At 42.8% G+C, this 72,089-nt stretch overlaps 1 protein-coding gene across 3 annotated transcripts; it reads left to right on the top strand.

Moving 5' to 3' along the window:
- The first annotated feature begins 48,604 nt into the window (after nt 1-48,604).
- LOC128409876 (cysteine-rich venom protein helothermine-like) lies at nt 48,605-67,141 on the top strand. 3 transcript variants are annotated; one of them, XM_053380378.1, is made up of 8 exons: nt 48,605-48,701; nt 53,924-53,985; nt 57,610-57,729; nt 58,724-58,811; nt 61,991-62,139; nt 62,915-63,009; nt 66,347-66,435; nt 66,758-67,141. In XM_053380378.1, the coding sequence occupies exons 2-8, from the start codon at nt 53,926-53,928 to the stop codon at nt 66,880-66,882; spliced, it is 726 nt and encodes a 241-aa protein (XP_053236353.1). In that variant the 5' UTR covers nt 48,605-48,701; nt 53,924-53,925; the 3' UTR covers nt 66,883-67,141. The 3 variants fall into 3 exon arrangements, with proteins under 3 accessions (XP_053236353.1, XP_053236354.1, XP_053236355.1); XM_053380379.1 differs by lacking the exons at nt 48,605-48,701; nt 53,924-53,985 and adding an exon at nt 54,250-54,408 and having other exon boundaries at nt 66,758-67,140; XM_053380380.1 differs by lacking the exons at nt 48,605-48,701; nt 53,924-53,985 and adding an exon at nt 54,438-54,495 and having other exon boundaries at nt 66,758-67,140.
- The last annotated feature ends 4,948 nt before the right edge of the window (nt 67,142-72,089 follow it).

Below are 72,089 nucleotides of genomic sequence, written 5' to 3'. Positions count from 1 at the left end.
TAACCCAACGAAAGAACAGCAGCAAGAAAAATTGATGAGCTACACAGAGCTGGCTAACCTGACATACAAATTGCGGGACAAGGACAACTGCGACTTTAAGGAAGAATGGGAGCTTTTTACTACTTATCTAAAAAGACAACAAAATGAATTGGACTCCTTGGCAGGTTTTGAATAAACATACACAAATTTATTAGTTGATAACATGGTAGATAGATAATGTAAGGATATGTGAGAATAATGTGTCCTGAGAAATCAGAGAGAGGAGCTGGGGGAAGTCTGGGGGGGTTGAAGGGGGAAGGGGGAAATAATGAATATGATATGTTTTGATAATTTGTTATGTGGAACTTGTTAACAAAAACACTTTTTTTAAAAAAGAAACATGTACTAACTAAGCCTTAAATTTAGAATGGGGGGGGGGGGGAGAGAATGTTAAACAATTTGGTTTCCAATTTAAAAGTATTCACTCTCGTCTCTGCACATGCTGTATAACAATATCTGTATGTAACCCCTTGAATCTGATAAAGTATTTTTGAAAGTCTGCTTGATAATAGGCTTTCTTAAATGTGTTACAGGATTCATAGTAAAATTCTCACAGAAAATCATTTGCTAGGAAATAACAGAAGATGATAATATAGAAAGGTTATTTCTGCAAATATTCTTATAAATTCTTTTTCAAGCATGTACAGAAATGTGTGGGCTGCCACATAAAAAAGGGAATTTGAGTACCAGCTCAAGACTGGAATCTTTGGTTTCCTTGAATGAAAAGGTCCAGAACTACAGAACTATGAAGCTGGATTATCCACTGTGAAATGGGGTTGAAAAATGAACCAACAATCTTCAAATTCACAGATGTCACTGAAAATATTTTAGTTGAAACAGCTCAGAACATTGGGCATCATTTTAATGGACATTTATGACCAGATTTTCTGTTGGTTACAAAACATCCAAGATTTGTATCTAAGTCATACTCATCAAAATCCATGGATTGAAATTAATATTGGTTAGGGTTGCCATTCTCCAGACATTACCGGGATTTCAAAGGCAGAAGTGATATCCAGGGGGAATTTCTGGAAGGTGGCAATTTGTCCTGGACCTTTGGCAAGTGAAAAGAAAGATCAACAACATGTCCTGGTTTTTACTTTTTGAAATATGGCAACCCTAGATTGGTGAACTTAAGTCCACTGGGTCTGTCTGACTGTGACTTAGGGCTCAACCACACTCCTGCCTGTCCTGTGACTTCCTCCTGAGAAAACCAGATGTTTACAGCTGAATCGCATAAAAACCTATTGATGTTTGTTCCAATTCAGCAATGAACAGAGGGCTTTCCTGGGGGAAAGCAGTGGGAGAAACAAAAAAGCACTCAGACCCAGAAAGGATGGGACAAGGGGCAAACCTCTTAGTCGGATACAACTCAAAGCATTGGTTGTGGTTTCAGTTCCAAGAATGGCATACTGTATGTTGCCGGAAAGGACTATACAGCAGCTCCTTTTTGGTTGGAAAATCCCCTAGGGAATGATATCTTCCTCACTGCTAGTGCTGTGCCTTAATCGGGAGACCTTGAATTTCTAAAATGCACTACTATGGCTGAACTTGTACTATGGCTAAGTCATGTCAGCTCAAATAAGGAAATGTCAAATTATTGCAGAGCAGTAAAATTCTGTGTTTCCACCAGCCGAGCCATTAGTATGGCCGTGCGTCACAAGGATGCTGTGAGGTGCCATGTTCACAGAGACCAAGTGGTAGGTAAATTAAGAGACCTCTATTTAAGATTTCCTCCAAGCTTTTAAGTAGGAACTTTAACACTGAATTCTAATTGGCAAGCAACTAAAATCTTTTCAGACTTTCTCATTCTTCAAATGTTTGTGTAAGTCATATAACAATTGCTGTTGAAATTTATCATTCCTAGGAAATGAGCTGCCCCCCCATCAAGTAAATAAATAAAAATACTTAACTAACTGACCAATTGTGTCGCAGATAATTTGGTTCTGCCCCCTCTAACATAAAGGCCCCCCCCAAAAAAAATCCTGGCTGTACACATGTCATAGGATAAAGACCTGATTCCGTGTCAAGCGTTCTACTTGTTTTATCTTTAACGTGCTAATATCCTCTCTAGCTTTTAAGTGACATGTGAAATCTGCTCTGTTTACCTGGCCTTTGGTGGGTAATTTAAGGTACTGTGTTTAGTTTGCTCTTCACCTCAACTGTCTGTTTAGCTTATATTATATTTATTTGGCTTTATACTCCTAGAATGTTTTACCTGTTTTTCTATTTGTTTCCAACAATGAACTCTTTTTTAATAAAACATTTTATATTTCTCACAAATGTTTTGATGTTTAATGAAGTGGAAGTAAGCTGCCTTGAATGCTATTCATGCTAGGAAGGTGGAAATTTCTTTTTCTTTTTCTTTTGTTTTTAGTAAACAAACAAACTTATAAAAATCAGAGTAAAACAAAATACTCTGCAGGGGTTTTTTTTTCTTTTTTAAAGTTCAAGCAAAAGTTCCATTTAATACTCCACAATGTCTTGAATTTGATATGTCAAAAGGAAAACAAAAAGTTGAAAAGCTTCTTCTGATTTTCATGACAAAAATAGTCCAGTTTCTAGAATAATCTGAAATATTTAATACAAATAAATAGAAAACATATTTCAACATTAAACGTACACAAGCATCAGATTAGCGTTGTCATTCCAGAGGGCAATACAGGAACAACTACTATGTTTTGGCATAGTAGTGTTGTTGTTTTGATGCATTTACAAAATATTCACAATAATTTCACAATAATTAGATCTCCTGGAAAACAAAAACCCTTTGGTGATAAATAACTTGGCATGAAATTATTTCCTGCCTAATAAATAACTTAGTATGAAGTAGGTGCACAGGCGAGGAGATTCAAAATGCAGTTTCTCTTAAAGTGAATCCATGTTTTACCCAAGCTTGCAGAAACAGAAATTATGCCCTGAAAACACAGCTGCAATTATTAGATAACTTTCCTTTGGCTATACTTTACTGTACCTTTTTAAGCGGTTCCCAGAGTTCTCTTTTAGGAATCATTTCTGCAAGAGAACAATCATACAAGGTACAGAAGGTAGAAAGAGCTAAATATCATTATTTTTAATAGGTGATTATTATTATTATTATTATTTTAAAAAATGGACATAGACTTTGATGGAAATGATTTATGTTTATCTCAGAAAAATGTAGAAAGAAAACAATATCAATCTAAATATAGATCTACATTTACCAGATTTCAAAAGTGCAAAAGTTAGTTCCTGCAGAAAACTGCCAGGCTGTGTATGATGGAATCTGGAATAGCAATACCAGAGAGCTGTCAGTCAGGCATCCATCCATCTAATTGCCTTCTTACCATCTTTCCATCATGTTTTTTTTATAACTGGTCGCCTCTGGCTAAAATGCAAATCATGAAGAAGAGCCGTCTAGAAAAGCTGCTGCTTTCTTAATTATCTGTCAGCGTATGGACCAGCGGACCCTGGGCCACAGAGTACAGTTATGCTAAGCAGAAAAGCATCATGGGAATTGGAGTGACAGCTCATTTTCCTCCTGGTTTTTTCCCCCTGCTTTCGAATGACAATGCAGAAATGTGGGTTTTTCCCACACTTTCTCTGAACACCTGGGCCAATGCTCAGGGGAACACAAAACCAAAACTGTCACATTTCCAGACATGGTCTTATTGCTGTCACTGTGACAGGATTGTTGACAAATGCCAGCAGTCATCTCAGCATCTTGGGAAATGTCTGCCGTGGTTGTGTCAACAGCCTGACAGAAATTGTTAATGTTTAAACTTCTTCCACTGACAGAACCCTGTCTTGCTGACAGTATTTGTCATATGAAACTCAATCTTTGTCAAACTTGCTTAAAAATTAACACTTCCTCTATTTCTTTTGCAGCAAACTGCCTAGCAGTGCGTTTTTCCCCTTTTGTAATATTATTTCAGAAGAGTAATATTCCACAGTAACTGAGGTCTGCAAAGAATCCAGATGCCCAAACACATGATGGACTTAAGGCCAACTTGTCCTTTTGACCTCTGCTGCAGTGATAATTATGTGCTTATTTCTTGCCCATTTTTTGCCTTAGGAACCAGCGTTCTGAATTATTCAAGAGCTATAAAAATCCTATTTCTTCGTGTACAGCTTGGAAAAATCAATTAAACAGAGTTAGCTTAGCACTTATATAAAAATATGTTGCAAGTTTGTAGGCACACATTAACTAACTTCTTTCTAAACTTTGTGTTTTGAAGGTCAGTCTGGTTGGATAGTGAAACAACAAAATCACCTGGAGTTAATAGATAGTTTGACAGCATGGATAATTCCTCGCAGATGTGCTCATAGGTTATACAAGCAGTTGTATACTAATAAGGTTTCAGTCATGTGCACAGTTGCCTATAAGGATATTTGCATTATTGCAATGGGGCACAGTCTCATCTTCACTTATGCTCTTTCTCACTATGGGTACAGGTGCAAAACAGATAGTTGAAATGTGGGTAATCTATTTTAGACCTAAACATACATGTTACATTCTTTTCACTGGTGCTGTGTCTGTAATGAGTATTACAATTTAAACCTCTCGTTTAAATTGGAATCAGTGAAGGAATCAGTGAATTGGAAGCATCCTGTGCAGGTGTCTGGAGCTGGTTGGAGGGAGGATGGCAATGTGCAGCCTGGGGGTCATTTTGGACTCACAGCTGCCCATGGAGTCACAGGTTAATTCTGTGTCCAGGGCAACTGTCTACCAGTATGCCAGCTGAGACCCTACCTGCCTGCGCATTGTCTCTGGTACATCTCTGGTTATCTCCCACTTGGACTACTGCAATGCACTGTATGTGGGGCTATCTTTGAGGGTGACTCAGAAACAACAACTAATCCAGAATGCAGCAGCTAGACTGGTGACTGCACGGATCATATAACACCGGTCCTACAAGAACTACATTGGCTTCCAGTACATTTCCAAGCACAAGTCAAAGTCTTGGCACTAACCTTTAAAGCCCTAAATGGCTTTGGCTCTGCATAGCTGAAGGAGTGTCTCCTCCTACATTGTCCAGCCCGGACACAGCTTTGCGGGCCTTTGGGCAGTTCCCTCACAGTGAACTAGGCAACTAGGCAAAGCGCCTTCTTGCTGGTGGTGCCTGCCCTATGGAACACCCTCCCAGCAGATGTCAAACAGCTATGTGACTTTTAAAAGACATCTGAAGGCAGCCCTGTTCAGGGAAGTTCTTAGTGTCTGATGTTGTATTGTTTTTACTATTTCTTGTTGGGAGCCGCCCAGAGTGGCTGGGGCAACCAAGTCAGATGGGCGCCATATAAAAGTGTTGTTGTTGTTGTTTGTTAACTGCAGTTAACAATCTTTAAAAGTGTACCTGTATAAAAGGGAAATGCGGATTAGCCATAAAGTAAACAAGCAAACAATGTGGTAAAACAGACATTACTATTTACCCCTATGCAGATCAAACCTAGGTTGATTCATAAGGCTTGTAGGATAGCTTTCTCTGACATTGCACAACTCCCAGCCCAAGAAAGTGATTATTTTGTGTGTGCAAAAATAAACACAGGAATAAATAAACAAACCAGGCAGTGTTTGAGCTGCATCTCGCATGGCCTCCAAGCTTGCACCTTTTTCATTGACACTGTTGTAAAATGGAAAGCGTTACTGAAGGCAAAATATCAAACATATAGAAGGACTAGTCTTGCTGAAGAAAAATCAACATGGCTTCAGCAAGAACCTTTTAAAGTTCTTCAAGAATATCCTGAACAAACGGAGCACTCATGGGTTAAGTGGAGACATCCTCCTAAGGATTGGTAGCTAGTTAAAGAACAAGTAGCACAGAGTTAAGTCTAAATGGGCAGTTCTCACAGAGGAGAGAGGTGAACAGAGAGTTCTCCCAATGATCTGCGTTGGAACCCGCACTTTTAAAATTGTGCATAAGTGATGCACACTGAGACAAATAATCCTAACTTCACAAGTCTGAGCTAGCAGTAATTGACCAGGGAAGGGATCTTGGAGTTGTGGTGGATATCTCAATGAAAAGATTGTTCTTCTTTCATCCTGTCTTTGTATAAACCTTGCAGACCAGTACTGCTGCTGATACAACATGTGTTTTCATTTCTGAACAACAGTCCAAGTGATGGAGGTTATTGGGTATCATTTCATGTTTGTTAAAATTGCAATGATTTTAGCATATACACTTTTACAAGGATCTGTGGTGTATTCGGAGATGACATACCGATTTTAGGTACAGTCGTACCTCCGCTTACGTATATCTCTGGTTACGTAAACTTCGGGATACATAAGCGGCAAACCTGGAAGTATATTTCCATGTTTTTGCCATGCGTGCATGTGCAGAAGCAGTCCCTCTGATTGCAGAAACCTTGGGATCCAACCAGAGCTCCGGAACAGATCCCATATGCAACCGGAGGTACCACTGTAGTTGTTTTATCTTTTTAAAATAAATTTTAATTAAAAGAAAAAAGAAAAATTAGAAAACAATCCCGAATGAAACTGCTGTGAAAAAAGTGGATTCCACATTGGAAGCATTAGAAAAGAAATCAAAAATAAAATTGCCTCTGTACCTTGGTCACTTGGAACTTTACTCTGTACATTGGTCACTAGCAAGTAAGTGCTATTGTACTTATATTCTGTTTGTGGGCTTCTCATACCTCAGTTTGGTCACTGTTGGAAATAAGATGCTTGACTCAATATGCCTTTGCTCTGATCCAGGGGCTCTTATATCTTTATGACAAAATTATATTCTTAATATCACTAGTGAAAACAAAACACATCTATGCAAGTATTTTCCCATAAGAAGCAAGCTGACGCCAATAAAAAGAATTGTTGAATAAGAGGAAATAGTGTGCATTTAGTCCATAAGAGTTTAGCATATATTGAATCTGGAAGGACGCATTTTAAAGGGTAAGATCTGGGTAAGGTATTTTACTTTAGCTGAGCAGGACAAAAATGTATTTCCAGTATGTAAGGCAGAAACATATCTGGATTAAAAAATAAACTGATCTCCTTCCCATCTGAATATTTGAACACATTTGCTAGTTGTTTGCACTCATAGGCAGTATCTTGGATCTAGACTTGATGCTCCTCATCCATCTCATAAAAAACTGATATCCATTCTTAAACCAATGGGCTATCTGTGTACTTGGTCTCCTTGGGGATCACCTACCTGGAACTAAGTGGAAAATCCTTCATTCTCCTTGACAGTGTTCAGATAATACAAAGAGGGGGGGGGGAGAATGGGACATTAAAAACCTGCAAGAGCAGGAAGTGTGGAGCCGCAGGTCTCCAGCAAAATAATTATCTCCGGGTATTGTATTATTTGCATAATTAAAAAGTTTGGTTGAGTTTCTGACATGCTGTCTCCCACATTAGGGATGTGGTGGGGGGGTGCTAATCAGCAGAGGAAAGTGAAGGTTAATGAATTGTTATTCAGATGGTACAGGCCCTGTGAGAGTTGTGGATAATTGACACCATTTGGGATTTAAAGCAGAGTGGAAGAGGAGAAAGATGAGCTGCCGCAGTAGCTAAATGAGGTGGGGAGAGGAGAGGGAACAAATGATAGGTTAGCACCAATTATAATTTTGATGGGCTTATTTTCTCTCTCTGCCCTCCCCCTCCCCCAAAAAAAATTAGCTGGAAGGGGCTAAAACACTGAAAACTCAAAAAACCCAATAGAAGTCAGTGTATGTGACTGCAGAAAGAAAGAAAAGTATTGCCTGATGTCATTTTGGCTAACAAACATTGATGCTATGCCCCAAGATCACCCAATAAAATTGATTTGTGTAGAATTACATCAAGCAAAGGGAAGCATTTCTTCACACACCAGATAGCCTATAGAACTCAGTAGCACTTATGGTTCCACTAGGTGTAAAACTACAAACAAAGCAAACAAACAGACAGACAAATAGTGAAGACATTTCTATCCATGGATAGTAGCCATATCAAATGGAGCATCTATGATTGAAGGCAAATAACAGAACATAACTATAATAAAGAAATAGAAAGACTGACAACTTGATTATGGGATAAGCTTTGAGGAACTAGCATATTCGATGAACTTAAAAATGTCCTGTTGCAATGTTTCATTAAAAACAATTGAAGAACATATGGCTATGGATAAACCACAAAAAGTTGCACCTTCTTCCTAGCTTGATGAATGATGGCTAGTATTACCCTAGGTGAGTGAGACACAACCTATTGACATAGAACAGTAGTCTTGTAAATGATGAAATGTTGGCTTTCAGAATGACAAGTTGCAGAACCCATTTTCTGCAGTTACAGAATGAACATAGAAGTTGATCGCATCTGAGTCATGTTCAAGGGTAGAGGAATGAGTGGGAATGCTTCAAGTAGCCCCCACATCACATTGCCTTGGCACCCACAGATACAGCATGAAATCTGCAGGTCTTTTGTGCCAGACATACATTGCTCCTGCATGCATTGCTGCTCTACACTTTGGGTGCCAGGGAGGCAGTGGGGTTACTCAGAGAGGGCTCACTTTTGTTTAACATCCTACTTTCACTGCAGGAAACCCTTGGAAATCTAGATCTGTGAAGAGGACAGGGGTCTTTGATAGAATTCTCAGCATTGTCTCCAAACAAGTGGAAAAAAGCCATTATAGAAAACAAAAGTTTGTGATGTGGATATGCCCTCAGAGTCTGAAAAAAGGCCTTAGACATCAAGGGGGAGTAGGGCTGTTCTCTTTTTTTTTTTTTAATAAATTTTTATTGGTTTTCCAACATAAATTAAACACATTACAATTCACAATACATAGACAAATAAACATATAAACATGTATAATTTCATAACCTCTTTTTCATAAACCTTATTTCACCGACTTCTCCATGCCTCCCTTTTCTGCATCCCTATTTTAAAATTTTCTTCAGCAACCCCTCATTTCAGTTAACATTCACTTTCTTTAATCCTTCTTCTCTTACCCAATCATTTACCGCTGCAATTCTGTTTTACATTACACTTGACATTTTAGCACTCATTAATTTTATAACAGTTCTTAAGATAAACTTTGTATTTCTTCCAATCTTCTTCCACCGTCTCTTTTCCTTGGTCACGGATTCTGCCAGTCATCTCAGCCAGTCCCATGTAGTCTATCACCTTCGTCTGCCATTCTTCCAGCGTGGGTAGTTCTTGTGTCTTCCAATACTTTGCTAAAAGAACTCTTGCTGCTGTTGTAGCATACATAAAGAACATCCTATCTTTCCTTGACACTAATTGGCCCACCATGCCCAGGAGAAAAGCCTCTGGTTTCTTATGAAAGGTACACTTAAGAACCTTCTTAATTTCATTATAGATCATTTCCCAGAAGACCTTAATCCTTGGGCACGTCCACCAAAGGTGGTAGAAAGTACCTTCAGTTTCATTGCATTTCCAGCATTTATTATTGGGCAAATGATAGATTTTTGCAAGCTTGACTGGGGTCATGTACCACCTATAAATCATTTTCATAATATTCTCTCTTAAGGCATTACATGCCGTAAACTTTATACCGGTGGTCCATAACTGTTCCCAGTCAGCAAACATGATGTCATGACCAATGTCTTGTGCCCATTTAATCATAGCTGATTTCATCTTGTGTATTCCATTTCAACAGCAAGTTATACATTCTTGACAAATTCTTAGTATTGGGTTCTAACAATTCTGTTTCTAATTTTGATCTCTCCACCTGAAAGCCAATTTTCCTGTCTTGTTTGAATACTTCATTTATCTGATAATAATGAAGCCAGTCTCTTACTTTAGACTTCAATCTCTCATAGCTCTGTAGTTTCACTTTTCCACCTTCTTGTTCTATAATTTCCCAATATTTTGGCCATTTAGATTCCATATTAAGTTTTTTCACTTCCTTAGCTTCCATTGGTGACAACCACCTAGGGGTTTTATTTTCCAACAGATCTTTATACCGAATCCAAACATTGTATAGTGCTTTCCTAACAATATGGTTTTTGAAACCTTTGTGAGTTTTTACCTTGTCATACCATATGTATGCATGCCAACCAAACCTATTGTTAAACCCTTCCAAATCCAAAATGTCTGTGTTCTCAAGAAGTAGCCAATTTTTCAGCCAGCAAAAAGCCGCTGATTCATAATACAGTTTTAAGTCTGGCAGGGCAAACCCCCCTCTTTCTTTTGCATCAGTTAGTATCTTAAATTTTATTCTGGGCTTTTTGCCCTGCCAAACAAATCTAGATATGTCTACCTCTCCTTTAAATCAGAACCAGTGAAGGCAGTGAAGGTCCTGTGTGAGTGCCTGGAGGCGGTTGGAGGATGGATGGCGGCTAACAGATTGAGGTTGAATCCTGACAAGACAGAAGTACTGTTTTTGGGGGACAGGGAGCGGGTTGGTGTGGGGGATTCCCTGGTCTTGAATGGGGTAACTGTGCCCCTGAAGGACCAGGTGCGCAGCCTGGGAGTCATTTTGGACTCACAGCTGTCCATGGAGGCGCAGGTTAACTCTGTGTCCAGGGCAGCTGTCTACCAGCTCCACCTGGTACGCAGGCTAAGACCCTACCTGCCCGCAAACTGTCTCGCCAGAGTGGTGCATGCTCTAGTTATCTCACGCTTGGACTACTGCAACGCGCTCTACGTGGGGCTACCTTTGAAGGTGACCCGGAAACTGCAATTAATCCAGAATGCGGCAGCTAGACTGGTGACTGGGAGTGGCCGCCGGGACCACATAACACCGGTTCTGAGAGATCTGCATTGGCTCCCAGCACGTTTCCGAGCACGATTCAAAGTGTTGGTGTTGACCTTTAAAGCCCTAAACGGCCTCGGTCCTGTATACCTGAAGGAGCGTCTCCACCCCCATCGTTCAGCCCGGACACTGAGATCCAGCGCCGAGGGCCTTCTGGCGGTTCCCTCATTGCGAGAAGTGAGGTTACAGGGAACCAGACAGAGGGCCTTCTCGGTAGTGGCGCCCGCCCTGTGGAACGCCCTCCCATCAGATGTCAAAGAGATAAATAATTACCTGACATTCAGAAGACATCTTAAGGCAGCCCTGTTCAGGGAAGTTTTTAATATGTAACGCTGTACTGTTTTTAACACTGATTGGGAGCCGCCCAGAGTGGCTGGGGAAACTCAGCCAGATGGGCGGGGTATAAATAATAAATTATTATTATTATTATTATTATTTCTGCCACCTCTTGAAACAGTCCATTTTATCCACAATCTGCAATGTTTGAAACAAAAACAACATTCTCGGCAAAACATTCATCTTAATAACAGCAATTCAGCCTAACAAGGAAAGTCTCAAATTTGACCATATTTCTAAGTCTTTCTTAACTTCCGTCCAACATTTCTCATAATTGTCTTTAAATAAGTTCACATTCTTAGATGTCACCCTTGAACATCAGAGACAAAGATATAACTATGTCTTAAGTGCCCTTCCCCTCAACATGCACATGACTGCAGAGTTTGGATGGACCATTTCTGCCTTTTCCTGCCTGTTTACTGTATACCATGTTGGACTGGTTCACATATAATTCTAAGCCATTGTTTATTAAGCTATGCATTATTAAACCATGGTTGAGAGTTATGTGAACCATGCCCAGCAGCTCAACTATGGTTTGTTCATCTGAATCCATGCTCTGTCACTATGTGTGAACCCAGCACCCTTCCTTACTAAGCTGCAAAGGCAAGAGGCAAGAACAGCTGGTAAACAAATCAAGCATTGGAGAAACAAGCCATAGTTTGTTTGATTTCTGTGGGTCAAGTTGTGGTTAACTCATAGCTTAAACAAACTGACATAGCATTGTATGTGAATCAGGCCAGTATGTTGTGCCTTGAATTATAAAACTTTTTGTTAATGAAGAGCAGACCTACACTGCCCTTCCTGCTTCACTGCAATATAACAATGTTCCCAGCCCACTGGCAGGATTGTATACTGACTGGCAAAAGAGAATTGTTTTGGTTGGCATGATGGACTAAGGAGAAGACCAGTTCTTGGCTCAAGGCCTGGCTGGCTGTGTGAATGGTCTCTCTAACAAGCTTGCTTAGAAAAAGAAGAATGAGACTTGGGGGGAGACAGCAATTATTTAGAAGCCCATAAGAAGAAAACAAGGGGAAAGAGATAACATATTGCCAGCGAATGATGCATGGCTTCAGGCAGGAAGAGGAATGGCACAGTGCACAGCTGTGTTAAGACTGTGTTCTGAGAGCAAAACAGTTCTCTACTTTATTGGGAAAACAAGCTTCCTATCATGAAAACTGCTTTCAAAGAGAATTTTGGCAGAGAATGTCTATGAAATGCTGCTTTTTTGCAAAAGAGAGTTATCAGAGCATCATACATTTTATGCCTGAACTTCTTTCACTGATTATTTTAAACAATGAATTCATTTATTTGCATTTGTTTGATTGTATTGTACTTTGGAATGTGTGTTTTCTACATTGCTTCTAGCATTTTTCTGGAGTTAGTATTTCAAAAATGGCCAAAAAAAAAGAGCGCTTTTTAATAACAAATGCATATACACATTAGGAAATTCAACTTGCATTCTGCATCTGCTTCTCTGCTTCTAGAAAAGTCTGGGGTGTCGAGCAAGACATCAGGGGCAGGGAGCACTGGTTGAGCTATGCCGTGGATTCAACCGAATCCCAAAGCAAATATTCCCACATCGATTCAGCACATAAATGAAGATGCTGACAAGTGATCTCTTTCCTGCTACTAAAAGTTTATTGCATTGGCAGGTACCAGAAACAGGGCTTTTCCAATGGTGGCCCCACTTCCTACCCCTGCAAACTCCGCTTATTTCCCTTTCACATTACCTTTAAGTGGCTTCTAAAGACTTCTTTATTTTACCAAACATCTTACAGATGTTGTTGGTCCCTTGTGTTTTTGTTGTTTTGTTTTTTGTGAGTGTTTAGTCCTTTTGGGGCAAGTTGGTTGAGTGACTTAGTGGTTAGCCAACTGCAGATGTAACTAGATGAAGCAGATTATCTACATTCATTTCGATCTGACTTCTGGCTTGGGTATTTTACTTGGTGCTGGGGGCACCATACTACAGTGGTTTTGATCCCACCAGCAGGGCCACACTAGGTAACAGCACTGGGGGACTGCTGTCTGAACCCACAGCATTTACCTTATGGCTCTATCTTGTCCCACATCCAAAACGTCTCTATAAAACCACTCAAAGAATCCGAGATTCTTGGAGGTTTGGTGAGCTGACATGTTTTCCCTTTGGCATACCAGGTGCATAGTTTGATGGTTCTCCTCAGTTCCAAGCAGTCAATTAAAGGCCCAAGTGGCTTCAGTGGTGAGGAGTGTCTATGCCCAGGAGTGCATATGCTCAGCTCAGCCAGTTTGATAGCTACAGCTGTTCCTAGACTAGGATAGTTGGATCTCAGTTATTCATGCTCTTAATAGCCCTCAACATCACTGCCTAAGGCAAAACAGGAATGTGTCGTCCCCCTGCCACCACTGCCCTGCCACCTTTGAAGCCTACCTTACTTGGAGCACATGAGATCTCATGAGATTTCAGTGAGCTCTCACGAGTTCTTGCCGAAAGCCGTGAGACCACTTCTCAGCCAGTGGCGGAAGCAGCGGGGCGAGCAGGGCAGAAGCTATATCAACAATGGGGTGCCATTTAAGAGGCAGTGCACTACCTTGTTCCAGTGTAAGTTCTGATGACTGGGACAGGACTGCAGATTTAGAAACAGAAGTGGGATAGATGCAGTGGCTAAATTAGCTGAGGGGTTGTTTTTCATGTTAAAAGGAGGGGGGAATAGCTCTCAAGCTCAAACCTAATATGCTAAGTTTCAACAAGGAGTGCATTTTTATGATCAAATTATAAGGCCCTGAAAGTCGAGGTTTATAATGGAAAACACTGATAAAACCATAACTATGGAATTGCAATTGCACCACGATGAGAAAATTGGCTTGGATAATATCTCCTTCTGGAATGACTGCTATTCTAAATGATCCCGCATCTCCATAAATCTAAGCTAACTCAGTAATTCAGAATTACTAAGATTTAAGCTTAGTACCGATAAACAGTAAACTTATGGGCTATTGCTATAATAACCGCTGGTCTGTACTCCTTTATTTCACAGCAGGTGGTCTTTCAGCTGCATTGACGCCAGAATGAAAATACTTCAATCCATTTCGGAACTAATTCTGTAAAGTTGCAAAAAAGCAGGCTGCTAACTTCCTCAGAATTGTATCTCCTAGCAAAAGGATTTAAACCAAAAAGGGAGAAAAGCACAATGCACTAGAGAACCGTTCTTTTTACATTGTTTTATACTAATACTGCTACACTGTGACAGCTGTCTCAACATATTACCGCAATATGTCAGGAACAATGCACAGAGGGATATGTAATGTAACTCTAAACATACTGTATTTCTTTGTACCTACTTAAAACTTTTTGCAGATTACCTGATTTTTGGGGAAAGGCTTAACTGGGTGGTGTGTGTTTTTCCTGCAGTAGGAAATAACTCTGCCCTTACTTTATAGCCATAATGCCCACGTTGTGGAATTTAGTTTTAAATCAGGATGGACAAATATATTGATCACTTTGCCTCATTTCCACATCAGTTTGTCATTTTAAAAAGAAAACTGAAAGAAAAAGTCCTCACAGAGATTCATAAACATTTTCCTTAGCCTTTTTCCTAATTTTGAACATCTGCATTTCTGCAATCAGTGTCTCTTAATATAATACCTTTTTTGTTATTGCATTATCATCTGCATTAATATGTGCTCAGTCCCCAATATCCACATTTTGTATGCTTTTCTGATTGCATCACAAAATTTGGAGATGTGTACAATTCAAAAGAAAGCTGCATTTCACTTTGAATATTGATCCACATTTTTAAATGTGTTAAAATGGGATGATCTCTTCCTGTCCTGTCTAATGACTATTATTCATAACCAGTGGCATAGTGCACCTCAACCAACAATAACTGCAAAATTTTGCTAAGCCTATCTAAATTCTGTTCTTTTAACTATTTTCTTGTTCATTTCCCTTAAATTAATGTATATGTCCCACTTAAAGTAGTAGCATGTTTTAAATAGGGTGGGGAGAAATAGAATCTCCCATCAGACGTATTTTTTGATAAATACATTTTTGATATACAGTATCAACTGTCTACAGAAAATAATGTTATCGGTTTGGAAGGCTGTATGCTGAGACCCTTCTAATTCCAGGATCCAGCAAGTGTTAAAATCTAAGCAAGGATTCAAATTGTTGTAATAGCCAGACAAGCTTCTTGATAATGACCCTCTAAATATGGGTCATTAAGGCAACAAAGGAAGTGGTCCTGTAGCAGATGACAAATGGGTAATCCCCCCCCCCAATTCACTGGTAGTTAGTTAGAAATGACAAAAACTAAAGCTGAGTTGTGTGTGTCTAAACTAGAAGCTGGAAGAAGAAGTAGACTGAAGCCATTGAGGGAGAGACATGCCTGATTTCTGCTCACATCCAAGGCTTTGATTATGGATGAAGCAAGACTCTCTTGGGGTGTTAATGCTGTGAACTCCTCCACCATAGGCTCAGGTTGCATATATGTGTAAATAAACCATATATCATAAAAACACCACAGTCTCCACTGGCCATCACTCCACAGGAAACACAAACCCTGGGTAAGTCCCTCTTGCACCACTCAGAGGTTGGGGTGGCACACAACAGTACATTAGCCCCAAGATGGTCAAGTGACTGTTCTGATGTCATTTTTCAGGAGATAACATATGTGCTCCCAGCAGCCAGTAGACTTTCCACAATCTGAAATACGTATTGGTAAATGGACATTATTAAGAACCCCACTTTAATGAAACAGCATCTGTTCTTGTCTCCCCACCTATACCTCTGTCCTGCAGATAGCAGCTTTGGGAGAAAAGCCATTTAACTCAGGGAAAAAGCAAAGAAGGAAAGAGCTAAACAGACTCTCCAAGAGTGCCAGTTTCCCCATTCTTCAAAGCAGTCACATGGAACTGCCAATTAATCGGTATCCTTTTTAAAAAGTGGGAGATCCTAATCACTTATCTACCATATCACATTTAGGGGCTGTATGAGCAGAGGGCAGTAGTCATATGTTCCAGAATCCTTTTCTGCACTCCAGGGAGATTAGCCATAAGAACGTGGCCTTTGGGCTGGAAAATGTAGAGCCAGCTCCACTCGCACTCCCAAAAGTAAGAAGAAGAAGAAGCTGGGCTGCTTCTTTCAGCCAGCTTTAAAAACAACCAGCTCTGTGTCACACGGTCACAGCCACGACTTTCCCCCTAACCTCCAAGCAGCCTCCATAGTGGTCATTCTCCTTGGAGATAAATGCTTGGGCCTGTCTTCAGCTTCCTCTAGGCACAAGCAGATGGCCACTGGTGCTCAGTAAAAAATGACATGCTTATCTCTTAACATTCCCACTACAAAAGTAATCTGATCACTCTTTGTAAGCAATTTCCCAACCGATCTATTTTTTTTTATCGCATTAAAAGATCTGGATTTCCAACTTTCCTTAAAACTTCTTTCCCCAAACAGCATATGCTGCTCCTTCCCTGCTGCTTTCTCAATTTCCTATGCCTAAGCAGCATGAGACATTATTTAAGTGTTACATTTCCAAGTGTTCATGATTCTTTCGGTAAGATGCTCATCACACATCACTCATGCCTCATTTTACAGGCAGAGTGGGTAATTAGCATCTTCTGCAATTGGATGGCATTATTTGTTTTCCTAATTTAATTCCATCATGAAGGTGATAACATGGCATGAAGCTGTAATGTACTGGTTGATTTATTAAGCTTCTTATGGATGGAAAGAATTGGGTGAGGAGCATCCATTTGTGAGAAATGGTATTTTGAAAACTGAAGCTTCTGTGGTAGAATGTGAGAAGATGCAATCAAGGGAAGAAGGCGCAGTTGTCTTAAAAGTGCATCCATCTTGATTTATTTGATTTTAAACATGCATCTTACCTGCAGAGTTTGCAGAAGGCAAAGCTGGCAACACAGTAGCAGTTCAGGAGCTACACCTGAACAATGATTGAAAAGGGGTTAAATTATACCTCTCCAATAATAATAATGATGATGAAAATTGTATTTGCAAAGGGACTTATGCTGTTCAAAGTGTTTGTGTGCATTTACTCATTAACCCTAATGGCAAATCTATAACATAGGCCTGTATATTGACGTTGAAGGTGGGCAGAGAGGTGTCTGGGACTAAGAGAACAGCAGCTTGTTTAAGGAGTTGCAAATAGCAACTTCATGCCAAAGACGAGATCTGAACTGGGATTCACTGTTTAATGTTAATAAAGCCAGTAAACCAGTGTACCTCATTTCCACATCTCACCTATATGGGCTCTTGTTTAAAAGGTGATGCACATATTTGGGTTAACCTATGTCTCATTGCTAAAGAAACAAACAATTTTTTTAAAAAAACAAAAAACGTTTCAATAAACCAGAAGCGGGGGGGAAAGCCAGGGCAGCCATTGTGCCACTAGTCGTGTAAGGAGTGAAATGATTTCTAAAACTGGATATGGAGATTGCAGAAAAGCTGAATGAATTATTTCTGTCAGTCTTTGCTGCAGAAAGTGTGGTGCAGATGCCCACTCCTGAACCATTTTTTGTTTCGTTTTTCTGGGAGGATATTGGGAAAGGCTCTGCTTGCAGCTCCGTCAGTGGGGACAGCAAATAGGACAGGGACATAAGACGGGGCATTCTCTACAGTGGCACCTCATCAGGCTCTCCCTTGTTGTAGCAACGTTCAGGTGAAATACAAAAGCTCGCTTATTTGTTGGGGGCTTTGGAGCATAACTGGTTTTTGAGCTCCATTGGGGAAGCATTATGATCTGCTGCTTTCTATTTTACTGGTGATGATTTGGTTTCTGAGAAGATATCACTGCTTTCAGTATAGCAGGCCCAAGCCTGTGGAACTCCCTCCCATCTGAGATTAGACAGGCATCCCCCCTGCTGAACTTCAGGTACATGGCTAAGACTTTCTTGTTCCAGGGGGTGTTCCAAGGTAGTTTTTGGTTTCATGATTGTTCTTATTATTGTTTTATTGTCCCAATTTCTATGGGCACCATTTAGAAATGTGAATAATTAAGGGGTATATAAATGTCTTAAATAAATAAAAACTGAATGAATTAGAAGTGACAAGAGATGAAGTTCTAGGGCTGGCTGACAAAATAATTAGCAAGTCAAAGAGTGAGTAGCATATGTCAGTCAATGACTCTTGTGAGGTGAGTTGGCGTCTGTGTTACATGTTGAATTGATGGAGCAACAGAAATATTCTCTATTTGTACTGCAACTGCAAAGCCTACAAGCTGTGTGTGTGTGTGTGTGTGTGTGTGTGTGTGTGTGTGTCCATGTTTGAAACTATATTACTGATCTTCTGCAGCAGTAAACGATTCTAGACCTTAGAATCATAAAATTGTAGAGTTGGAAGGGACCCTGGGGGTCATCCAGTCCAACCCCCTTCAATGCAGGAATCACAGCTCTGGTCCTCCACACCACCTCTGTGTGGTGACTGGAACTAGGGGCAACTTCCACTATGTGGCTATATCAGATCCTCAACACAAAATCACAGACCCACACACCCTTTCCCATCTCTCAGACATCTTATACTGTTTGGACTCAGAGATGCTCTGGAAACATTTCTGACAACTCGTGTTCTCTCGCCACACCCACAAACAGCTCAGAGCATCTTCTTTGCAGCTGGTGAAAGAGGATATGTCTGCCCGTCTGAGCAGCTTCTTTTTGATTAATATTTGTTAAGAGTGAGTGATGGTGGACAAAGTGCAAGTCTCTTTTCATAATAAATATTAGTATTGGAATTACATTCATTGCCCACCCTTCACCAGCAGGTCCCAGGGCGGGTTACAACAATTAAAAATTAAAAATAGTTTAAGCAGATTAAAATCATAGGAATGGGGTGAGCCCTGAAAACACATCTCATGGTTCAAAGGACTATTTTTACTTGATCCTCTGCATTTGATGGGGAGGACTGGGAAGAGAAAGGGAGGGTGGTTTGTGTGTGCTGCAGCTGTAAACATTTCTGTTTATTGTAAAAGGTAGACTTGGTGTGCTTGTTTAGATTTGAGAGAAGTATTGAGGTATTGCATTTCTGTTATTTCTTTAGGTTTAAAAATGTTGAGAGAGAGAGAGAAAGAGAGAGAGAGAGAGAGAACGAGTGAGCGCACATCTGTGCATGATGTTTGGTTGGCTACTGTGAGAATAGGATGCTAGACTAAATAGGTATTTGGCCTGATTCAGCCAGCTCTTCTTTTGTGGTGTTGGTAAGATGCACTGTTCTTACAAAGGATACCTGTTGTGGAATTACCTTCTTAAATAGAAACAGAGGTGTCTCGACAGTGAGGCAGGTGCACTCCGTGCATGTTCATGCTGTTTATTTCTGAGGCTTAGTTCCTAAGCATGGTTCCTCTGTGAGAAGAACTTGTAGTTTATGAGGAGTTGGTAGGGCTAACAGTTAAACCTATTAGGCTGCAACACACTTTGGTTGGGTAGAATATTGCCTGCATGTTTTTCTTCTCAGTAAGCCATTTAGCCAGATCCCTCCTTGTCTTCCTATGTTTAAAACAAACACACCAGAGGATCTGGAGACCTAACTTTGAAATCCTCCTCTCTATCACTGGCACATTATGTGGTTGTTCTGGTATCCTTTCAATCAAAGACTTACTAGCCATGGCTTACAGCAAAAAGGAAACAATGGTCAGAGAGCACTTTAGAAGAAGAAGAAGAAGAAGAAGAAGAAGAAGAAGAAGAAGAAGAAGAAGAGGAGGAGGAGGAGGAGGAGGAGGAGGAGGAGGAGGAGGAGGAGGAGGAGTAGTTTGGATTTGATATCCCGCTTTAGCACTACCCGAAGGAGCCTCAAAGCGGCTAACATTCTCCTTTCTCTCCCCCCGCCCCCACAAAAAAACACTCTGTGAGGTGAGTGGGGCTGAGAGACTTCAGAGACGTGTGACTGGCCCAAGGTCACTCAGCAGCTGCATGTGGAGGAGCGGAGATGCGAACCGGGTTCACCAGATTACAAATCTACTGCTCTTAACCACTACACCACACTGGCTCTCAGCAGAAGAGAGAAGCTAGCAAATCTATTATGCTGTAAGTTTTATGGGGGGGGGGGACTTTGCATTTTCTGTTTGGAAGAGAGTATAAACAATCAGCGCTTAACTTATTAAATGAGATTTACCAAAATGCAACTAATTTTCAATTATTTGCATTTTTGCCCACTGCCAGTAACTCTGGGGGGGAAAACCCAGAAATTGTGTCCTCCATCATGGAGAGCAGGTGTTGCAGTGAGATCACCTAAACTGCCTCCCTGTTGTGGGGCAGGACCGTTTGGATAGCCACAACACCCCACTGGTTGCCCCTTGGTTGCTGGGACAGAAATTTGGCCTGTTGGGTCGTCTATTGGCTACCGAGGGGCTATTTAAGCTGCTGCACGTTGCTGGGAGCTTTCTCTTTCTTGCGACGTGCATCGGATCACCCGCCCTCCCACCCTATATTTAGGACTGTTCTTCTGGCCTTGCTATGCCTGTCTAGGGGTCATCTATTTGGGAGCAGGGGCCCGGTAGGAATTTTGCCATTTGGCACATTGACTGGTGCCATTTGGTTTTTGCCTACCATGTAGCAAATTGTCGCAACTTTGTAAGCTTGGCGGTTAGGCAGTGGTTCAATGTTTTGCGGAGGGGAAGTGGTTGGCTGGGACTGCCCCTCTGTTACTGCTGCTAGGGAATTCCGTTAAAGAAATCCAGGGACTCGCCTTGCTTTTGTCCGATCCCCTTTCAGGGATTAGGGCCACACCAGAGTCCCTGGGAGCATATGGGGTGAACTGGAGCCTGCACTGAACTCCGTGCTCCCCCAGAATGTTTTCCCTTACTGACCTCTGGTGGTGTCCAGTTGTCAGTCCTGTTGCTGCCACAGTGCAGGGTCATGTAGTTGGGAACCAATGCCTAGGCAACCACTCACATGCTGTAATGCAATAAAGTTGTGGCCAGATTATTGCCAAAAACCTTAAACTAAAATTCTGTGTATTTATTTTGGGGGGTGGTTTTGGGGGTCTTCACACGCAACAAGTTTCAGCAAACTACTCCTCAACAAAACTGCAGTTGTTCTTTTCCAGGGCAAGAAACCACCTAGCTATTCTGTCTGATCTTGTAAAACAAATAAGATTATGGGAAAACAGCAGAGCAAATCCCCCTTGTCCCAGGCAAGTGGCGTTGGACTGGGTGAAAGCACCTCTCTACTCAACCCTGCCACCATTCCTCTGGTCTAGTGCTCCCACATCTGCCCACAGATGGGTTCCCCACCAACCAGCAGAAAGTCCCCCAAATTCTTGTAAAATCCAAAACGAACTGAACCATGACACAGCATCTTGCATTTGGGTGGTGAATTATTTTTAAATATATATATATATATATAAGGGGGTGAAATGTAATTGAAAATCCACTAGGTGGCACCCAATCATTTTCCTTGCAGCTTCTTTTCTCCCCCTATATAATTTTGATATGCAGAAAAGTTTGAGAGCTGAGAGGTTTTCCAAGGCTATGTGGAAATCAGAACATGGCTTTTGTGTACAATCCACATACACGTCAGTATTTCATTTCTTTCTTTCTTTTTTAAACAACTTTATGAAAATTTAAAAAACAGTTACCAAACACAAAGGGTTGTCTTCCAAGACAAATACACATGCAGATGTTAAGTCTTGTATCCAGTCATCCAAAACAGACTTAGAGAATCTTTTACGTTGCAAATTCAGCTCGCATCCATTAGGCATACTTCAATCTATAGCAGTAAGATGATTTCTCTGTAGCAGCTGCTGAGATTGAGATAGAAGGGAAATGGTATAAATCGAGACCATACAGTCAACCCCATATTTCTTTCTTATTCCTTTTATCACCTTCCGATGGTGAGTCAAGTGTTCCATAAGTGCTACATTCTGCTCATTTTGGGTCCAAGTTTCTATGGTGGAAGGGAAGGGAAGCAACTATTTGTCTTACTGCTTTCATAAGAAAGAAGACTAACTATGCTTGATATTTGGTTTAATATAATTTTCCATGGGCAGAAGGACCAATAAGATGTTTCCTGGTAATAATGGATGACAGAGAAATGTCAGTATTTCTGATCACTTGTATAAAATTATGGAGGATGAGTGGAGGTGAAGAGTACAAATACCACATGAATGTTATGTAGAGAAGAAGGGACTTATTCGCAGCTTATTTCCATGCAGAAAACACACAGAGATCTCCATTGCTTGAATGTATTAAGCAAATGGGAAAGATACTCTGAAAGGGCTCAGGGTGTCCAACAAAAAACACCTCAGAAACACAACGAGGCCCCGTGAGGGGAGAATCCATCGGGGGGAAGGGAAATGCTCGCTCCACAGTGAGTTGTAAGTCATTGGAGGTTTCTGTAATACATTATACAAGTTATAAATGGAAACCACACTATGTTTTATTAGCTGTCTAAAAGGAATAACTGTTTCTTTACTAAAAGACAAAAGCCATCTTGTAAAAGTCGAGGGGAGAGATAAAATACTTGCTCCTATAAAACATATAGGAGAAACTCGCCTCACGCTATTTGCTCAGTTAAGCATGTCACAGCAAACAAATGAACTCCAATGGTTATAAATGGTGTTTGACGTTTAGAATTATTGGAATGTCTAGGGTGTGTTATCTACTTTTGCCCTAAATGCTTTTGCCTCCTAATAGGGATTTCTATATGGCAGTGTTTCTCATACTTTTTGAACCCTGCCCGACCCCTTCAGAATACAACTTCTAGAGAATATTATGAAAATGATATACAGGTGGTACATGACCCCAGTCAAGCTTGCAAAAATATATCATTTGCCCGACAATAAATGTTGGAAATGTAAAGAAACTGAAGGTACATTCTTTCACCTTTGGTGGACGTGCCCAAGAATTAAGGCTTTCTGGGAAATGATCTACAATGAAATGAAAAAGGTATTTAAATATACTTTTCTGAAGAAACCAGAGGCCTTTCTTCTGGGCATTGTCGGCCAATTGGTGCCAAAGAAGGACAGAACGTTTTTTATGTATGCTACAACAGCAGCAAGAATACTTATTGCAAAGTATTGGAAGACACAAGAACTACCCACTTTGGAAGAATGGCAGATGAAGGTGATGGACTAAATGGGATTGGCAGAAATGACTGGCAGAATCCGAGACCAGGGAGAAGAGTCGGTGGAAGAAGACTGGAAGAAATTTAAAGATTATTTACAGAAATATTGTAAAATTAATGAGTGTTAGAATGATGTTGGATTGAAATTAAGTGGTTTCCAGCTGTAATGCTTTAAGAGATATGAAAAAAAAGGATTATAAATAGGTAATAATATAATGGTAAGGATTTGCTGAACTAACAATTTGGGGTGGAATACAAAAAAGGGAGGTATGAGGAGGTCCGGGAAACAAGTTAAAAGAAAATAAGTAATTGAAAATGTATGTGTGTTTTTCTTTTTTTAAAAAAAAGTTTCTTTATTCTGTATTTTTGTTATTCTGTTTTCTCTTGTTTTGTTTTGTTGTAATGTTATAAAAAATCTTAATAAATATCTTATAAAAAAAACAGAATACAACTTCTAACTTCAACTGTTTCAATAGTGGAAGGGGGCGCAAAGGACAGGAGTTGCCTGCAGAGTTCTGCACATGCTCAAGTGCTTTGAATGACTTTTCTTTTCCCTACACTGGCTGCCTCTGAGCAGCTCTTCACTCGGCTGCCACTATTTGCTCTGTGACTTTGGTATGTAATGAACGGCATCCACAAGGAAGTGAAGAAAACAAGATTCTGGGAGCAATGGATGCCTGGCTACACACATAGGAAGAGTCAACTGACTTTAAAACTATTCAGATAAAAACAAATTAAAACTAGAACAGACTGGAAGTGCCTCTGTGTTATAGGGTCCTGAGCAGGGGTCAGCAACCTTTTTCAGCAGGGGCTGGTCCACTGTCCCTCAGACTTTGGGGGGGGGGGCTGGACTATATTTGGGGGGGGGGTAATGAACGAATTCCTATGCCCCAGAGATGCATTTTAAATAAAAGCACACATTCTACTCATGTAAAAACATGCTGATTCCCGGACTGTCTGTGGGCTGGATTTAGAAGGCGATTGGGCTGGATTCGGCCCCCAGGCCTTAGTTTGCCTACCCATGGTCCTGAGGAATGTTGGGTAAAGACCCCTCAATACCTTGCCATTAGGTCTAGCAAGTGAATTGAGCCTGATGATGATGATAATGATACCCCGTCCATCTGGCTGGGTTTCCCCAGCCACTCTGAGCAGTTTACAGCATATCAAAAACGACAAAACATCAAGCATTAAAAGCCTCCCAATGCAGGGCTGCCTTCAGATGTTTTCTAAAAGCTACGTAATTCTTTACCTCCTTGACATCTGAAGGGAGGGTGTTCCACCACTACTGAGAAGGCCCTCTGCCTGGTTCCCTGTGACCTCACTTCTCGCAATGAGGGAACTGCCAGAAGACCCTCAGTTGCAGGACCTCCATGTCGGGGCTGAATGATGAGGGTGGAGACACTCCTTCGGGTATACTGGGCCAAGGCCGATCTTTTGTATTTCTGTTCTGAAATCCAAATACCAAATCTAACCTGGAGGGAGAGGATTGATATTTGGAATGTCCAGAGGGGAAGCTGTGCCCATCTGAGCTGCAGCAAAACCAAGAAAGAGTCTTGTGGCACCTTAAAGGCAAACAGTTTTATTATGGCTTAAGCATTGGTAGACCAGAGCACACCCTCCAAGTGTTCCTATTTTCCAGGGGTGTCCCTGATTTAGAGAAGCCGTCCTGGTTTCTGGTTTGATCCCAGAACGTCCCACTTTTCCTTAGGATGTCCCTATTTTCACTGGAGAAATGCTGGAGGGTATGGAGTTATCTGACCCCCAAGTCGTCTGAAGGCAATCCTGTATAGGGAAGGTTTTTTTAAAAAATTAATATGTTTTTATATATGTTGAAAGCCACCCAGAGTGACTGGGGCAACCCAGTAAGATGTGTGGGGTATAAATAGTAAAACTATCATTATGGAATAGGATGTCCCTATTTTCACCAGATGTCTCCTGAGAAATCTCTGTGTGGAACAAGAAGCTACAGTTAGAACTGGATGTGGAACAACTGATTGGTTCAAAATTGGGAAAGGAGTACGACAAGGCTGCATATTGTCTCCCTGCTTATTTACCTTATATGCAGAATTCATCATGCGAAAGGCTGGGCTGGATGAATCCCAAGCCGGAATTATGATTGCTGGAAGAAATATCAACAACCTCAGATATGTAGATGTCACAACATTGATGGCAGAAAGTGAGGAGGAATTAAAGAACCTTTTAATGAGGGTGAAAGAGGAGAGCGCAAAATATGGTCTGAAGCTCAACATCAAAAAAACGAAGATCATGGCCACTGGTCCCATCACCTCCTGGCAAATAGAAGGGGAAGAAATAGAGGCAGTGGGAGATTTTACTTTCTTGGGCTCCATGATCACTGCAGATGGTGACAGCAGCCACGAAATTAAAAGACGCCTGCTTCTTGGGAGAAGGGCAATGACAAACCTAGACAGCATCTTAAAAAGCAGAGACATCACCTTGCCGACAAAGGTTCGTATAGTTCAAGCTATGGTTTTCCCAGTAGTGATGTATGGAAGTGAGAGCTGGACCATAAAGAAGGCTGATCGCCAAAGAATTGATGCTTTTGAATTATGGTGCTGGAGGAGACTCTTGAGAGTCCCATGGACTGCAAGAAGATCAAACCTATCCATTCTGAAGGGAATCAGCCTTGAGTGCTCACTGGAAGGACAGATCCTGAAGCTGAGACTCCAATACTTTGGCCACCTTATGAGAAGAGAAGACTCCCTGATGTTGGGAAAGATGGAGGGCACAAGGAGAAGGGGACGACAGAGGACGAGATGGTTGGACAGTGTTCTCGAAGCTACTAACATGAGTTTGACCAAACTGCGGGAGGCAGTGGAAGACAGGAGTGCCTGGCGTGCTCTGGTCCATGGGGTCACGAAGAGTCGGACACGACTAAACGACTAAATAACTAATAAAATTTTCATCAGAGAAATGTTGGAGGGTATGCTAGAGTCCATCAGATTTATTAAATATATTCCTCAGCTGCAAAGGCATACAAATAGGGGGCTACAAGGTTACTGAATAGCCTGCTTAACCTGAGGATGTTTGTAAGAGGTTTTATTACAGCCCTATTTATGATTGAACTATTCAGCTTTGTCCTTTAATTTGAAAACTGTGTTGACTTAACCTTTAATAAGAATGTTTGCTTTTTGTTATTTGATTAAAGGTTCCACCCACATTTTCTGCTACATTTGTGATCCATGAATGATACGTTCCATAAAACCAAAGGCTCTCATGTCATGTCAAATAACAGGTATATTGTGGAATAAGTTTACATGGGTATACAGGAAAGGCATTGTCAAACAGGAAAGGCAGCAAAAGGCTGTGAAGTGCCTGTGGCATGTCTGGGCAGTTTTGCCCTGGCAGTGACCATACCCCCTCATTAGGAAAATTGTAATCATTATTTATCAAAATTGTATACTGCCCTTCATCTGCAGATCTCAGGGTAGTTTACAAAAAATAAAAATAATAAAATGCAAAGTACACCATAAAAACAAGAATAAGAACCACAAACCACTAAGCCTCCCTCTCCCACATCTTTCTCTTTATCGGAGACCCTGGAGAGCTGCTGCCAGCCCATGTCAGCAATACTGAGCTGGGTGAACTAATCATCCCATGTTGTGTAAGGCAGCTGAACTTTGCCACATGCAATATTAACAGATGCAATACAGGTGTATCAAACCTTATAGGAATTGCTCACCATTCACTTCCTGCTAAGGCCCTTAGGCTTTTTAATTGGCTTCTTAAGCAAAGCTAGGGGCCAGACTTGCATTCACAACTGCCTTGTATCCAGGCGCAGAGCTCCATTGGCACAATGGGACTTCTGTTTCCTCTGCTTGTCTTACCTCTCCTTTGTAAGAGGCAGAAAGGGGATAGAGTAGGAAGCAGAGAGAAATAACAAAATGCAGCCAAGGCAGCTCCTGCTTCGCTGTGTGTTTGCCTGTGATCCTCTCCAGCTTTCTGCCTGCTTCCAAGGTAGCTTTAAAACTCTTAATAGCCCACATCTGGCTTACACACTGCTACTCTTCTCTGCTAAGTGCAATGGGTAGTCAGACTGTAATTTTATACACCATGTAGCATTACTTGTTTTAAAAGGACAACAGTAAAGTGAATAACCAAAACTGTTCCCAATTATTATGCACCGAAAAAAACACTTGATCTGAAGTCCTTTGTTCACTTTTTGCTTGTTTTATTTATTCAACAATGCCTAATAAAAGACATTTCAGCATCTAAACAATTAATTATACCTGAAGATCAGGTGCATGAAAAGTTCCAAATGGCATCAGATCTTCCTAAAAAGAAGAAAATGCTTGCGCTAGAAGCTTGAGCAACTACAATGCACAAGGGAACAAAACTGAGCAAATAGAGGATGGGGTGTGGATATATTTCAAGAGGATCTCATGATCCTCATAAGCTCAGGCAAAACAAATGAAATTCCTAGGTTATTTAAAAAAAGATTTGCAGGATTACCTCCAGATTTATCGGTCTTTTGTTCTAATGAATGGGAAAACTATCAGAGAAGGCCAGAAGGATGTTTAAGCAATTGTTTAACTCAGGCTTTTTGCACTTGGTGATGCTGTCATTGCCTCATGACCAAAATTGTTTCCAGTCATTGAGCAGCAAAGCAAACACTTGATTTGAAGTCCTTTATTTCACTTTTTGTTCATTTTATTTATTTCACAATGGCTGCTACAGGACACTGTAGAACTACAAACACCTTAGGTGATTCACTCAGATGCTTTGGGATTGTGCAAATTAGCTGGCTGCATTTCCATCTGGTTTTTTTCCTCAGTTCTGAAACCAGGGGAAAAGGTATTGCTGTTTTTAGATAGATTCCCTATAAAACTCTTTATGGAAAGGGAACAGGGTATTTGACTGACTGACTGCTCCTACATCAGCCTTCCCACTCCTGGGGATGACGCTTGGAGGCCCTACAGGGAATATGTATTCATTAGTAAATAAAGATCGATGAGTAATAAATTATGAGTGATTTGTTTTGTGTGTTAACTTGTTTGTTAAGCACCATGAATATTTTTTTAACTGAAAAACAGGAGATGTGTGTTTGTGTATAATGAAATAAATCGAAAATAAAGAGAGTAGCTGAGTTGGTAGAGCATGAGACATCGGTACTGACCCCCTTCCATGCCTGCTCCCTGTGATGCAAATAGGGAAACTTAAATGCCACTTGAAGAAACAACAGACAGCCAACCACTCAGAACACCATGTGCCATAAGTCCATTTGTGTTTGATGCTATCATTCTGGCTGTTCTGCAGAGCAAGCTCATGGTGGTCATGCTGACATTTAATAGCTATAACATCATCAAAATGCTGCAGTCAGCCTCATGCAGAAGATATCCAGCAGATACCTAAATGTGCTTTAAGTCACACTGACTGTTTAGCATTTGCACTGCTCACATTGGGAACGCTGAGCCAAAACACATGATAACATCAGAGTACTGTATGAGTGGGACAATGGTTGCATTGTTTAATGTTTTTTCATATTAAGCAATCCCTGAACATTGCAAATGTATATATCAGGGACTCAGCTGTATTAGTTTAAAAAAAAATGTTGTTGTAATGTGTTATAACACTGTGACACCAGATGGCGCAGTAGAGTTGAAATTGGAACTCTGAAATTTTCCATTGTGGGCTTTAAAACTGTTTTTTCAGAACATTTTCAGAGTGTTTTTTATAGCTGTGTAGATGCAGCCCAGGTCTAGGCTAGGGCCTTTCTCCACGATGTGCTAATTGTTTAAATGCAAGATTCGAGGTAAAGGTACCCCTGACCGTTAGGTCCAGTCGTGGACGACTCTGGGGGAGTCATGTAACCAGTATGACTAAGCCGCTTCTGGTGAACCAGAGCAGCGCACGGAACCAGAGCAGCGCACGGAAACGCCATTTACCTTCCCGCCAGAGTGGTACCTATTTATCTACTTGCACTTTGACATGCTTTCGAACTGCTAGGTGGGCAGGAGGAGGGACCGAGCAACGGGAGCTCACCCCGTCGCGGGGATTCGAACTGCCGACCTTCCGATTGGCAAGCCCTGGGCTCTGTGGTTTAGACCACAGTGCCACCTGTGTCCCTATGCAAGAGTCTAGTCTAATGTTAATGTTTAAAGTGCAATTCCTTCACAATGCAATGAACATCAACACACCCATCTTAATTTACACATACAAATGGATATATGGCATGAAAATCTCTGAACAAGTATCGAAACGAAGTTGGCACTTAAAATTTAGCAACACCAGACAGAGGTAGCCCAAAGCCATCATGAGTAGAAGCCTATTACAGCCTTGTCCTCTCTGAATTTGTCTGATGCCCTTTCAAAGCTGCCTTGGTTGGGAGCTGTCAGATCTTGTGGGAGTGAATTCCAGCTGTGTGCTGATTCTCTGAAACATCCTCCAGCCTGACTTGGGCAAACATTACACACTGGAAGAGAGGGAGACAGAACTTATTGTTGCTCTTGTGAATGTATGTGACTTATGCAAAAAAAATAAGGCACATTTTCCTGGGTAATTCCTTTTTTAAAATAATAGTTTTTATTAAAGGTTTTCTTGGTTTACAAAAGTATGTGCATTGTCTCTTTTTTCAGGTTGCGTTTTCTACAGATCAGTTACATTTGTTCTGAGACATTAGTGCTGTATGCAGTATATAAGCAATTCCAAAGATAGGCTCTTGTACAGTGTGCTTATATCTCCTGAAGAGCTTTTAGTTTAGGCAAATGAAGACCCTCCCTGCAGAATCTACATCAATTCCCAAATCGATAAGCTCAGTGTAAGCACCCTTTGACTTTTTGTACACAACTGAAACAAGGGAGCAACCAAACAGTGCCCCCTCTCCTTCTCTATATAATCAATATGGCATGTAAAGAAGGGGGTTCTAAGGCCAAAAGGTGGGGACAAACTTCTGAATGTAGAAGGAAAAGCAGAAAGATCACACACACACACACACACACACACACACACACACCCTACCTCCAGCCAAAATATGCAAAATATGGCTAAGTAACTAAGGAGAAGCAGTGTGCCAACAGATGAACAAACTGTCCTTAGAATAAGCAGTCATAGGGGCATAAGTGAATATACCTCTATTGTTTGAATCTCTGCACTATATCATAACAAACATAGATAGGTCCAGTAAGCCAGGTTTGTGGCCCCCAGAGATGAGCAGTCAAAAGGAAACAGAGGTTTCACAACCTGTCCAATTATTGCTTTGATTGATCTCAATGGGGGACTCTCACACCACACAACCAGGCATTGCTGCCATTTGTCACCAGAAAACTAATGGCTACTTTCCCCTTCGTGTAGATCACCCCCCAAAAAGCCCTCCAAACGAGTAAAAATATTCCCCCTTCCTGGAAAATAATAGCCCATCCCATTATTGAGAGAGGCTGCTATTTCCCCATGTACACTCACTGAAATCTCCTCCACCAGTACTGCTCTTCCTCTCTCATCACTGTTAACCAGTCATTTGTTGATGTGTCTTAGGGAAAAGGCTAAAGCTGGATGTGGTTAGTCTGGATAAAAGAAGAGTGTTTTCTCCTACTTCAGAGGGTAATAATAATAATAATAAAAATTTTATTTATATCCCGCCCTCCCCAGCCGAAGCTGGGCTCAGGGCGGCTAACAACAATCAAAATAATCCAACATTCTAAAAACATTCATTATAAAATTAATTAAAATCAAATTAAAATCAAATTGATGGCAACCATTAAGCAAAATTCTGTGCAGATTGCCAGAGGAGGGGGTCAGGCTGCGCCCTGACCAAAGGCCTGGTGGAACAGCTCTGTCTTGCAGGCCCTGCGGAAAGATGTCAGGTCCCGCAGGGCCCTAGTCTCTTGTGGCAGAGCGTTCCACCAGATTGGAGCCGCGGCCGAGAAAGCCCTGGCTCTAGTTGAGGCCAGCCTAACCTCTCTGTGGCCTGGGATCTTCAGGATGTTTTTATTTGCAGACCGTAAATTTCTCTGTGGGACATACCAGGAGAGGCGGTCCCGTAGGTACGAGGGTCCTAGGCCGTATAGGGCTTTAAAGGTTAAAACCAGCACCTTAAACCTGATCCTGTACTCCACCGGGAGCCAGTTCAGCTGGTATAGTACCGGATGAATATGATCTCGCAGCGAAGACCCCATAAGGAGTCTAGCTGCAGCATTCTGCACCCGCTGGAGTTTCCGGGTCAGTCTCAAGGGCAGCCCCACGTAGAGCGAGTTACAATAATCCAGTCTGGAGGTGACCGTTGCGTGGATCACAGTGGCTAGGTCAGGGCGAGAGAGATAAGGAGCCAACTGCTTAGCTTGGCGGACCTGAACCAACAGATTCAAGCTACAAGAAAGGAGAGGAAACTTTCTGGTGGTGAGAGCTGTTCAGCAGTGGAACGGACTTCCTTGGAAGATGGTAGACTCTTCAAGGTCGGAAGGCCACCTGTCATGGATGCTTTAGTTGACATTCCTGCACTAGAGGGGGTTGGACTAAGTGTCCCTCTGAGTCCCATCCAACTCTACAATTCTATGATTCTATGACACTGATTACTCTGACCAGCCTGTATGTTCATCTGGATGGAGAACTGTGGGCTTAAATGGATGCTGCCCGCATTGTTCTTCTCCACTCCTAACCAGCAGATGTAGCTGTGCACACAGAACACTTTCCAAAGGAATTAAAATAATGTCAAGCACCTGTTCACTAAGGGAGTCACTAAGGGGACTGAATTTAGTCCTCTTACCTCCTCCTATTTTCAGCAAAGTAGCCTGTAGGCACCAGAAGGCTACAAAAACAAATAGTGACTGGAAAACAGATTTCACTGTTTATTAATGAGGAGCTGAATAGAATGAAAGATGAAGTATGCAACCTACAGACCAAACTCGTGATGACCGAAGCTAATGAAGGAACAAACAAACATATTATTGATAGAATGGGAGTCCACTTAGAACAAATGGGAAATAGTAGAAAAGACTGCATTAAGATTAAAAGGATAACTGAAAAAGCAGAAGGAGATAATGTAGTTTCTTATCATGTTGACTTAATTGTTTCCATAGCAGGAGTAGATTTGGCTAATAAAATTATTGCTGCAGCTTACTATTTAAATTCAAAAATAGTGCATACAAGCTAGATAGAGATAGTCAAGATATATTTCAGAGCATTAACTCAAGAGAGATGTTTTAAGAGTCATCCAACATCTTAATGATATTAAAATTGGTGGTAATGTGATCAACTTCCTAGCAGACATTTCCTGTTACTCTGAGCTAAATCAAACTGAGGTTGAAGCATTAAATGATTCACATATTCCATTTGTCCAATGTAGTACTATCACTAATCTTTCAAATATCCCGAAATTATATTTAATTGACTTAAGTATGGAAAATTAGTTGCAAATTGATGGAAATGACAGTGTTGGAGGGAGTCTGAGTGTCAGTAAGCTTGACCTGGGAAGCAGAAGAGAATCAAAATATATTAAAGAAATAATGTTAAAGAAAAATCAGTTATCGCTGATACTTTTCCCCCTAATATATTGTTAAGAAAAAAATATGAGTGAAATGAAATGTTTGAGTCTTGGGGTGCGAGCCAATGCAGTGCAAGCAGGTATCCTCTGAAATGGGATTTCTCTTTCGACTTCCCCCATCCCTTCAACCTTCTGTGCCCTGCAATCTACTCCACAACAGATTTTGGAGGCATCTGAGCAGCTGGAGGGGAGAGAAAAGAAACTGGAACTATTGTTGTAGAAAGGAGGCTCCATTGTGCAAATGGGCAGACACTGGATGCCAATCATCGTGTCAAAGGACTTAACCCTTCAGTTAAAAGAATGCAGATTATGCAGTTCTTGAAAAAGGGAAAAGGCAATAAAATATTTCTGCAGACACTTACATGAAAGAGGTGCAACAAGACTATATGAAACCTCCTTAGCTAGTGCAAATCTATGTTTCTTGTGTGACAGCTAAGACCAGAGGTGTGCTAATATATGTTAAAACTTCAATTCATTTCTAGTTTTTAGCAAGTGTAAGAGATAGTGGGGGACACTGTACTATGAATAAAATAGGTGCTGGGTATTTTGTTGTTGTTTAGGGACGCGGGTGGCGCTGTGGGTTAAACCACAGAGCCTAGGACTTGCCGATCAGAAGGTCGGCAGTTCGAATCTCCTCGATGGGGTGAGTTCCCGTTGCTTGGTCCCTGCTCCTGCCAACCTAGCAGTTCGAAAGCACGTCAAAGTGCAAGTAGATAAATAGGTACTGCTCCAGCGGGAAGGTAAACGGCATTTCCATGGCCTGCTCTGGTTCGCCAGAAGCGGCTTAGTCATGCTGGCCACATGACCTGGAAGCTGTACACCGGCTCCCTTGGCCAATAAAGCGAGATGAGCGCCGCAACCCCAGAGTCGGTCACGACTGGACCTAATGGCCAGGGGTCCCTTTACTTTATTTTGTTGTTGTTTTTTGGTTTTTTTATTAAAGATTTTCTAGATTTACAAAAGTGTGTGCAATGTCTCTCTCTCTCTCTCGTATTCCCACCCTCCCCATGTAACATTTTTACAAATCAGTTTCATTTGTTGAGACATTAGGAAGAAAAGAGGAAAAGAGGTGGAGCGGGGTGCTGGGTATTTTGTTTATTTATTTTCTAAAATTTATGTTCCTTTTAATTGTAAAAAGAAAAAAACTCATAGTAGATAAGATGCTGGTCACATTATGCACCAGATTCAAAATAAAGTGTCTTTTATTTCATTTCCCTCCAACCTCACTATTTACAGTGTTCTTCTTATAGTAAATATAAATATGTAAGTGAAACCAAGCTTATGGGGAATCTCCATGGTTGGGAGGGAAGATGGTGGGGAGAGGTGGCCCATTTTGGGTGACAGGTCAAGTGCCAAGGCCCATGACACCCCACACCACTGGGCAAAGATTGGGGTGGCCTGTCACAGTGGCGTCAGAGTGGGATCCGTGTTTCCGAGTGGAAAAGGCCTGTGAGCAATGTGTGCCTGAAGTAAAAGGGGCAAAAAAAGGAGGGAGAGAGGGAGGGAGGGAGAAACAGCAACACACCTTGAGCCGTTCAAGTTGATACTGGAGCAGCCAAGCCAGCAGCAGAAGGAGCAGTTTGAGAAAATGGATCAGGGGCAGAACTATTGGTCCGGTGAAATGAAGCAACTGCAAGCAGAGTGCATGAGAAGCCTCCTTGGGGAGAAATCTGCAATTGCATGTGAGGGGAGAGTCCTGCCTTACAAAATCCTGCAAGGGGGTGACCCTGTTGGGATATTGATGTTCTGTTCCATCTAAACAGATGTGTGGAGTTGTTGTATGTCACATGTCTGTTTACATTCCAGCACAGCTTGCTGGGAACTTCTGTTTGTGTATTGCTTTTGCTTTGTGCTTACTGCTTTTTGCTTGGACACGAAGGGGAGCAGACATGTTTTTCCTTTGTCCTATTGCTGAATAAAATGCCTGTAAATATGCTTACATATGCCTCTGTCCGCTCTTCCGTTGAAAAGAGTTCTTATCTCTGCTGGCTTGCGTGCTCAGTCTCTAAAGGTTTCTGACGCTTGAGTTGCAGTTTTGATGCTGTTCTGAGAACCAGAGTTCATCTGGCTGCCAGCCAGTGGGCTGGAGCCAGCTGGGGGCCTGCCAATTGCCCCCGTCTCCCAGGACGCATCCCAACAGACCCAAGACCCCAGCTGGAGGTCCAGAGTGTGGAAGAGCAGCTGAGGGGCTTAGACAGTGAAGAAAGGCAGTCTGTAGCTGAAGGCAAGAGGGAAGATGGCATCTTGGAGAAGGATGAGCTGTCTTGATTTGGGGAACAGGAGGAACTGGAAGTGCATGTGAGCATGCATGAAGAGCAGTGGGTGACTGCTGGATCGGTGCCAGCAGGGGTGCCAGGAAAAGGGAAGCAGATGGCTTCTGCTGATGTGGAGCTAAGTGGGGCCACACTGTGCTGCCTGCCCAGCCATGCAGTGGGGAGCCCAGATGGCTGACACCCCTCTGCTTTGAGGGGCACACTCACGGCACCCTGCAGGCCCAGTGCTGCTTTGTGAGGCTCGCTAGAAAAAGTGCTGGGGGCGCAGGGCACCATGAGCTGTTGTGGCCTCAAGCTGGAGCAGTGGCATTGGGTGAGATGGCTGGGGGGGGGTTGTTGCCCCGGGTGCAGTTTGGGGGGCACATTCCTCATGGCACCCTGCCACAGCATGCGCTGTTGCATCCGTCTCACACTGTCCTCCAGCTGGAGGGTGCCTTGAGAAGGATGCAACAGCTCATGGCATCTTGGGACCCCAGCGCTGTTTTTGTGGGTCTTGCAAAGTGGCGCTGGGCTCACAGGGTGCCATGAATGAGCCCCGCAAAACAGGGTGGCATTAGCTCATGTCTGGGCAGCGTGGCCCCATTTAGCTCCAGTGGGTAGGGGTCTCTATGGCGGTGCACCTGCCCCCACAGCACACCCACCCTAGACACCAGTGGGGGACACTCTGCCACTGGTCAAGAGACAATGGAAGAGACTGCAAGCCTGGGCAGTGTGTCTGGAGGTCCTGGGCCCTTGTCAGCCTCGCTTACAGGGGAAGCTGGAGCACCAGCTTGGCTGCAGGAGTTGCCGGAAGGAGGTGTACAAAGCGCCACACAACTGCCTTAGGGACTGTGCTCCTGATTTGTGTAGGGTTTACTCTTTCGCCATTTATTCTCCCAAAGATATCCCAGCAAAGGGAGCAAGTTAATAAGGTCTCTTTAGAGGCTATATGTTTAATTATGTTTTTAAAAAAACTAATTAAGCAATAGCCCTGCCCCCCAAACTAATTCAGGACTGGATCTGGGGCAGGTGATTGTCAGGTAGCCCCAAGGCAGGTCTACCTGATTCGGGTCCCCCAGATCAAGGCTGCCGGTCGGATGGAGGGGGCTGCGCACAGTCTTAATAGCAACTACAAAAGTCGCAGAATCGGATGGATACAAATATGTGACCAATGTTTTGCTGAATGTTCATGATTGACAAATATGAATTACAGCTCAGAATCTGAAGCAACAATTAATCAACACAACTATCACATTTAATGATCCACTGGGAGGAAAAATGTGACTAAAAACTGTTGACTTCATTGTACAAATAAAAGCACAGTGGAATGTTCAAAAAATGATCAAAATTGATGGCAATTCCTGCAGAGACTCCTTAATGTTCAAAGTGCTGCCTGAGCCAAGAAACCTACCATGCCTCATGGCAGAGCTGGTCCGGGAGAATAGAGCTTTGTGAGTTCTGTTTGCAGAACACTGTTGGCAAGCACTTAGTTAACTTAGAAAACTTTCTATGTTATTACTTTGAAGTATGCTTTTGAATTCTCAAACATACCAGCTTAAGTCAACATTGCAACATAATGAAGCCACTCTGTTCTTTCCTCCCGGAAACAAATAGCCCATCACGTTATTGTCAGAGACTGTTAATGTTGTCCCTTGTACGCTCATTGAAATCTCTTTCCCTATTGCTCATTCACTTAAGGAGAAGTTGATTACGACACATGACCTCTCTTTGTGGTCAACTGTTAGCCAATCGTCGACTGATGAGGCAAGGCACCAATGTCTTCATTAGCCTAAGCACATAGCCTACATACACAAAGGCAGGAATCAATATGTGAATGTCTACCTGGATGGGGAATTGTGTGTTCCAGTGGGTCCTGCCTCCACAGCTCCCCTCTCCCATGCAGTAGTGGGAGCTGCACACACAGTTTTCCAAACAGTAGAAAAGGGAGAACAGATAGAATATCATGAAAAGGACATGGGTAGTGGATGAAATCCTGAATGGCAGTCAGCCTAAAATGTTATGCTGCAGGTCCCGTTTTGAAAGGATCGCTAATAATTATATTTTCCCCACTATTGTTTTTTAAGACAAGCTTTCCACTAAAAATAGATTGTGAGCATTGCATTATAGGCTCCCTGATTTTGAGGCCAGGAATAACCAAACTTTAAGTCATAAATGCTGACCCAGCTGCAGTGTGCATGCACATACACAGGGGAAAAGCACCAAAAGAGGCAAATATTTAAATGATGTACCGTATTTTTCTCCCCATAGGACGCACCGCTCCATAGGACGCACCTAGATTTGGGGGGGGGGAATAAAGAAAAAAAATTATCCCCCCCCCCGAGCTTCCCCCGACCCCAGCCCCCAGAACAGGCTGCTGCCTGCAAGCCTTGCAAGCCCGGCGGGACCTTGCAAGGCTTGCGGACATCTGCCTGAAGCACGGGGCGTGCTCTGCAGCGTGCCCCGTGCTTCGGGTTGCAGGCTGCCACCCCAAGCCTTGCGCGCCCGGCAGGACCTCCCGCCGGGGGCGCGAGGCTTGTGGACATCTGCCCGCAGCATGGGGCGTCCTCCGGAGGGCACCCTGTGCTCCGGGCTGCAGGCTGCTGCTGGCAAGCCTTGCGGACACTTGCCCGAAGCACGGGGCGTCCTCCAGAGGGCGCCCCATGCTCCGGGCTGCAGGCTGCTGCCCGCAAGCCTTGTGAGCCAGCAGGAACTCCCACCGGGCTTGCAAGGCTTGCAGATAGCTTCCTGAAGCCTGGAGAGCGAGAGGGGTCGGTGCGCACCGACGCCTCTCGCTCTCCAGGCTTCAGCGAAAGCCTGCATTCGCCCCATAGGACGCACACACATTTCCCCTTCATTTTTGGAGGGGGGAAAGTGCATCCTATAGGGCGAAAAATACGGTACATTTATAGAAGTCACAAGCCACAGATAAGCCCTGTTTTCTCTGCTTTTCAGCCATGATCCCGCTCAATTTGTGCATGTTTGGCTGGTTACCGTGTTGTACAAATCTGCTGCTCAGGTAAGACTTTTGTGAATTTGCCAGTTTGGACATTCATAGAAGACTTCTTCCCAGAAGATTGGTTCCTGTTCATTTTGCTAAACAAATTATTTGAATCACATCCAAGGACATTTTGTCAGGGAACGAACAACCACCTTTGTACCCACCGTGCAAGGTTCCTTCAAGTCTGCATTGGCCCAGTGTTGCTATTCACAAGCAGAACCTGTGTATCAGAAGACGCCTGTAAAAATCGCCTTAAAGCAGGACTGTCATACTGAAACTCCCAACCCCTAGCAGAGCCAGTGAGTTTCCTACCCAGCAAGCAAGGTGGACAGCTTAAAAGCTCTTTCCACATAGGGTGACTGCTGCTTCTATTCCAGACTGCATTTCTCTTTCTCTGTTAAGTACAGGGGATGGATATTGAACTTGCCGTTGGGCTGGGGGTTATTTGGGTAAACTTTTAATTCAAATAACAGCTTTCTATCAACATACCTATGTATTAGAGACCCAAAGTTATCCTGTACATCCCTATCTGGTCACAATTAGAAAAATATTTACAAAGCAACCCATTTCCAAGGAATTCCCCTATAATGGCTTGGATTCCTGCTTGCCGTTCAGATTGTGTGTGTGTGTGTGTGTGTGTGTGTGTTTATATTCGAATGTGTAATAAAGAAATGTACATGTTACGGAAGAAACCAATATGGCTTAACGCAGAACTGGTACTGCCCACCTTCATAACTCAGAAGAATTCAGGTTTTCGTTAGGGCAACATTTTTCAGAGCTCACTGGGAGCTGTCCAGGGTACTGATTCCTTCCAGGACTTGACTGCCGTGAAGAAACCTGATCTGACCAGGCCCGTCCATTTCCCTCTCAAGTCATAAGCCCCAGCAGAGCATGTCAAGGAGGGGGTCGCTTTCCCGACTCCTCCCTCCAAGCTACTAATCAATCACACGCAGGCACCAGAAGGGTTACCAGGCTTTATCTGGCACCAGCTACAGAACATCAAACAGCAAGTCGAATACAAGGCATGTTCTCTCCCTCCCCCAGCAGTTTAACTCAAAGATTTATAGGGGCTGGGGGATGCTGGCAACCAGCCAGCACCATCACATGCTCCTACTTTGGGGACTAACTGTTACCACCTGCCTGAGGGGCCCCACCCAGCAATACCTGCTCACAGGATCACTACTTCGTGACAAGCCAAACGTTACTGGCAAACACTTTCTATGTTATGACTTTAAAAGAGGGCTGGAGAAATGGAAGCTTAAGTGCAAGACATGTACTAGCAGTACATGTGAAAAGGATCTAGGGGTCTTGGTGGACCACAAGCTTGACATGAGTCAACAGTGTGAGGCAGCAGCAGCAAAAGAAAAGAAAAGCTAATGCTATTCTAGGTTGCATCAATAGAAGCATAGCGTCCCAATCAAGGGAAGTAATAGTACCACTCTATTCTGCCTTGGTCAGACCACACCTGGAATACTGTGTCCAATTTTGGGCATCACAATTTAAGAAGGATGTTTACAAGCTGGAATGTGTGCAGAGGAGGGCAACCAAGATGATCAAGGATCTGGAAACCAAGCCTTATGAGGAGCGGTTGAAGGAGCTGGTATGTTTAGTCTGGAGAGGAGGAGACTGAAAGGAGATATGACAGCCATCTTCAAATATCACAAGGGCTGTCACAGGGAAGAGGGAACAAGCTTATTTTCTCCTGCTCTGGAGGGTAGGATTGGAACCAATGGCTTCAAGGTACAAGAAAGAAGATTCCGATTCAACATCAGGAAGAACTTTCTGATTGTAAGATCTGTTTGACAGTGGAACAGTCTCCCTCAGGAGGTTGTGGACTCTCCTTCCTTGAAGGTTTTTAAGCAGAGGCTGGATCGTCATCTGTCATGGATGCTTTAGCTGAGATTCCTGCATTGCAGGAGGTTGGACTAGATGATCCTTGGCGTCACTTCCAACTCTACAATTCTTATGATCTCCCCATGGCGTGCTAATTAGGCTTTAGGGGATAGCTTGTATTAATGCTAAGGGGAATTTTTTCCCTAAGCCTAATTGCTGGGGGGGGGGTGATTTTTAGAGAGGCAAGAATCATCCCTTCCTACATACTGTGATCTACATACATACCCACTTCACAGCAACTAGGCTTATGGGGAGACTATTATATTGGTTTCAAGTCTTTTTTTTTAATAAGGTAACCTTCCATATGGGGTTGATTAGTGAGGTGCATGGCTATTGTTTCTTTCTGCGCACATCGCCCCCCACCCCCCACCCCATTTACCCCGTATGACAATTAGCCAGCTTTGGCTGGTAACCCAACTGTACTCCTCTCTGGACAGGGATAGCCTTACTATTGTTGTCTATGCTCTGGTGACCTCTAGGTTAGGTTACTGTAATGCATTCTACATAGGGCTGTCTCTGAAGATGGTTTGGAAACTTCACCTGGTGCAGAATTTGGTGGCCAGTCATATTACACCAATCCTGGCCTGACTGCAATGGCTGCCAAATAGCTTCTAGGCCCAATTCAAAGTGCTGGTTTTGACCTATAAAGTCTTAAATGTCCTTAAACAGCTCAGGACCTCAATACCTCTCTCCATATGAACCTACCTGGACTCTGCAATCATCATCTGAGGCCCGTCTTCTTGTGCCCCCTCCACAAGAGGTCCAGAGGGTGGCAACATGAGAAGGGGCCTTTTCTGCAGTGGCTCCTCCCCCAAGGAGGTTCACCTGGCGCCTTCATTATACACCATTAGGCACCAGGTGAAAATATTCCTCTTCAACCAGACTTTGGCTGGTTGAATATGTGCGTGTGCGAGGGGGTCAGGACGGGGGGGAGGGATATTGGTTGGTTTTGTTTTGTTCTTGTTCTTATAATGTATTTTGTCTTTTTATCTTGTATTTTTATGCTGTGACCTGAGATCTACGGATCAAGGGCAGTATACAAATGGAATTTAATAATAATAATAATAATAATAATAATAATAATAATAATAATAATAATATAGTGGTGCCAGTATAGAGGGCAGAGAGATTAAGACTGGTGTTAGCTAGGAAGGGAAGGGAGAACGTGTGTGTGTGTGTGTGTGTGTGTGTGTGTGTGTGTGTGTAAATGAATGCATACAGGTGAAGGGTGTTTATGGGCAAGAGAATTATGGATAAAAGGGGTGGATCCACATGTCCTGCACACTTTGGAATCTGGTTCCGACCTCACCCCTTACTGGTATGCAACCCACAGCAGAGTAACCCTGAGAAAATCCTCTTTAATTATGGCAATATTGCAACATAATGAATACACTTTGTTCTTTTTTTCTGTGAGAATATTCACCCTAGAAAACAAAAGCCCATCACATTATTGACAGAGGCTGTTCACTGAAATCTTTTCTGCTATTGTTCCAGCTGCAAAGTAAGTTTAAGGAGGAACTGTTCAAGCCAAAGATCTCCTCTTGTGTTCAGATATTGACCATAACCAGTGATTACTGGTTATGAGTCTAAGGACATTATGCACAGAAAAACCAGATTCAGTGCATGTCTGCGCAGCTGCCTGGGATACTGTGCACAAGTGAGTCTTGCCTGCATGGTTCCCTTCTCCCTTACAGCAATGATGAGCTGCACAAACAGAACCCTTTCAAAAGGCTATGCAGGAGCTACAATGGGGATATTTTGTCTTCCCCTTCACTCACATTGAATAAAACAACAGAACCCTTCCTGAAGACATATAATCATGCCATTGAGTAATGTCAGCTAAAACGGAAATCGCTACTAATCCTCTTCCACTCCTCCTGCTACCGAGACAAATAAGGAAACCCAAATGCTGCTTGGAGGCACAACTGAGAACAAAACCTGTACAGCCTTTCGGGACACTGTGTGCTAGAAGTACATCTCTGCCTAGGCTACAAGCTCAGGTCAACAAGCTTCGCTGGCTAAAGCATCACCAAAATGCACCAGACAGCTTAACAAAGAACATATCCAGAAGATCTATCTCTAAAGATCTTTTTCATTCTCATGAGGGCCAACCCAAGGCATCTTGCTGCCTGAGGTGAAGCACAAGATGGCAAAACCTTACTTCCATGTACCAAAGCTGGCTAAACTGGCAGCTGAATCTCAGTTCAACCCTGGCAATGGAACAGCATCCACCACCACACCTCAGTGTGGGGCAGGCAGATCATGTGGCTTGCACAGCTCTGCTGCCTGAAGCAGCCACCTCACTCTGCCTAACAGTAGGGCTGGGCTGGGCCACCCTGCCATTTGATTGGCTTATGCTGCATTTATGAGCTGGGGAACCCAGTCAAACAACGAGGCACAAACAATAAAATTATGAAGAGGAGGAGGAAGATGAATGCAGCAAATCAGTTTAATAAACAAATTTCTGTCCTACACATTCCTTAACTTATTTATTGTTCAAGTTGAAAGCACCTTCTACAAAATAAATGGACATGGCAGTCATTGCAAGACTGCCAATGGGGCGCATTTATAGAAGTTTCTTCTTGTCAAACACATAGCCATCAGGAATAGGACTCAGTAAGAATCTTTCTCAGTGATGTGCTAGTTGTCTACATGCAATATTGTCGTATTTTTCATACAGGAAAGCATTCCAAAATTAAATCCTTCACTGATACCCTGACATGATACAGTTGAGGAAGGATTTTACTGTTTGTTTCACTGATCACATAACTCAGTCACAAGAGAGGAGCTCAGGAAAGGATATAGGGGTACCTTGTTTGTGGGCAAAAGAGTAAGAGGCAAGTTTGGGGATAAGAGAACCACAGTATGATTAACTATTAACTATTCAACTGGATATCAGCTTCAAGCAATGTCTACATTGGTGACCCATTGGAATGCGGAGTTAACCAGGGCTATTGACTGTCTGGCTCTGAAGCGCCCTCTCCGACAGCCCTGTGGTTTCCCCGGAGCTGAGAGCGATGAAACAATTGTTGAAATGGCTAGAGTGCTGGTGGCTATTAATCCAGAATGCGGCAGTTAGACTGGTGACTGGGAGAGGCCGCTGAGAACATATAACACCGGTCCTGAGAGACCTGCATTGGCTCCCAGTACATTTCCAAGCACAATTCAAAGTGTTGGTGCTGACCTTTAAAGCCCTAAATGGCCTCGGTCCTGTATACCTGAAGGAGCATCTCCACCTCCATCATTCAGCGCAGACACTGAGATTCAGCTCCAAGGGCCTTCTGGCAGTTCCCTCATTGCAAGAAGTGAGGTTACAGGGAAGCAGGCAGAGGGCCTTCTTGGTAGTAGCGCCTGCCCTGTGGAACGCCCTTCCTCCAGATGTCAAGGAAATAAACATATATCTGACTTTTAGAAGACATCTGAAGGCAACCCTGTAAAGTTTTTAATGTCTGAGTTTTTTTGTGTTTAACATTTTGTTGAAAACTGCCCAAAGTGGCTGGGGCAACCCAGTCAGATGAGAGGCTTATAAATAAAAAAAGTATTATTATTAAAATTATTGATATGTTGGCAAAACACAAATGTAGCATTTTTTCTAATTAATTAATTAATTGAACTATCTGTAGAAATACATTTTACGATGCACTATATATTACATAGTTCTCAGTACAAATGTCATATTTTTATTATAATGATTAATTGTTAATATATATGTGGCTTATATGCCAAAATGACTTCTAAGTGGTTTATAATGATAACATCAATCCATAATTAAAATACAAAATAAGATTAAAACATCCTCACTTGAAATATATAATAAAACAAACAATAAAAGTAGCATCTCAATTACAACAATTAAAGACAAAAGGCAAGTACAAAATGGAATCATTGTTCCAAGATCTCTTTTAGGACCTAAAAGATTGATCTTGCCTTAATTGCACTTATATTTGAAAATCTGTATTCATTTAACTTTGTCGATCAAACTAGCTACCTCAGGTTAAGGCTATTCAGAGAAGAAGAAAAATGAGCAGATGTCTTGAAGTTTTAGAATATGCTTAGCAGTCCATTTCTTTAAAAAATTAGGTGATCTGGCTCAGGTAGATTTATTTCAGAAATAGGTGACTATTTCATTGACTCTGTATTGAAATAAAATATAATCTGGATCTTTCCCCTGCAATCTATGCATTGTTTTGTTACACAGGGATTTTTGCAAATGAGCAAAGTTTCATCTTGGAAACTTCATTAATAGTTCTTTTATGCCAAGCCCCTGTCAGCAAAAGAGAAACCAGGAAAACTGCCTGAATATTTACTATCCCGTGAAGAAAGCCTTTCTGCAGAACCTCTACATAACCCTCTTTGGTTGTTAGCACTCTTCAGGCAAAGCTCTCAAAATGGTTTACACAGGAATGAAAGAAGAAAACAAATACTAACCAATAAAAATAATTGTGTGACAATTGAAGTGCACATGCATACACACACACACACACACACACAAACTTAACAGATAGCAAGAAATGAATGAATGGGTTCTTTTTTTCTCCTCCCAAAAAAAACAAAACAAAAAAGAAAGAAAATGTTTATTTCCCCTCACCTCAGAATATATTTATTGTTTTTTTCATATATTCAAAGAAAGTGACCAAAAAGGAGGCGGCTGGGTTAAAGAACTTGCCAGATGTGCTGCCTGCAGTGCACCCAGCAACTTCTAGAGAACATTTCTGAAAAAAAGAAGGGACCCCCTTTTCCCCCTCACACCTCTTGGTCAGTCTTCTTTCCACCAGTATTACTATTCCAAGAATGTGTTTTCTTTTTATATTTTTTTAAAATGACTTTTTAAAGAGCAGGCACACAAGACTCCACAGTTGTGCCAACCATCTTCCACCTCCCAGAGTGTTTCTGGGCTCCCCTGGTGCCAAATATGGCCTTCTCATTCACATCACAGGAGACCCCTGAGGATGATTCTCCTTCCCTTCCTTTGCCTTGGGATACTGTCCAGAGAATTTACATAATTCAGTCAAAACATAGACATTCCCTAAGGTGTTTTGAGGGTTATGTATATGGATCAAGAAATGTGCACATTTCCCCCTTCATGGGAGGATTATGTGCATGTTCTCCATGAGGTATAAAGAATGTGCCAATAGCTGCTCAATTTACATCCCCCTACACACACAAACACACACACAATTCTAGCCACATTCACACCATACATTTAAAGCACTCTTAAAAACTTAAAAATTCATGGCTTGTCGTGGCCCTCCAAATCCAATACATCTGTATTATTCAGTTGGCACCAATCTCTTATCCAAGAAAAACAGGCTGCCTCGTAATATAACTTTAAATCAGCTAGGCCAAATCACCACCTCTCTTTGATGTCAATTAGTAGGGTGTGCTTTATCTTTCTTTCTACTCATTTCCACTGGGAAAGCATACAAAAGTAACATTTCCTGAACAATATCCTGCTCTCCAGTTTGGTGGCTTTGGCTCCAATCTAGCCTCAAACCTGGATAAGTATCACGAATAAGGAGCAAAACTTTGAAGGTGGGTAGACTTCGCTGCAACAAACTTCTGAGCTCTTTCAACAAGACTCTAGCTCAGAGAAATCAACAGAAACCTCAAAGAAGAGACATGTCCTCTGCTGAGCAAAGCACTGTAGCCAAACAATTAACAAAATCATATTTCTGGTAGTGGAAGTCTCCATTATTACCAGAGAAGTTCCAGTTCTGGGTCAGGTGGCTGTGCTTATACTTATGGAAATCAAACCACAAAAGAAGTTTTTTGTTTTGCATGCCTGGTGCTCCTCTTTATTCCGAGTGCACTTGGGAGAGGTCTCATGTTTGCCAAGGAGTTCTCTGAACATGATACATGCACAGTGAATGTCATTCAGTGAATAGAGATTAAATTTCTCAAATATAGTGGAATATTACAAGAGGTTCAAAGCATTGTTTCCACCTGTTACTGAAATTGTTTACCCTAAGATGCAGCTTCCTGTTATTTTGCTTTACTGGCAGCCTAGAATGATACAGGATAGGGAGGTTGGCAAAGAAACGGATATTTTAAAAATCAGGAGCTTGAGAAGTTCAATGTGACATTGTTGTTGTTTTTTGTGTGTAGGGGGATTGTTTTGTTGTTGTTTTTTTGTTAAATTTATTACCTGCCTTTCACCAGCAGGTCTGGTGGGGGGCATTTGCAACAAATAGGGCCTCTGGTCCTATTGTGCTACCAAAGTCATGTAGGTCCCATGGCAGTCTTGAGCATGTCTCATAACCATACAAATGAACACAATGAAGGCACCTCGTGTAATTGCAGCAGCTGCACCTTTTTGAACCTCACATCCCTAAACTGCTGTGAGGAATGTGAGGAATGTGGAATCCATCATTTGCACTAAAGAGAGGCTCAAACATGCCACTAAAGAGGAAGAAAATGCCTGGCACCTTTAAGCCCCTGTAAGAGGCATTTGCCAGTCAATGATTCTCAAATTATCTGGAACAAATCTTTTTTCCACTTTTTTGCACTGGAGCAACGCTAAAAGGAAACACTGAATCTGAAATAATTCATGAAGCAGAAGAGTAGATTTTTGTGCCTGTCCTAACCCTTATAGGTGACAATCCTAAACTCACTTACCAGGTATTAGGCTCCATTGAAAATACTGAAACTTACTTCTAATGAAACGTAAATAGGATTGTATCGATAATTGTGCTTTCCCGGGTAAGCATTTTTAAAAATAATAATAATAATAATAATCCACCCACTGTCACTTAATGTAAAAAAAGTTAGCTATGCCAGCTCTAGGAGTGATGTACATTAGGGTGTATCCTGGGAATAATGAGACTTTGGATCCACCAGTTCCAGGCCCTCATCTAGCACATTTGTTTTCAGTCCCACTGCCTATGGAGAATCTCCAGTGGTTTGGGCATTTTCAGCCATTGCACTAGGGAGACGGCAGCCTGTGGCTCTCTTCCAACAGTCCCTCAACTGCTATCCCTGAAGGCTTGTTCCCTAAATAAAGGTAAAGGTAAAGGTACCCCTGCCCGTACGGGCCAGTCTTGACAGACTCTAGGGTTGTGCGCCCATCTCACTCAGCGCTGTCCGGAGACACTTCCGGGTCACGTGGCCAGCGTGACATCGCTGCTCTGGCGAGCCAGAGCCGCACACGGAAACGCCGTTTACCTTCCCGCTAGTAAGCGGTCCCTATTTATCTACTTGCGCCCGGGGGTGCTTTCGAACTGCTAGGTTGGCAGGCGCTGGGACCAAACAACGGGAGCGCACCCCGCCGCAGGGATTCGAACTGCCGTCCTTTCGATCGGCAAGCCCTAGGCGCTGAGGCTTTTACCCACAGCGCCACCCGCGTCCCATGTTCCCTAAATAGGCATAAACAATTCATAAAACTGTTACTATGTTGTATGAAGTGTTACAAGGATCCAGAAAAAGTGAGACGCCAGAGCTGATGGATTTGGTTACATGAATCTGAAATAAGAAGGTTCCATGTGCTTCCAGACTGTAAACAACTGCAGAAGATGATAGGAGGGAATGAAAGAGGGGGGAAATGAGTAATTGAGTCATACAAAATTGCTTTTCAAAAACTGTCAGCCATGGTAAGCTGCAGGGAGCCACATATAAGTGTCAGGCGGCAGTGGATCCAATCCCCACAGCAGGTCGCCAGGAAAAGACAAGGGAAAGTTCTTACCAACTGCTTTTCATTCAATATTCACAGAGAGAGGCTTGGAAATGCCGCCTCTTGGAATAGTGGCGTTGCCCTGAGTCTCCACCCCCTCAATCTCTCACATTATGCGTCATCCCTATGGGAGCTGAGATGTGTCCTCTGCCTCTGAGCTCTCTTCTCTCCTACTTTCAAGGCTCACTGGGTTCTGTGAATGGGGTCTGGAATGCTTTCTAAAGTCATTGTGCCATCAGCTGCCCCTGCCTCTTGTGCTTCTTCCTCCTCCTCTTCCATTATTTCCCAGCTTTCCCTCTCATCTGCCTCTGAGCTGTGACCTCCCTCAAATCCCTGTTGTAATTCAGAACTGTCTTCCTCTTCTCTGGAAGGGCCAGGCTGGGGAGGCAGTCTCCACCATTCCTCCTCTGCCCAGTCCCTGACAATAAGCCTTATTTATACAGTACAATCCCCCTTTGTTTGCACAGTCCTTACTGTACCAAGTCACGTTTGGGCTGGTAATTATACCATAACAGACAGAACAAAATAATTCTACAATTTTTACTCAGTCCATTATGTTTGAAAGATAACAGTAATGTATGCTTTCATAAATGACGTTCCCATCAAACCAGGTTTGATGGCAGTAAAATGGACATAATCCAAACAGAGAACTATTTCTTATTTTCCTTGGAAAACGAACTCAACCATCAGTATCCTATTCCTCAAACTTTGCAGTATCCATTATGTGAAGAATTCCTTATATTTTCAACAGAAAAAGTACACTCTGATTTAGCTGAAAATTAATAATCAATGTTAAGTTTTTAAAAAATGGATTAGTTTGATGTTGTTGGTAACCCAGCCTCTAGTCAAAATGTGTTTGGTTTGAGGGTGACTTATAGTCCAGTTCAGCTACTCATTATGGAAAGCTCCTGATCTATTTTCCTTTTTGTCTTTTGCAGAGGAAAACCAAGTTGTTCCTCATCTAGCACAACTGTAGGGTTATAACAGCAGTAACATTTTCACAGCCAGGAAAATATCAGGAAATAAAAGCTATTACAAAAACAAATATTGCAAGAAGACAGTGACACAATTCTCACATCCTACTTCACACAGCCGTTTCTGTGACTCACATTGCAAACCAGGAAGCAACAGAGGTAGGGGGGTGTGGAGAAATATATATATATATATATATATATATATATATATATATATATATATATATTCACTGAAGCAAGAAAATCCACTCATTTTCAAAGGAAGGAAACTGCCTAAAGGTACAACAAATTCTTCTGAACTGCCTAGAAAAATAAAGGTAAGTTATATTGGGGATATCACCAAAGTTACATTGCTGTGGTGCATATCACTTAACTCAGACAGCGTTCTATAATTATTACAGTGGTACCTCGCAAGACGAATGCCTCGCAAGACGAAAAACGCGCAAGACAAAAGGGTTTTTAGTTTTTTGCGTTGCTTCGCAAGACGATTTTCCCTATGGGCTTGCTTCGCAAGACGGAAACGTCTTGCAAGTTTGCTTTCTTTTTCTTAAAGCTGTTAATACCCAGCGAATCTGCGCTCCGCAAGACGAAAAAATCGCTAGATGACACAACTCACGGAACGAATTAATTTCGTCTTGCGAGGCACCACTGTATTATGTTTTTAAACTTCTGTTTTTCCTAGAAGCTCTAGGTAGTGCAGAGCCATAGTGGGGGGCGGGGAAGGGGGGGGTTGGCCCTGGGTGCACATTTTTGAGGAGGCGCAATCATGCTCCCCCATAACAGGCACGAAGCGCTGGCAACTGAGGTGCAGTGGCAGGCAGGTTGGTCTAGTGGGCAGGTGGATGGAGGCAGTGGGCAAGGAGCCTGTTGGAGGCGGGCTCTGTTCACCCTCTGCGAGGGCTCTGCATGTGCCCCCCGGCATGCCCCCCCACCTCAGCTGCCCAGATGGGGTGCAGCACTTGCCCTGCCCTGGGCACTGGCAATCCACACTATGCCACTATGCTGGTAGATATGGTCTTCTCCACTCAATTTCTCTTCGCAACACACTGATCAGGTAAGCCACTTCCACCTTAAGGAGGAGGTGGGGTTACAGGCTCTCACAACCCCTCCATGTGTGCGGGATGTGTGTGTGGTCAGCCCCTTGCGATTGGGGGTTCCTGGCTGGTGATTAACCCTTCCCGGACTCCCTGCAGACGGTCAGGAGTCAGATATAGTCAGTTAGGTCCAATGCCTAAGCCAATACCGCTCACAATCTGTACTCAATAAAGTTGTGGCCTTTTTTAGCCCATTAGCCTTAATACTGGTGCCAAGGGTCTTTATTCAACTATGGGGGGTGGGGGGTGTCAGGACCTTGCCACGCATTGTTAGGCTGCATGATCATGACTGGCCCAGTCACCCAGAAGGTTTGGTGGCTGAGTGGGAAATTGAACATGACGTCTCTTTGGCCTTAACTGAACACTCCTAACTGAACACTGGGTGTGTGTAAAAGTAAAACAAGTCAGCATTTCTGTTTTGCCAACTCTCATTGCTAATGTCAAATCCTACCTGACACTGGCAAGTTATAAACATGAAACAGAGAGAAGGAGATTCTGAAAACTTATGCTTCTTATTTGTAATAAAATTGTTGTTGTCATTCCAAAGTGCCAAATATGGAAACACGGACTTTCTGTCTTTCTGTAACCAATTCGCCATTATAGAGGAAGAAGACTAAATGTTTTTGGAAACACACAGCATACTTTATGGGAAGTTGCCAGAGTCTAGCCATTTGAATGGAAAGATATGTTGGTAATCACTATGCCCATATATCTTAACACCGCAGGTTGAGTTGTAGGGCCACTGAGCTGAGCACACTTCATGCAAGGTGCATTTTCTGAAAGTCTTAAAACCATCTCCACTTTCTTGGGCACATTCACAATTTCACCAACACAGAACTGGAAATAAGAATGACCATGTGACCCACCCTGTGATGTGAACTGCCCTGTAATCTTTGAAGGGTCGTATACAAATTTAATAAATCATCATCATCATCAGTTTTCAAACTAGATAACTCTGGGGAAGCTTGCTAGGAATTCCATGAGATGATTATTAATAGCAAACATGTGTCTCTGAAAGAAAGCTTGCCTGTTAGTAGAGATCACCCCCTCCAATGTACAGTGGTACCTTTGGTTACGTACTTAATTCATTCCGAAGGTCCGTTCTTAACCTGAAGCACCACTTTAGCTAATGGGGCCTCCCACTGCTGCTGCCGCACCACCGCCACACAATTTCTGTTCTCATCCTGAAGCAAAGTTCTTAACCCAAGGTACTGGGTTAGCGGAGTCTGTAACCTGAAGCGTCTGTAACCTGAAGCGTATGTAACCCAAGGTCCCACTGTACAGGGGAGTGTTGGGTGTACTCTAAGGCATGCTCTCCAACTCATAAATCGCAATAGAGAGGCACAATAGCCTTGATAAGCTCTACTATACTTCCTCAAATCATCTGCAGCAGGCACAGGTTGTGCAGCAGGCATGTAAGACCCTCCCCAGCAATCACAATGCTATGGATATTGAGGGTAAAACCACTGGACTAAGGGACGGGACTTATTTTGCAAATGAAAGAAGTAGGGATTCTGAATCATTTTGCACAGCAATATTCTGATGTAAGAGTTGTGTATGGGTGAGACAATGGACTCTGTGGCTTGCACTGAGATTGCAGCAGCAGCATCCTGCGTTTGTCTAGAAGGCAAGTCTGTCACACTGTGGTGCCTCTCACTTTATAAAAAAAAATTAGAAGCCAAATATATGTGGTTGCACAGGTATAGCTTGTGCTCTACTGGCCTTAAAGATGCCTTAGAAGAGCTTGCCCCCTAGACTAATTTTGCCTTCTAGACTAATTTTCACTAAAGTTCCATGCTGTTCTATAGTATTGTCACCACTGGATTTGGTGGCTCTGTAGCAATGCTGACAAGAGCAAAGATTTAAAGTGGACAATGGCCTGATTCACACATCATAGTAAGCCAGGGTAGGGCTATATTATTATTATTATTATTAATAATAATAATAATAATAATAATAATAATAATAATAATTCCTATACCACCTTTCATCTGACGACACAGGGCAGTTTATAATATAACACAAAAATGCATACCATAGTAACAAAAACAGTACCTACCTGTATAAAGGTAAAGGGACCCCCGACCATTAGGTCCAGTCGTGGCCGACTCTGGGGTTGCGGCGCTCATCTCGCTTTATTGGCCGAGGGAGCCGGCGTACAGCTTCCGGGTCATGTGGCCAGCATGACTAAGCCGCTTCTGGTGAACCAGAACAGCGCACGGAAACGCCGTTTACCTTCCCGCCAGAGCGGTACCTATTTATCTACTTGCACTTTGACATGCTTTCGAACTGCTAGGTTGGCAGGAGCAGGGACTGAGCAACGGGAGCTCACCCCGTCGCAGGGATTCGAACCGCCGACCTTCTGATCGGCAAGTCCTAGGCTCTGTGGTTTAACCCACAGCGCCACCCGCATACCTCCTACCTGTATACACACAGTTTAAATAGTCATAGGTTTAATTAGCCAAAGGCCTGAGCAAATATGAATGTTTTTGCCTGGTGCGTATGTAACAAAGGCACCCGGTGTGCCTCCCTGAGGAGAGCATGCCACATGGATGTGCTGGTTCCCAAAGAGATGCTTGCACCCATTTGGGGGGCTTTTTAATTTGATACAGGACAGCTGCTAAGCCAAGGTTTGGCTTAGTGAGTCATCTAAAACCAGAATTGTGTTTAAGTTCTCTCTTTATCCATGAGGATGGACTGATATGATTATTTAACCTTTTTTCTCCTTTTAGAAAATGTATCTACTACTTACAAGCTTCTGGATAGATCAGAAATATTTTTCAGTGATAAAAAGTGACACTGTGCATTGGCACTGGAGAAAAACCTCTCAATCTACTGTTTTAATGTGCTAGCAAGGACTTTTTCTTCATAAATACCACAACAACTTGTTAACTTGGAGTCCCAAAAATAACACAAGTCTTGGTGAATGATCCTGTTCTCAACTTCTTGTTATTGACATTTTGTATCTCAAAATATTTCTAAAGTGTTCAGAGTCTCAACAGTAGATGATACATTTTAAAAATAAAAAAGAACTAAATGCCACTGTCACTCATTCCTATTATAACCCTTCTTTTTCAAAGAGCTCTCCATCAGCAGCTGCAAAGGAGAGCAGGTTCGGTTAATGAAAAATGTCGCCAGCGGAACAAATAACTAGCATTAACCATTCAGAAGTATAGGTTCTCTGATCATTGCAGAGGGCTCATGATGACACAGCAAACTCAGAACAATACTCAGATTCCTGCTTACCTATAGTACTTAGTTACAGTGCCCAGCTCAGAAGGAAACAAAGTTCTGGTGTACTATTAGGAGAGGCCGGAGTGGGAGAGGGCAGTCATGGATCACTGCTCTGTGGCAGCCTTTTTCTCTTACCTGCAGGTGGGGGGTGGAGGGAGGGAGAGCGCGATAAAACATCAAAAGATTTGAATTACTGTGATGTGCTGCTTCCTGATCTCTCTCTCGATCTCTCTCGATCTCTCTGTGTGTGTGTGTCTGTCTGTCTGTCTTGTCTGTCTGTCTGTCTCAAATAGCTGGCTTCTACATTAAGGATTTATTATGTATATTGTTATAGGATTGGGGTTGTGGTGGTTTAGATTATATCCTTGGATCGCAGCCAAGCCTGTGATTTTTTTGAATCTAGTAGAGGGAATCTGCTGAGCTGCTTGAACCTGTCTCTTTTGATACGATAAAGGGGCTGGTAGACATCCATTTACTTGTTAGCGCAGAAAGGAAGTGTTGCCAGACAGACAACTGAGGAGGATTGGGGATCGGGCTTTTCTCCTGGCTGGGTGTTATGTCATCCTAAGAAGCAGAGGATAGTCTAAGTGTAAGCCAGGAGGTGAAAGGACTTAGAAAGGCTCCTCTTGTTCTCGGCTGAATCCAAAATTATGGTTTTGGATACTCACCCACCCAGAAACTAACGAGGAGGCAAGATCTGTTACAGTGTAAATGCTGTGAGTCCCTTCATCCTATGCTTGGATTGTATATATGTGTTAAAAAAGCCCACATATCCTAAAGATATCACAGTCTCCACTGACCCATACTGCGCAACTTTCCTGTTTTTACCGGGACTTACAGAATTACAGAAGCTGCCCCAGGTTCTGATTCCATCCCAGGGTGTCCTGTGATTTCAGCCAAGGGGGTTCCGCACCTTTGCCTGCTGGCCAGCTGCTGCCGCCCACCACACACACACACACACAGAGTGGGGAGAAGAGGGACCTGCCAGATCTTTGAAATTTACTCAATGAGTAAAGCAGGCTCCCTGTTTCAGAAGGTCAACCAACTTACAGAGGCTTAGGAAAATGGCAAGCAGGGGCACAGAGCTAGCTTGCTCAGCCCTAAGGAGCCCCCTCACGTAGTTTCAAATTACACAGGTAAGGTGATGTTTTAGTGGCATAGATATATTGCAGTTAAGATGACAAATGTGTCCTGGTTTCTTTGCTTTTCAGCCATGATCCTGCTCATTTTGTGTGCATGCCTGGCTGCAGCGCTGCATCAATCTCCTGCACAGGTAGGACCTTGGTTTATTTGTAGAATGTGGGGTGTTCATAAAAGGCAAACTGGTTCCTGATGCTTTTGCTAAGTCCACCTATACTAATCAAATCCAAGGAGATCTTGCCAGAGAGTGGGAAAGCACGTACACACCCACCCTTCAAGGTTCATTGAGGTCTGTGCTGGCCAAGCTTGACATGAGCATGTCTGTGCAAAATAGCCCAAAGCTGCCAGACAGGTGCCCAACTTGCTCCCTCTTCCTCACTCCATATTTTTTGCTACCTAAAGAGCAAAATCCTGCCCCAGCCAGACTCAAGGTGCTTTCCTGCTGGTGACTGCAGATAGAACCCATCTGCCTTTGCTATGCCAGCAGACAAGAAGCTAGTTGAGCTTTTTCAGAGAAGACTTTCAGAGAACTGACTTCACAGCTCATACCTCTCTGGTGAGTCACATCCAGAGGACAGAGCACTAACAAATGGCCAAAGGAATTTGAAATTAATTATTCTCATTTATTACATCCAGATTATAGGTTTGTAATTTTCTGTTTTTAACTCTCCAGTTTTTGTAGTTTTTTAAAAATTATTTCTGCTGTATTTTTGTTGTTCCCTGCAGCTGTTTTAGTGTTAACTTATAAATGACTTTCTATTATTCTCCAAAGAAATACACAAAATGTTCAAAAAGGAGGCAAAAGGATTACAAGAGAGTTCACAGGGAATAATATTATTACAGTAATACACGATAAATAAGCTACTTTACAAATTAAACCTACAATGAACACTTTAGATTTATTATAACACTGCTATTGTCTTACAAAAACCAAATAAAAGCATGAAATTGATTCCTGTCCTTGAGATCCTTAACCTTTATTTGATGAATTTAACTGATAAATTTTAATCACAGGGTCTCAATTGCTTTGCATATATTTATACACCTTGATTTTCTCCCCATCGTTGTTGTCAATTTTATTATTCCTAACGGTTCCCATAATTTTCTGATCAATTCTATTTTAGCTGGTTTTCTACTGTCTTTCCTTTTAGCATATAATATCCATTCAAAGGATATATACAAGACTTGTGTCTAGTGCTTTTTAGATACACACTACTTTACAAAGTTCAGTAGGTGCATGAATGGGTTAATAATTACGGTAAGCCCACAACTTAAGCAGGGGTTACATTCCAGGGATCACGCCTAAAGCCAAAATCATGTAGAGTCAAAGCACATTGGGTTCAAAGGTGGGTGGGATTGCCAAAGTCATTTTTTCCTGGAACCCTGCCCCCTTTCCACCTCTATCTCTCTATCTATCTATCTATCTATCTATCTATCATCTATCATCTATCATCTATCTATCTACCATCTATCTATCTATCATCTATCATCTATCTATCTATCTATTGCCACAAGTTGAAATCTGTATGCACACAAGTTAAACATGCATAAGTTGCAATATTATTGTATTGCAGATATTAATATTGTGCAGCATGAAGCAATTCATAGAATCATAGAATCATAGAGTTGGAAGAGACCACAAGGGCCATCGAGTCCAACCCCCTGCCAAGCAGGAAACACCATCAGAGCACTCCTGACATATGGGTGTCAAGCCTCTGCTTAAAGACCTCCAAAGAAGGAGACTCCACCACACTCCTTGGCAGCAAATTCCACTGTTGAACAGCTCTTACTGTCAGGAAGTTCTTCCTAATGTTTAGGTGGAATCTTCTTTCCTGCAGTTTGGATCCATTGCTCCGTGTCCGCTTCTCTGGAGCAGCAGAAAACAACCTTTCTCCCTCCTCTATGTGACATCCTTTTATATATTTGAACATGGCTATCATATCACCCCTTAACCTCCTCTTCTCCAGGCTAAACATGCCCAGCTCCCTTAGCCGTTCCTCATAAGGCATTGTTTCCAGGCCTTTGACCATTTTGGTTGCCCTCCTCTGGACACGTTCCAGTTTGTCAGTGTCCTTCCTGAACTGTGGTGCCCAGAACTGGACACAGTACTCCAGGTGAGGTCTGACCAGAACAGAATACAGTGGCACTATTACTTCCCTTGATCTAGATGCTATACTCCTATTGATGCAGCCCAGAATTGTATTGGCTTTCTTAGCTGCCGCGTCACACTGTTGGCTCATGTCAAGTTTGTGGTCAACCAAGACTCCTAGATCCTTTTCCTTTATATGCAATTGGATGCATATAAACGGAGTCCTTTTGGAACAAAAATTGTCCAGACTCATAAGTATTATTCAAAGTTTTACTAACCAGAACTTCTTCAAAAACAGGTACGAAAACATCCATGTTTTTCATCCAGAAAGTTTTATAAAATATATGCATATTCAAGCATAGGTTCTTCTTGTTAAATATATAACTTAATTACGATCAGAGCTGAAATCAAGGCTCTGTTTTTCCCATGGCCTGCACTAACCTGCAGCTTCTTGAGACGCGTCATCATCACATCCTTCCCTGACTGTGCCTGGGAGCAAATGGCCAAGCCAGCTCCCTTTCAAAATGGTGACTTCGCAATGGAATACCTTAATCACATGATTAAGGAGAGTTAAACACTCACATGAACGCTAGCAGAGAACAACTCAGCTAGAGCTCAGAGAGAGCTTCCTTCCAGCTTAGTAGAATTTTCCAGTGTTAAACCCTTTGCGACATACATACAAACATCCTCCACTTCAATGTGCAATTAAACAATTATACTTAACATACTGTACTCCAGTTTGGATGACTTCGTTGATAACCGCAATTACCATACACCAACCACTTTCTGCCTCAGGACAGCAACGCCTCAGGTGATAATAGTCATTTTTCTTTTCTTTGAAGAAGCAACAATGCACCCCCTCCCATTTACCCAATATTTTACTTCTCCACAAAGTTTCTTTCTTAAATAAAAACTCCCATACTTCATCTGTGGTTATAGTCTGCATGTTTTTCTTCTCTTTTTCTCTATAATGGAGTTTTCCTTGATAATTCTCTTGTAACATTATTCTTGTTCTTCTCTACTGTTAAAATTAAATGCTATTTTAAACTGTTAATTTATAAGTTTATATTTAAATAAATTTGGGTCATTGGTTCAAATATGTGTTTCCAAATGTAAACCATTCTGGGCTGAGTTTATTTTCATGTGACCTATCAACTAAAAAAGATTTATTTGCTGGGAACTCTTATCTGCATCCCTGTGTTAGCTTGTCAATAAGGACGCCGTCTCAATTTCTTTTCTTTCTGTTTTACTTTATGTATATAGTGTACATGATTCACATTTTAAAAGTTACTCCATAAATATGAACACACACCCCCCCAAGTATGCCTTGAGTACTTCCTCCTCCCTTCTCTTGCAAGCCTTGGTGTAAGATTTCTGGAGTTTACTAAACCATTGTTTCCCATTATGCCTCAACTAGAAAAGTGTGGCTTAAGTTGTAAGTGTGGTTAGGCTATGGTTTGCAAACCAGCATTTGGTTGATGCTTAATTCACAGTTTCCTAGTTCTGATGTATGGGAAACTATGGTTTAGCAAAGCCAGAAAACTTGCAAAGGGGAGTGAGAGAAAGGTAAAGGAGGCAGAGCAGGAGGGAACACACAGACACAGGCCATGGTTTATCAGTCTGAGATGGTTGCATCTGAACCCTTGGCCACTGTCTCTTTGGTTGCAGGTCTCTGACCATTTCGCTAGTTTGAGCACCATCAATGAAGACCAGAAAAAGGAGATTGTGGACACACACAATAAGCTACGGAGAGAAGTCCAACCACCTGCTAGCAACATGGTGAAGATGGTAAGACACATTTTGAAAACCCAACAGAAATGTATTCAGGAACAATACTGGCATTTTTAAAATTAATTGCTGGGGGGCGGGAACCATTTGTTAAGGTAGGAAAATTTTGAAACCAGAGCAAAATATAGTGGACAAGATATTGCAACATGGTTTTGTTTTTACCTGTTGCATTTTATCTAGTTAAGTCACTGTGAAATTTTGTTTTTTTAAAAAGTGGGTAAAAATGTAATTATTATTAACAGAGCTACAACTATCTCCATTAACCGATGATGAGTATATAAACTACTACACAAGTAAATCCAGTGTGATGTAAGGATTGGAGTGGCAAACTAGGTCTAAGGAGATGCAGGCTGAAGTACCACTAAACCATGAAGCCACGGCTCAGCCTCCTGGCTATCAGCCTAGTTAACCTTACAGTGTTGTGTGGCTAAAATAGGAAGAAGAACCACATATGCTGCCTTGAGCTCCTTGGAGGAAAGTCAAGATACACAAACATAATAAATGAATGAATTTGGCAACATTAGCCATTTCTGGCAATGAGTTTCCTATGAAGTGACCTATTTGCAATTGCTGTTTACCCAAATTCCACTCTTAAATGCTTGGTTACAGGAAAAAAAATGTCAAAAACATTGCTAAATAAATCATCTTTTCTTTTTTTTTTTCTTTCTTTCTTTCCTTCTTTCTTTGCAAAAATAGACTAAGATCCAAATGCAGTAACGAAAATGCACCTGATTCGACTAGATAAGTAAGCGAAGCATAGAAAGAAATCCTAGGAACATAATGTGCTTCCAAATACCTACAATTTTAAAAAGGCTTGATTTCCACCATTGACCATGATTTATTGAACCAGGCTTGTGCTGAGAAATTGTCTTTCAGTGTTTAGCTAGAATATCAACATCACCATAGTTACAAAATCCACTGGTAATTGATGCATTTCTGGGCATTACTGTTCTATAAACTTGTAACTCTCTAATGTATTTTTATATGTACATAGGAGTGGAGCGATGATATACGAAAGATTGCGCAATGGTGGGCAAACCAATGCACATTAGAACACAGTGCGGCATCCGATAGAACACTAAGTAAGTAAAGAGCCCATCTTCCAGCAAATATGAGTTCAAACAGATTGCTTAAAGTGGGACTTTGTTAGAAGACTTTAAATCTATTTGCTGAAGAAGAGAATAACAAATATTTAATGCAATATTTTTCTTTGAAAAAAATTAATTTGAACTTTTATTTTAATTCAGTCCAATATCAAAGGAGACGCATGACTGGCACATTTATATCTTTATACCACACGAGGCAATATATGCAGGTCTTGGAATCTGCTCCCAAAGTTTGGGGGTTGGGAATGCCTTTTTAGAACTGGAGCCACAGAAGCTGCCCTGTACATGCAAACATATCCATATTTCTCTTTTGAACCAAGCCAAAGACTGTGCTCCTTGAAATGTCTCGCATATACTCCAGTAGGTCTTCCAGCAGCCGTAATCTCTGCCATCTATAGCAAATGGTATCCAGGTAACAACCTGGGTGCTGTAAGTTATACATTTATACATATGAATGCCCAAGTGAGGAACTACAGTGAAATCTTGCAGTGTTGGCATAACTTGAAAGGGAGTCTGACAGAACCGGGGTGGGGGGAATCTCCAAGGGGGGAAAGGGGGAAAGAACACTTTTCTCCTTCCCAACATCCTGAAAGCTGACCCCCCCATCATGTAAAAGTGCTGCAGTGCTAAAGTTTGAGACAGGTGTCAGCCCTGAAGTTGAGCCTTTTGTTGGTCTATAGCAGGGAGAAACTTTCCAAAGAGTATGAAAGTGAACATTTCCCCCTTCCCTTTCCTCTTCTGTCCTCTTCTGTCTCCTGAAACCTTGAGTCAGGAGCTCAAGAAGGTACCTTTCCTGCTCCTTCCCTCGTCTCTCCCTCTCTGAGCTCGTCCCCACTTCTGCCTGTCCTGTGGCCACAAAGCAGGCCCCCAAGAGGTTTTCCGCTTCCCAAACACAGGTCTGAGTAGTTTTTCATTTGTCCCGCCACTTTCCCTGAGAAAACCCACCACTCTGCAGAAAAACCAATTGTTTGTTCTGATTCAGTGGTAAACAGCAGGTTTTCCCAAGGGGAGGCAGCAAGACAAGGGGAAGTGTGGACGAGCCCCTATTCTCTCTCCCTCTCAGTCTCTCTGCCAACACCCTCAATATTCAATGGCCCCATGCTTCCAATCTTCTGTGGGTTCTGCAAGACAGTGATCCCCGGTCCTTGTCAGGCTATTTTGGTTTGTGCCTATTTAGATTTATTTCCTTTCAATTTTTACAATGGCAGAGGGTTTTGAGATGGCAGAGGGCTTGAGATGGCAGAGGGTTTTGCCTACTTGGGTTCCACCATAACCAGTAATCTCTCCAGTGACACTAAGCTGGGCAACCATATTGACAAGGCATACTTCTGTGTACCCTGTATGCAGAAACCTCTGCCATTTAGAGGTGGGTGTAAAGGTAAAGGTAAAGGTACCCCTGCCCGTACGGGCCAGTCTTGACAGACTCTAGGGTTGTGCGCCCATCTCACTCTAGAGGCCGGGAGCCAGCGCTGTCCGGAGACACTTCCGGGTCACGTGGCCAGCGTGACAAAGCTGCTCTGGCGAACTGGCACCAGCGCAGCACACGGAAACGCCGTTTACCTTCCCGCTATAAAGCGGTACCTATTTATCTACTTGCACTTAAGAGTGCTTTCGAACTGCTAGGTGGGCAGGAGCTGGGACCGAACGACGGGAGCTCACCCCGCCGCGGGGATTCGAACCGCCGACCTTGCGATCAGCAAGTCCCAGGTGCTGAGGTTTTACCCACAGCGCCACCCGCGTCTCTAGAGGTGGATGTATTTCACCGCAAAGCTGATAGGCTGAGAAGACCACCAGCACTCCACGTAAACAGCACTGGTGACCACATGCTTGAGATGGCAGAGGGTTTTGCCAACTTGGGTTCCACCATAACCAGTAATCTCTCCAGTGACACTAAGCTGGGCAACCATATTGACAAGGCAGCTATGGCAAAGGCTCGCCTCTCCAAAAGGGTATAGGAGAATGGGATGCTAAGGATCAACACCAAGAAGAAAGTCTACCAGGCTTGCATGTTCAGTACACTGCTGCATGGAAGTTGTGGGCAACTAACACCCGCCAAGAGCAACACCTCAGGGCCTTCCATATGTGCTGTGTCAGAAAGATTTGGGGTTGCAAAACCATGTAATGTCAGGGGAGAGACTTCCTGGCCCTTTCATTCACATACAAGAGCAGTTTGATAGTGGAATGGACCTCCACCTCGGAAGATGGAGGGCTCTCCATCACTGGAGGTGTTTAAGCAGAGGTTGGGTGGCCACCTGTCATGGATGTTTTGGATGAGATTCCTGCATTGCAGGGGGCTGAACACAGTGATCATTGGGGTCCTTTCCAACTCTACAGTTCTATGATTCTGTGATTCTATCACTATGTTTTATGTTTACTGTCAGAGGCAACAGGTCTCAGTATAAAGATAAAGGAGAGGTTTCAACAAAGGAAGAATGTTAAATTTTGTAGTTTTTTGTGAAAAACCAACAAATAAGTTTTGTTTAAAAAAGAATTAGGGGTAAGGTCATTACAGATTTATAGAAAAGAAACTAAGTCCTAGACCAGGGTTGGCAAAAAAATTTAGCCGCGGGCCAGTCCAATGTCCCTCAGACTTTGTGGCAGGCAGAGAAGCTGCACCCGGGGGGAGCTGGAATTAGAGGTGAGGGGGGCAAGTAGTCCCCCTCCCCACCCCCCAACCCCAGCCGCTGCGCTTACCTACCCAGGGGCCACTGCTGCTGCTTCTCGTGGGTAGGCAGAGGGAGCTTGTCCGCTCCGCAGGAACACCAGGGCAGCGGGGGCAGGAAGATGAGGGCACAGAAGGGCTGGCTCCAGAGAGGGCCTGCTGAAAATGGCGCTCATCCAGCCCAGCCCAGCCCCCTTCCTCCTCTAGGCAGGGCGGGGAGAAGCCAGGAGGAGGGAGGGAGGAGGCACCGCCGCAGTGGGGGGGGATGGAATGGCGCAGGGGGGAAATGGCGCAGCCTGAACAAATAGAATCCCCATGCCGATCCACAGATAGTCCGTGGGCTGGATCCTGAAGGCAATTGGGCCTGATCTGGCCCGTGGCCCTTAGTTTGCAGACCCCTGTCCTAGACAGTATAAATGCTACTTTTCCTGAAGCACATGCAGAAGTAGGCAAGCCTTCAAGTTCTTGTAAATAATTGTTTTTCCACTTGCAGATGGCACATCCTGTGGTGAAAATCTCTTCATGTCAACTTCCCTCAAGAGTTGGACTGAAGCCATTCTGAGCTGGTATAATGAAAGAGATGACTTTCTGTATGCTTCTGGAGCAAAGACGGAAGGAGCCGTGATTGGCCATTACACTCAGGTACTATGACACTGGTCAGAGGTTAAAAAGTTTGAACTATTTATTTACAAATTTAACTAGCTCTTTCAAAAGTGTTTGGAAGGGGCAGACTAGCAAGCAGAGATATCAGTTACTATAGCAGAACAAATACAGCAAAATATGTCAGTTCTCAAAGCCCAAGAAATGTAACTGAGGATGCTGTCAAGAAATTTCAAAATCAGTTAAGCCTAAGCTTGAAATTCAATGACAATATCCAAAATGCATTAGCCTTGCTGAATGTTGCGCCATGGTAAAAGAAACGTTCACTACCTGGCTAACATCTTCATACTTTTTGAGGTTTCCAATTATTTTTTTAAAATAAACTATTTTGCTATCTTAAATTTCTCAAAGCAGTTCACAAGAGTATTTGAAACAAATCACATGGACCCAAATGCCTTTGCAAGGTAGACAGAGAGGTTTTGACTCCTGAACAGCTCTTTATGGGAAGTAAGTTTGAATACATTGCACAAACTGCCGATTCTATAGGAGAGGTTTGCATCAATGCATGTCTCTTAGACTGATTTGTGATGAATCATCTTTATTATTTACTAGATATGTAGGAGGGGAATTCTATTCAGTTTGCATTTAAAGGCAAACCTATTGCACTGTACATGTTAGGGGAAGGTGGGATCTGTGCAATAGAATTGCAGCACTGAGATAGGATGTGGAGGGTCCATTTCAATACTCCTTAAGGTTGTCATGTTGTGCACTCAGATTTACAGTGTGATCACATTCATGTTCATTTGTGTATCTGCAGGTGGTTTGGTATAATTCGCATCTAATCGGATGTGCTATTGCCTTCTGTCCAGACCAAAAATACCAGTACTACTATGTTTGCCAGTACAGTCCTGCGTATGTATTAACAGAAGAACGTGCTGCCTCTTGCAATGCTGTTTTTATCTTGGGACATAAGCATTTAAGTTTAGGGTTAGCAGCCAACCAGTATTCTGTAGCACTGACCAATAACATTGTACTTTTTTGAGAAAACCTCACAGGGGACTGGAAAACCAGATTCAACCAGACTCCACCCTGCTGTTTCCAGTTTCCTCCAAGCTCTATACCAGGGGTCAGCAAAAAAAATTAGTCGCGGGCCGGTCCACTGTCCCTCAGACCTTGTGGTGGGCCAGAGAAGCAGAACAGCGGGGAAGCTGGAAGAAGGGGGGCAATTAGTCCTCCTCCCCACCCCTCAGCCCCAGCCACTGCGCTTACCTTCCCTGGGGCTGCCACCACCACCTGCTGCTGCTGCTTTCTTGTGGGTAGGAAGAGAACATCCGCTCCACTCTCTGGCCCACAGGAGTACCAGGGCGGCGGCAGCGGAGGGAAGATGAGCGGCGCGAAAGGGCTGGCTCCGGAGAGGGGCTTCTCAAAATGGTGCTCAGCAAGCCCCCTTCCTCCTCTAGGCAGGGCGGGGAGAAGCCAGGAGGAGGGAGGGAGGAGGCGCCACCGCGGTGTGTGCGAGGGAGAGGGAGGGAATGGAATGGTGCAGGGGAGGTGCAGCCCAAACGAACAGAATCCCCACGCTGATCCACAAACAGGCTGCGGGCCAGATCCTGAAGGCCATGGGGCCTGATCTGGCCCGTGGTCCTTCGTTTGCCGACCCCTGCTCTATACCTATTGCCCGCCAGAGTCTGCTTCATGCCATTTATATGTTCTGTCAGTACATATAAAGGTACAGTAAGGATCCTTTTCTGGTGCATATGGGAATGAGTTTCCCTTCTCTGCCTTCTCTCTTGGCTGCAGCCACCTGGGATTTTCTTCTGCATAATGTGCCTGGATGTGTTCAGTTTAATGTGTTCTGCATAATGTGGTCCCCTGTGCCTGGAAGTGGCATGTGAATGACACAACTCCATGAGGGCAACCGACTGCAGGGGTCAATCCTACACAGTTGGCAGATTTCAATCTTGACCTCCAAAGCGCAAACAAAACATATTATATGCTCGAAGTACTACTGCTGTGTAGTTCCTTTCAGTAACTGCTTTCCTTTCTTTTCAAGGCAGCCTGCAGCATCTTGCTCCTATGTGGTGGTTTCCTCTACTACAGGAGGATAGGAAAATTGTTAAGCAAAACAAATCTATTTAGTTGGATGCAGCACATAACCTGCCACTAGTTTTGTTTACCTATTCATATTGGTGCTTCCCTGCTTGCGGCCTTCCTCATATGTCACTAGGGGCTCAGCTACCTTAGTAAAGAAACAAGGAACTGAATGTGTTTAAACATGCAACACCAGATGGCGCCAGAGACCAGTAATTGTTTAAAACTACATTTCTCATAGGAATTTTTTCTTTTGTTAAAATGATCTAATTTCTGACTAATTTATAGCGTTTTCCCCCTGTGTTTAAATCTACCCTATGTCTCATATTCATTGCTGAATATATCTTACACAATAAACAGGTAAAAGTATCGTCTCATGGCAGTTCACTTGGCTGCCAGCAGGTGGCACTGTGAACTGCAGGGTGATGGCAGACTGAGCTCCCAGAGCTTTGGGCCGTTGCAGCCGTGTTGCAGACTGAGGAAGGGGCTGTTGTAACCCTTTTCTCTAATCGCAGTTATGCAGAGGCTGAATATGATTCGACAACAGCAACAGCAATGAATTGGCATATCCTCAAAAAAACACTTCATACGCAGCCCTGAGACTTGACCTCTCATTACGAAAAGAAGTTTCGGGCTTCAACCTTAGCTTAGATTAAGCCCTGATCTTCAGTGCCTGCCAGTTAAACTTTGGGTAGCAAAGCCCTCTGCTGGGAGCTGGAATGATCTGGCCCAGGTCGTGTGAATTTCATTGGATGGTTACTGGAACAGTTAAATAAAATCTGTGAATTCTTTTTGCCCAAAGTAGCTAATATGGTTTGGTTTCTTCACCCCATAACTTCCAAGGCACAAAATGTTCTGTTCTGTTTTGTATTGCTTTGTTTGAGTGTTGCTGTTTTTTCTGATCAAACCTGGCCATGACCCACCCCAAACAGTGTTTGTTATCACCCCTGTATGCATCCCTGATCCGGACAGACAGTTGGAGGCTGCAGTGGCATCCAGTGTGGAGCTGTCTCTGGCTCAGGGTTCAGGGCAGTCTAACTATGGAAGATGGGGAGACAGCTGCTGCAGATGGACAAGAACACCCAGAGGAGCACCCCAGGCCACTAGGGCCTATAGGGCCAGAGCCTGGACCCTCACAGGCCCCTTCCACCAGGGGCATAGCATGGTGGGGCCAGGGCGGCATGGCCCCAGACACACAATTTTGAGGGGGTGCAACTAGGTGCCCCCCCCCAAGGACCCCCATCCTGCCCTGCCTGCTGCCAGGGGCCTCTGGGCCCTGGAGCCTGGCCTGGCCTCAATGCTGTGTCCCTGGCCCCCTCACTAAATGGCTGCCCAGCCAGGGCTCACTCACTCCTTGCTTGGTGAGCAGGCTCGGACAGAGGGATGCAGGCAAGGGGCAACCCCAGCATGGCCCAGCCCAGCGCTTCTCTCTGTGGGCATCAGGGAGAATCAGCCACCAAGGGTTGTGTCAGCCAGCTGGGCTCCCCCTGCACTGGGGGGAAGCAGCACGGCACACCCCGCTTGGCTCCAGTGGTGAGGGCCGGGTTGGCGTGGCAGGGTCTGTTCATCCTCGGCGCCCCGCATCTGCCTGGCATGCATGTGCAGGCACCCCAGGCATCGCCAAACAAGACGATGCCGCTGCGTGCCAGGAGCACACCAGAGGTGAGGTTAAAGAATGAAGGAAGAGTGCCAATGGCCAGAGGGTTGTCCCTTTAAGGCTCTGAAGCAGCTCTGGAGCCTGAAGGAAGCGCCTGAATAGAAGGCCTCAGTCTGCCCCCAGCCTTTGTGGGAGCAAGTTACTCACTTGGTGCCTAGATGAATGATAGAGGGGTGTGTGAATGTGTGTTGAAAGTAGGCTTTAAGTTAATGGTACTGGCCCTAACCAACACTGAAATGTGGCCCCTGGAAAGCTCTCCTGAATGCAGTGTGGCCCTTGGGCTGGAAAAGATCCCACAGCCCTGATGCAGTGGCCAACATCTGTTTTTGGACTAGGCATCAACCCCTCCAGCCAGCTGTTCTCTTCTATACCCCACACAACCCCTTCCCCTCCTAACATATTTGTTGTGTGGAAGATTGAGCAACTGGTGCCATTTAAGAAGGCCATATCTCAAGACGGGGGAAAAAGATATAAACTGCTGGTTTTCATTTATCATTCCAGAGGGAACATCAAAGGCAAGATTGCCACCCCCTACGAAGCAGGAGAACCCTGTGGGCGCTGCCCAAATGATTGTGACAAGGGATTGTGCAGTAAGTTTGAGAATGTTAAACTATTATGAGGCAAAAAGATACTGGCAAACTCTGAGTGCCCTTAAAGAAGCTTGTGAAATTATCCAACTAATCCTTGTACATGAAAACCATAACCCTTCTCTTAAAAACAAATATTCAACACCAGCTGGGCCCCAGAGTTTGCTATGGTGGAAAACAGGATGCTGAACCTTTAGTCTGATCCAGCAGGAGGCTCTCCGAGAGAGGCATTTTTGTTTTGTTTAAATTTTCTCCAGTTTGTAACTCTCTCTCTCTCTCTCTCTCTCTCTCTCTCTCTCTCTCTCTCTCTCTCTCTCATTTTTAGCCAATCCATGCACGGAGACAAATCTTTATAGCAACTGCGTGAGCTTAAAGGATCAAGTGGGATGTGATCATCCTATAATGGAAAAGTGTAAGGCTTCTTGCAAATGTCCCACACAAATAATATAAGGCTCCTGAATTTCTTACTTATACCAACCATCTCTTTGTATTAATATAACAATATGCTTTGCTAAATTAGACTATTGTTAATTTTTGATTATCACTGATCCATAGACTACTACAGGACAAAACCATTTTATATGTAAATGGTTTCTAATAATTTTTTTTACATGTAATTGTAATTGTTTATAGTTATTACAAAAATGAATTTAACATTAGAATTTTCCTCTCTGTTTGATCTGCAGTCAAACTAATAAAGCCTTTGAGTCTGAGAAAACAAAAGAAAATGTTTTGATTTCCTTTTGACTATGGAATGTAGCAAATTGCAGTTTGACCATTTGTGCTCAGAGTGTGGACAGCAAGAATCCCACAAAGAAAGAGAAATGGCCAGAACTTTATTGGGTACAACTAAGCCACTTTGGCCTAGCAGAGGGTGCAAGGATCCAAATATCAGGCAGCCCAGCTCTGGGCAGAAGCACACAGCCAATCTGCAGGCTGGGAAATGTTAGTGGAAGGTCAGAGAGCTTTGAGTTCATGAGCCACTATTGCCATCCTGCAGGTCACAGGCATTCCAGGGCCAAAGCTGGTCTGGGTCCAGAAGCAACACCCAAACACCTTCTCAAGAGAGTCCCCATTGAGAAGCAGGGAGCCCAATGCCTGCAGCACCTGCCAGAAACTAAGGACAACATCATCGATAAATGTAACATCCATGCCAAGAATAACAGGGCTCTGGGGAAGGCAAAATCCCCTCCTCCAATGCCCAGTCCCATCAACCGGGGGCCAACCTTTCTCCATAGCAAAGGCTGTGTGCTGCAAAACAAGAATTCAAGACGTTCAGGGCCAAGATGGCAATTGTCACAAGGCATGCCAGCTCTCCTCATTTGGCGCTGACCCAAACCAGAGGGGAGAGGCTCTTCCTGCAGTCTGCCCCGAGGTCCCACCCCCAGGAGCTTAGCTGGCCTACCTGATTGGTGCCTGGGACACAGCCATGGACCACAGTGTGGCTGGTCTGCAGATCACCATCTGGCCATATCAATGAGCCAGCCAAGGCCCCCCCTCCCCGGTCATCACTCCATGATGCACATGGTGGTCAGTTTTGACTTAGTGGCCTATTCCACTACATTCACAACTTTTGATCTTTGCCTTACCCAATTATTAGTTTTTCTGACTTTTAATAACATTACTAACATTGCCCATTCCATGGCGTTTTGTGTTGTTTGTTCTTAAGCATCATGGTCCAGAATGAGGAGCAGCAGCAAAATGTCTGCTTGGTAGGGTCATGTGACCTTCATCTTCCCGCTTGCCCACCCCCACCGTGCTGTGCCTGCTACCCTCAGGTGCTGTGGAAGACGATGCCCCATCAGCTGCCAGCTCAATTGGCTGCTGTACATGGAATGGGATAGGAGAGGCACCGTTTTTGCTTCAGGCAGCAAACTGTGTTGGTCCGGCTCTGCACAGTGACTGTTGGCAAACTGTTCCTATGGGTAATAATGTAACTTCTGCTGCATTTGAAAGCCATCTACCCTTTTCCAACTTTCAGGTTGACAACTGGTTCATGTGGCTAGTTCAGCCTTGTTTGGAATTTATTTGCCATCATTGCAGGGTCATCATCCATCTCACTCATTCCATGATGACACTGTATACTGCTTTGCTTGGTAAGCATCCTGAGGGCTTCATTTTCCCACTTGCCCACCCCCCACCTTGTTGCGCCATAAGATTGTGGGAACAACTGTGTTAATTCTCCCAGCTCATTTGTGTCCCAGAAGGATAGGGAAATGTCATTGAGGAAGTCCATGTTGAGCTGTGTCCAGGTTAAACTGCAGGACACACTGGTGTGTGCAGGCAAAGGAATGAATGGAAGAAACTTAAAAGTGCAGTAAAGCACGTGTGCTGCAGTTCTGGAATTTGTGGTTTAGGAATTATTCCGGTTCACCCAGAATTCAGGAAGACTGGGATGTAGGAATGCTCTGGCACCAACCAGAAGAACAGCTGTACATAGCTTTGGGGCTTCCTTAGTGGGAAGCAATGCACAAATCTAACAAACCTATACAATGAAAAGCTGTAATAGGTGGAGTCACCTGACCTCCCTAAACTAATCATTTCTCTTTACCTGTCGCCTCTTTTCAAATGAAACCTATCTATTCCAGATTCTCAATATAGTGCATCTAACAAAATGATTTTTCAAGTCCACATTCACTTTGACCTTGTCATACGACATATATCCATGTCATTCAAACCTCAAATCATGGCATTCTAATTCCAAAACCCTCCTATTAGGATCACCCACTACAGTGGAACCTTGACTAAAGTCCAGTCTATTATAAGTCGTTTTGGACTAAGTCCAATTGCGATCTGGAAATGAGTGCTCCGGGTCGGGCCCAGCTGCTGTTTTAGGGGTCGCTTTTCATTGTCTGGTTCCTGTTGAGTGTGTTTCCTTTGTTAATTGAGTCCCATTTGTTAACTGAGGCTTCCTGTTTGAGTCTGCCAGCTGTTGAGTCCCGAGCACCCAAGCAACACAGAGGTGATATTTGGAGGTTTTGTTTTTGCTATTTTTTATTTATTTATTTATTTTTGCATTTTGGTTTGTGTGGCTTTTTCGGTTTTTTGACTGTGGCTTCGTTTTATGGGACTGACCTGTGACTGTGCCTTGTGACTTCGTTTTTGTGACTTGTGTTGTAACCGTGTGGAACCTAGTTCAGCTACTGGTTGATTGTGTGACTGCAAAAATGGATAAAAGTCCCCCATCCAAACAATGGCTATCATCAGGGCACGTAAGAAAAAAAAGAAATGTTAATTTTTTTCATCTACAATACTGTCTTATTTATTTTATAGTACAGTACATTGATTATTGCCTTCATTTCATGGATCTATGGTCTCGTTAGACAGTAAAATTCGTGTTAAATTGCTGTTTTAGGGGGTGTTTTTCATTGTCTAGAACAGATCAATCCATTTTCAATTACTTTCTATACGAAAGCACGCCTTGTTTTAAGTCCACTTTGTTTTAAGACCGGACTTCCGGAACAGATTACGGTCTTAAATCAAGGTACCACTGTATTTCCTCCACACTAAGCAACAGGCTGCAAAATACAATTTCAAATCAGGCAGTTCCTTCACATCTCGCAGTACTTTCATTTTAACTCGTGGTTTTTTACATTGCGATAAAACTTAAAGAAATCTTTAAACAGTAAATCAGTCACAATAGGTATTGTTTGAAATAAAAAGATCATTCTAGGCAAAACATTCATTTTTATTACTGAAATTTTGTTTTTGTTTTTTTTAAATAATATTTTTATTAAGTTTAACAATAGAAAAATAGGACAATAAAAACACAGAAAAACAATATAAAACACAACAATACAAACTTTCACAATACATAAAATACAAACATTTAACAAGAGGAAAAAAGAACAGTCAACACACAAAAAATAGAATAGGAAAAAACACAAATCACTCTTTTCTAGTTATTTATCTTCAATTAACTTATTTTCCTGACTTCCTCACGCCTCCCTTTTTTATATCCCTTTTTAACAATTAGTTCAGCAAATTCATATCCTACTACTTTGTCCTTATATATTTTACCTCCCAAATTTCAATTTTTTATCTCTTATTACTAGAACCCCTTCATTTTATTTCAATGTCATCAGCATTCATACATTTTACAATACTTCTGTAAATAAATTTTAAATTTCCTCCAATCTTCTTCCACTAACTCTTCTCCCTGGTCTCGGATTCTGCCAGTCATCTCAGCCATTTCCATATAGTCAATTACTTGCATCTGCCATTCTTCCAAGGCGGGTAATTCTTGTGTCTTCCAGTACTTTGCAATGAGTATTCTTGCTGCTGCTGTAGTGTACATAAAAAAAATTCTATCCTTCTTTAACACCAATTGGCCGACTATGCCCAGGAGAAAGGCCTCTGATTTCTTCACGAAAGTATACTTAAATACCCTTTTTATTTCATTATAAATCATCTCCCAGAAAGCCTTAATCCTCGGGCACGTCCACCAAAGGTGAAAGAATGTACCTTCAATTTCTTTACATTTCCAACATTTATTATCGGGCAAATGGTATATTTTTGCAAGCTTGACTGGGGTCATGTACCACCTATACATCATTTTCATAATATTCTCTCTTAAGGCATTACATGCCGTAAATTTAATCCCAGTGGTCCACAACTGCTCCCAGTTGGCAAACAAAATATTATGACCAATATCTTGTGCCCATTTAATCATAGCAGATTTTACCGTTTCTTCCTCAGTACTCCATTTCAACAGCAAATTATACATTCTTGATAATATCTTAGCATTGGGTTCTAACAATTCTGTTTCCAACTTTGATTTTTCCACCTGAAAACCAATTTTTTTGTCTTGATTGTAAACCTCTCTTATTTGAAAATAATGTAACCAGTCTCTCACATTCCCTTTGAGCTTCTCATAACTCTGCAATTTCAGCTTGTTACCATCCTGTTCCAAAATTTCACAATACTTTGGCCATTTTGCCTCCATATTAAGTTTTTTCATAGCTTTCGCTTCCATAGGTGATAACCACCTTGGGGTTTTGTTCTCCAAAAAGTCTTTATATCTTGTCCAGACATTAAATAGTGCTTTCCTGACAATATGGTTTTTGAATGCTTTATGCGCTTTAACCTTGCCATACCACAGATATGCATGCCACCCAAATACATTATCATAACCTTCAAGATCTAGGATGTCAGTGTTCTCAAGAAGTAGCCATTCCTTCAACCAGCAAAAAGCTGCTGATTCATAATAAAGTTTAAAGTCCGGCAGGACAAACCCCCCTCTGTCTTTAGCATCAGTAAGTATCTTAAATTTTATTCTGGGCTTTTTTGCCCTGCCAGACAAATCTAGAGATATCTCTTTGCCACCTCTTGAAACAGTCCATCTTGTCAATAATTTGTAATGATTGAAACAAAAACAACATTCTTGGCAATACATTCATCTTAATGACAGCAATCCGACCCAGCAAGGAAAGCTTCAAATTCGACCAAATCTCTAAATCCTTCTTCACTTCTGACCAGCATTTCTCATAATTATCTTTAAATAAATTTGCATTCTTAGCAGTCATATTCACCCCCAAGTATTTTACCTTCTTTACTAATGTCAAATCTTTATTACTGAAATTTTGACCTGCAATGACAATTTTACCCTTTCCCATCTTGGCATATCTTTTCTAACTTCAGCCCATGTCAGGTGTTAT

This window comes from Podarcis raffonei, chromosome 3 (genome assembly GCF_027172205.1).
Source record: "Podarcis raffonei isolate rPodRaf1 chromosome 3, rPodRaf1.pri, whole genome shotgun sequence".
Lineage (NCBI taxonomy): Eukaryota > Metazoa > Chordata > Lepidosauria > Squamata > Lacertidae > Podarcis > Podarcis raffonei.
This window is presented reverse-complemented; position numbering and strand designations above follow the sequence as displayed.

What these genes read in the sequence shown, in the direction of transcription:
- LOC128409876 (XM_053380378.1), top strand. Translation starts at nt 53,926, where the DNA reads ATGATCCTGCTCATTTTGTGTGCATGCCTGGCTGCAGCGCTGCATCAA. An exon ending in GGCATCCGATAGAACACTAA is followed by an intron (nt 58,812 to 61,990) that starts GTAAGTAAAGAG and finishes TTCCACTTGCAG; the next exon opens with ATGGCACATCCTGTGGTGAA. An exon ending in GTTTGCCAGTACAGTCCTGC is followed by an intron (nt 63,010 to 66,346) that starts GTATGTATTAAC and finishes TTATCATTCCAG; the next exon opens with AGGGAACATCAAAGGCAAGA.